This window comes from Lagopus muta, chromosome 7, assembly GCF_023343835.1.
Source record: "Lagopus muta isolate bLagMut1 chromosome 7, bLagMut1 primary, whole genome shotgun sequence".
Lineage (NCBI taxonomy): Eukaryota > Metazoa > Chordata > Aves > Galliformes > Phasianidae > Lagopus > Lagopus muta.
Window position 1 is genome coordinate 28413066 of NC_064439.1, and position 71906 is coordinate 28484971.

Genomic DNA, 71906 nt, shown 5'->3' on the forward strand with positions numbered 1-71906 from the left:
AAAGCCTTTTCAAGGAGTACTGGTTATATGACTGAGTAGCAGTGCTTCTGCCCTAGGCTAGAGCGAATGGGTTGTGGCTGAGCCTAACAATGAAGGTATAAGGCCCTGGCAAGGCTCTTTACAGCACAGTCATTACAGCAGCATGTACTGGGTGGGGCGCAGGAAAGTGTACCTTCTGCTCTTCACCCAAATGACAAGGGCCTTCCCACCAGGAGAAAGAGACAGAGATTCAACTCAGCTTTTCTCTCTTTGAAGTGTTATAATTAGAGCTGGTCTGCTATGAGAAGATAAGTGTTGTAAATCTAGTTCAGATTGTATGAGCTTGCTCCTTGTGGAAACTAGAAAGTTATTTTATGATACAATATTAGAAAACTTTCTTGGGTCTTCTCTGGGAGTGACACCAACCATTACAAAAGGCCCTCACCAGTCCAAGTCAACCCTTTTTACTATTTTTAATCCATATTTTATAGAGCTACAATAAAACATGAAAAATGCCTATTTCCTAGGATGAACTGGAATAGCTCCTAGAGGACTTAATTGGTGATAACTTATGTTGCAAATGCCTGCTTGAAACAGTGTTTATAAATATCGCAGTTCATGGAAAAAAATTATGAGTGGTGATAGAAATCTGTCTGGCAGAAAATAACACGTTATCTGCCAGCAGGAACAGATTCCCAGTACAATGCATTGCTGGCCCAGCTGTGTTAAAAAGCCATATATTAAGGATAATTAAAATATTATAAATCACCACTCAGAATGGTTTACTCCAGAGGTAGTCTTGAGTCAATTGCTACTGAAACTTGGGAGGAAACTACAAGTCCAAAATAAGAGGTTGAAATCAGAGAAAAGAACTCAAATTATTTCTTCTGGGAAGAATTATTTTTTTAAAACTTTTTTCTTAAGAAGAACTGATTCTCTTTGCTAATGAATGGATAAAGTCAATGCCTGAGGGTGATTAATGTCATTGAAAGAGCACTTTCAGCCAATTCATAAGCATTCTAACACAATTTTAGTAGAAAACTCCATCTTCCTACATACTGAAGATTTCTCTAGAAAGTCTACTTGCCTACACTAAGATCAGTGTAGTACTATTGATTTCTTGTAAGAATCAAGCCCCATTAGTAATTTAATTTTATTCTAATTTGTTTACTTTTGTATACACACAAATGTATTTACCAGTAAGAGGGAGATTAGCACTAACTGAAACATATTCTCAATGTCTTTGTTTACAAGATCAACTATAACTGAATACTCAAAGGGAGAGAAAAAATATCTCATGGCAAGAAACACTTTTGTATGACATTTGATATGCAACATTATGCACTATAAACTGCAGTCAATAAGAAAAAATCAGCTTGATGACATACACTGCATCTGGGTCATGGGCAGCTTGACAGTGTTTTTGCCTTGAGCTATGGCCATGTCAGCTTTAATGTAACATTTAACATATTTAACCATGAACATATGACACATCTTTAGAAATCTTTATTGTATAAATAGCCTATTTTTACATGCATAATTGCCAACAACAGTAAATAAAATTCAGCATGAAGTGACATTTTGTAAGACCTTATCAGCTTTGTCCTGTGGCATTAGTCTAGCATATGTTACAGAACATGAGACATATCGTGGATTGTTTTTCTTTAAATCCTGCACATCGACATTATATTTAAGACTCAGTGCTATTAGTAACAAGAAACGTGAACTTTACATGGGTCTGATCTGTCTGTTTGTATTTGCAAGGCCTTCAGACAACAGTGTAAAATCCATGTGACAGACTGCTGTATTTTATGACAAGGACCAGGGTGACTTACCTTGGTAGGTATCAGAAACTTCAGGCACTGTCATTGTGTGGTGCATAGCAGTACTTAGGTAGTGCATCTGGTGATGCTTAAACCTCTGATGCTCAATAATAAACAGTTTGACATAAAGTGCCTTTGAAGTTGATTAATTCATACAATTTAGAGAAGTTTCAACCAGCTTCTCTGAAGAGAATGAAACAATGTTTTTTTTAGTTTATGACATTGATCCTAAATTTAGAGTGAGACAGGTCTTCCAAGGTATCAAGCTTAGCAATGTTTTGAAAAAAGGTATAATTATTATATATTTTGTTTCAGTGTCCCGTATTCAGTGTCCCGTATTCCTGTTTATCATCAATCTTCCATGTTTGTTCAGGATATACTCCTCTGTAGAAAAAAAAAAAAAAAAACAAAACAGCGCTTATTGAAGGAAGAACTTCTTGCTAAGCTGAGCTGTTTTGTTTCTGGAATGACAAAAGTTTATGCCAGCAAAGGATTTAGTGATGGAGATTCAGGAATCTGCATTTTCTTAATCGAAAACATACGTGGTCATATAGGTTGAACTTTGTGCAATGCAGATATCTGGGTGCAGTGTCTATGTATACCTCAACGTGGGGAATTTAGTAAACATTTATGATAGAGCTGTTGTAACATGCACCAGTTTAAATGCAGACAATATCATAGATAAATGCACAGCAATGCTAGCAATAAAAAAATTAAATCAATATTTCCATCCTTACGCTTATGGTGTTCTCTACATTAAAAACGGCATACTTTATTTACACAAAATGTAAAAATCGTGTCTGTACCTATGAAGAGCAGAATGGTGCACATTGCAATAATGGTAGCAGGTGATAAAGTGCTAACATTCACCATCAAGATTTTCGGTGTTATGCGTTGTGTGATTTGGAGCTTCTTCATCCTGCTATAAATTCAGGTTTTGAAATATCTTGAACACACATGAGTTCTTACAGAATTATTTTTGTGATGTCCTGCCAAAAATGCATCTGTTGCTACAGAAACTTATTTTTTCTTTTAGTCACAAGAAGCTTTGTAGCATTTCCTCCCCATGCAAGTTTGAGGAATGACTAGCTGATGATCGTTTTGTTGCCAAACTAGCTTGTTTTTGCTATTCCTTCTGCTTAGATTGGCAATGCCTCCCAAGTCCAGTGTTGCTGACAACAGTCCAGCTTCATAAAGACAGCAGAAGTTATGTTAATTACTGATTCACATTTTTTTAAACAAATATCTACAGTGTGCTTTCTCCTCAAATTTGGTTTTAGAGATCTTTGGAAGAAACTCCATGTGCATGTTTGTAAAAGTAATTTCTCGCCTGACTGAGTGATGAGCTGTCTGAAAAAGCAAAGCTAAAATGCTACAGCAAGACTATGGGACAGCAAGTTAAATGATCTTTCTGGTACACCGTGGGCTGGTAAAAAGAAATTTTTTGGAGAATAAAGATTGGAAACAATTCCATTAAGTAACCATACTTCCTTAGCTAGTCTTAAGCTACAGGACCAGTTAACTGTGGTACACTTCAACGCTGCAGTCATGTCAGTACTCTATAAATACTGTTACTCAAAAAGTACCTGGTAAATTTTACACTACTGAAGTGATTGTGCTCTGAACTTTGATCTACCTTTTTGAACCACTGATGAAGTGTATAGTTAAGCTTTGAATAATATCAAACCAGAAGCTTTTCAGCCACAACTGTGTGCTAAAATTGGTATTAACCAGACAGAACTGAGATTTCTTTAGTGGTGTTTGTAGCATGTTTGTATTAAGAAAAATAAATATGGAAAATTAGACTATCTGATCTAACTGAACCAAAACAGAGCAGACTTCATTCTTTTTCAGAAGAATGTAAGAGTTTCCAAAGAATCTAAAAATAAGTTATACTAAATGATTTTCTTGGTTCCATGATGTATGTGTCTTACACATCTGATGCATGACTGAATAGTACTTGCATGCTAAGAGCAGTCATTTTCCAGGATAACTAATAAAAGTAGTCTCATGTGCAACAGGAGCAAAATAGATGCTATAATTTGTTTTCTTCATTGGGATTTCTTGGATTTTTTTGGTGAAAGATTTCTATGGTCAGATGGAAAGTTTTGGCTGACATGATAAAATAATGCATTGTTTTAATATGTTGAGAGATGCCATTATCAACAGATTAAGGCTTTAGAAAATATCTGCTAAAGCAAAAGCCCCAGTCATGCTGGGAGTTTAAATGTGAGGGTGAGCAGTACTAACTGAAGCTGAGCAACATGATTCATCCATATCTATATGTATATATATATGTATGTATACATTCAAAAAAGAAGACATGAGTTGAAAATCTTTGGCAAGATCAAAAGGTCGTAACTGCCAAAGTGAGACATTTTCAAAAAGTATAAAAAGAGTTTAGACCTTTCAGAAGAAGAAAAACTGATGAACTGAAAGGAGAAACAGAGGGATATGCTTAAATAATAGCAAAGACTTATTTAGCTGCTGGATTTACTGTCAAAGGAAATCTATGTAGAACAGAGAGGAAAAAAGAGGCATAAGAAGGCAAATTCATGCACTCCTTGATTAGGTAGGGAGATCCAGAGAGGACAGTGGAGGGCTAGGATGAGTTGCTCCTAGAATAGCTGTTCTGTTGGCTGGCACTGTGGCTGTTTGTAGGCTCGCAGAGAGTCATAACCTAGCACAGCAGGAAATGTTTCAAAGCTGCTATCTGAGGAAAGGAAAATTTGGCTCCCTTCTCTTCCCATCCCTACCATGCTGAGCTTAATTTCCCCAGGTTTGGAGTGACAGTGATGATGTTTACTTAATTATATAACAAAAGGCTGGAAATTGTATTTTGTGAGTGTCACCATTACAGTGTGTGCTTGCCTGCATTTGGTTTTGAATTGTTGAAAACATTTTTTGTCTTACCTTATAGGAGCATTTGAGGGTTTTATTATGCACTGTTAATTCCTTAATTCTTAATTTATGACAGATTGAGCACATACTTGTAAAGTCTCTCTACATCCTGCCCTTGTACTCAGCATTGGTGAAGCCTCACCTTGAGTACTGTGTTCAGTTTTGGGCACCTCAGTATAGAAAGGACATAGAGGTGCTGGTCCAAAGAAGGACAACAAGGCTTGTGAAGGGCTTGGAGAATATGCCCTACGAGGAGAGACTGAAGGAACTGGGGCTGTTCAATCTGGGGAAAAGGAGGCTGAGGGGAGACGTTATTGCTCTCTTCCAATATCTGATGGATGCTTACAGCGAGAGCGGGGTTGGTCTCTTCTCACTGGTGACAGGTGACAGGACGACAGGAAATGGCCTTAAATTGTGCCAGGGTAAGTTTAGGTTGGACATCAGGAAACACTTCTTTACAGAAGGGGTTTTTAAGCACTGCAATAGGCTCCCCAGGGAGGTTGTTGACTCACCATCCATGGACATGTTTAAAAACCATTTGGATGTTGTGCTCAGGAACGTGATTTAGTGGAGGGTTGTTAGTTAGCGTAGGATGGTTAGGACATGGTTGAACTCGATGATCTTTAAGGTGTTTTCCAACTTGAGCTATCCTACGATTCTGTGATTCTGTGTTTCTTGGATATGTTACCTGTTTTCCTTTGTCTGTTTTTTTTTAAATTTTGACATTTTTGCATCTGTAACTATATGTTCAAGAAAGAGAGAAACAATAAGAAGCAAGAAGGTCATTTGCTTTTTAGAGTTAACTTTATTAGATCATTTCTGTTTATTGTATACCTCTTCCCATGACTGTTTTAATCCATTTTAAACTGTTGATCTTATCAAGCTAAAACAAATTAACATAAACAGTTGAACAACAGAATTCAACTGTGGGATTAATTTAATGTAAATTTTAGTTTTATTTGCAATGACTTACTATTTTGTCACCCCTTGTGTAGATGTAGGCTGTTGTATTTCAGTTTGGAAACCTATGTGTATAAATGGCTGCTTAACATCTCAGTCCCTTGGGTGAGGACTTTATGGTTTGTCATCTCGCTCTAGCTGAGATAAGATACTCTAACTGAGTAAGGTTATTAGTTCTTTTTTTGATAATAGGTTGTCTCTCCATTTAATAATAAGAGCTTCTGGAAAAGTAATATACCAAAAACCCCTTCTTACAAAAATTTAATGTTTTCAATAAAACCTGATGGAAATAGGTTTTATAGTCTTAATGGAAATACTCTCAAGGAAAAGCAGTATCTCAACCAGTTGTAATAATGAAACAGTTTTGTCAATATGGAAACTTGAACCTAGAGGTAAGTATGGTTGATACTTTTTACTTTAAGCAGTCATAACTATTAGTTTTTATAAACTATACTGAACTGTAGAAAGTATAAAGTATTTGTATATAGAGAGTGTACATCAGCATATTTTGTTGTTTTTTTGCATAGTAATTTTTGTCAGTGATAATCATGTTTTGTTGCAACATAACTTCTCATTTTTACTGATGGGCATTGTGGGGGATACTCCCCCGAGGTCAATTTCTGGTTAAAAAGACAAAAGAAATATCTTTCAATATACCTACCACACATTAGTCATTGAACTGTATAAAACTTTGTATAAGCCCACACTCTGCCAGTAATAAAGAATGAGGAAATTAAAGGGATTTAAAAAAAATTCCCAAACCTTAATATAGGAAAACATTCATGTCTTAGTTTGATTCCTATAATCTCCCTTCTTCTTCCTTCTTTGCTGAAAATCACACTGCAAAAAATTTTTGTACTTTCTAGCTGCTCTGTCCCCACGTCAAACTGACTCTGAGTACTGTCTGTTGACTTGCTGTCTTTCACCACACTCAGCTCCTTTCTCCACTTGTTTGGCTTCAAGAAGAGTCCAGTTGCCTTGGTTTTCTACTTTCTGTCTTTCTATACTGCATATCTTCTGCAGTAACAATAATAATATTGTAACATGTCAAGGATAACCCAGAACAAACTAATTAACAAGTCAGCATTAACAAATTGCCCCAGGCTGGTTGCAGACAAGCCCTGCAGTGTGCTTGAATGTTGCAGTGGTGAGAGGGGCACTGATGTTCCCCCAAAGCTCTTGCAAAGCTTCTTTTGTCTTGGTGTCACTGGCCCAACCCTCCTGAGCCACTGATGGGTGCTGCTTGTCCCTGCCATTGCACGGCTCACAGCCCCCTGACAGCAGTACTTACCCTGCACTGCTGACACATGGAAACATCCCACAGGAGGTAACTCTTTTGAAGGAAAGGTTTAAAATAATTTTAAATCAAGCTCCATTCAATAGAAAGGGAGAGTTTTATTTAGATTGTCACAATCTCCCTGATTATGTCTGTACTGGGATGTTATTTGGTCTGCTGTATTCCTCAGCTTAGCCTGGTATCTGTGGAAATAGTGGAGAAATCACAGAACAGTCACTACTGCAAGAAGTACACACATATAAAAACACATAAGTGGCTTTTTATACCTAGAGCTATATCTATATAGATATATATAGATACATCTATCATCTGTGGGATGTCTTAAAGGTTTAAAATAAAGCTGGATTGGTGTTATTTTTTCTACTCTGTGATATTTCCTATCTTTACATTAATTAAAAACAAAATAATTGTAGCTTTGTGCAGTTTAGATCCCCCCATCATCTTTTTTATATCCATATTATGCAGCCATCCATGATTCTGGGCAATAATTCAACCTAGTTAACCTTTTGTTTATTTTTATAACTTTACATTATGGGGACAACATCAAGGAAATTAAGTAATTTTGTTATTTCATTTGTATTATTGAATTTGTCTGAACTATAACTGAACCGGAATTCAAACTTCAGATATAGCGTGAGAAGGGAATTTTTGTTCTGATCATAGGTTAATTTTATACCAAGACCATTGGACAGAGACAACTGTCATATCAGAAGAGATCATGGTTGCAGCTGCCTGAAGGATGAAGGGTGAAGGAGCCATTTGCACAGGAGGAAGGCAAAGGGAGCAAGGAACAGGCCTTCTTGGAAGGATAAAATCTCTTGCACGTCCCTAATCTATGTGTCGTCCTCATGTAGGACCCAAATGGCATGTACAGAGCAGGACTGCAGTTCTTCTAGTTGCAACCTTTATAAGTAGGTTGTAGGAGCAGGGAACGTGTGTTGGGGTGCAGGCTAGAGAATTAGTTTTGATGCCAGCACCAACTAGAATTCTGTGCTTAGGGCAAGCAGCCTGCTGTGGCAGTCCTGTTTGCCATCGTCAAACATTCACACGGTTCCTGAGAGCAGTGAATAACTGTTTCATTCTAGACATGTTATCACACATTCCTGGGCTAATGGCCATTATGGTTGAAATGAAGTAACTCAGATCAGTGATGGCAAACCTTTTCAGCATCTGGTACCCAATTTGTTATAAAAAGCACTGTAGCTTGCTGTCACTAATGCCCACCCAAATCTGTCAGTGCAAAACTTGGCATTGGTTCAAACGCTGCAATCTTTGCTTAGACAATGGAAAGGCTTTTGTAATTTGAGTTGACTGTTGAATGTGTGCTATACGATACTGCTAGCATGGCTGCCTTTGTCTTCCTAAAAAAAAATCTTTCTTCCTAGACTGCCATGCTAACACAGAGAGTTTAGTTCAAAAGAAATATTTGAGGTCTGCTGCATTTCTTTTCTCATCTGTATAGGATAAGAAAGCTCTTTAACACACAAAGCATTTCCCTAATTCTCTGCATCCAATGTTCAGTCCAAAATTGACATATTTTCTTTCAGAATAATGTACATCAATACGGTACAGGTACTTGTGTGGAATATTTTCTATTCACAAAAGTTTCTCTCTAACCCCTAACCCTGAGACTATTTTATGCCCTTAGGGACAACAGTTTCCATTCATTCCAAAATTACTTTTAGTTGACAGTTACTCTTAATGAAATTGAGGGCTGGCTTAAAAGTTTAAATTTGCAGACGTTATTGCAACAGACACTTCAATTGAAAGCATGTTACATTGCCTAGCAGTAGATATTTGTATCTGAGTTCCAATTATTTGTTTATGTGTTCTGAGGCCTTGTTTGTCTGTTTTGTTTTGTTTTGACTGTAGACATACACCAAGCTCGATTCTGCCATTCAATGTTTTTTGGGGCTTTGGGACTTATCTATTTATGCATACTTGCTATTTTGGTTTCTTGTCCTCCAAATCTAAGTAGAATATTTACATTACTGTGCTCATTGCATTTTTCTCTGCTGAACCATTCACCTAAAAGCAGGATGTGAAAGCAGGGAGTGGTGATTAAATGCAGTCCTTTTCCAGCAGTGAAAAAAGGACAAGGTAACAGTAGTTCTGCTTGTTGAATGTGTGAATCCAAGGAGATGCACAGTGAGACATGCCTGCAGCTTATCTCAAAACTAGAATGTGAAGTTGTTTGGATCAGTACTGAACAACACACCAACAGGGGCAATAGACTGAGACAAAACCAGAGCACAGCCTATTCATTTTAAGAAAAGTGAGAAGTGCCTGTCCAGCTATAAATCTCTAATTGTGTTTATTCTGTGTGATCTGGACAGATATTTACTCACCTCCTCTCCACCCATCCTTGTGCTGCTTTTGTCTCTTTTCAGCTTTCATCTTTAATTTCACTTTAACATTTACTGTGAGAGAATGGTCAGGTATGAGACAGGACAAAGCTTAACCACAGGGCAATCAAGGAGCTCTTCAGCAGGTGTTACTGCTCTGAAATTTGTCATAAGAGCAACGTTACAAATGAACTTGAGGCACCTCATTAGAAGAACACTATCTGGACCCTGTTACTGCATGCTGTCACAGCATGCAGTGTGCATGGAAACAATCAATCTGAAAAATGGGGCTTCATGGTTACTGATATGCTGATTAGCCCATAATGTATTCTTTTCTGAACTACAGTACAGATTTTGATATTAGCTCATTCTAGGGGTGGAGTTGGATGTATATTCATTGCTCGGCTGTAACCTTAGACAACGAAGTGAACAGAGCTTATTCCTGTGTTTTTTGCCTTTCCCACAGATACCCTGCAAAGAACTTGGAAATCAAATAGAGCTGATTTACTGCTCTTTGTTGTTATACTCAAGACACAACTTTTTTTTAAAGCAAGAATTTACCGAAGTGGTAGGAAGGCCAGTATTTTAGAGATAGTTAACGCAATACAAACATTCCACACACAGTTGATTAAATGAAAAGCAACACTAAATAACACTCTATCTATAGTACATATTTCATTCATTGCGCAGACCTGGCCTGAGGCTTGTTTAAAAAAGCACCAGATGTTTCTCTGAGAAATGTATTTGTCTTTGTGTGATGACAGATGCTCTTTGAAATCACAAAGTATGTAATAGCAGAGTTTGCCATTTGAAATCAGGAAATTCAATTTGTTTTCTCAGAGGCACAACTGAAGGGCAAAACCCAGTAAGAATTGCTGTATAAACTAATGCTTTTTAACATTATGTACTTGCCTTGCTACTTTGAACCTCATTTCCAACACTGTTCCCAGACAGAAATGGGAAAATCAGCTTCCAAACACAAGAGATCTCTGCCAATGGGATTTTTTTTCTTTGTACTTTCCTAGCATGCTGTTTTTCTTAAACACAGCTTTACCTTTTGTATTAGTCACATCACATGGACCTGTAGGCTGTCTTTTAAATAATCTAGTCAAGACTCACAGGATGAAAATGTGTTCAGTACAAGCTCATTGATTAAATGAAATTTATCAGTACCATATAGTATATTCTTTCAGTAATTCTCATACTGCTGTGAATTAAAATGAAGCAAATTGACAGAAGACAAATTTGTGCATACGTTTGATAGTAGAATGGCTTAGTTTCATAGTTTGCAAAAAAACCAACAACCAAACACAAAAAATCATGCTTTAAAAAATCACAAAGAGAAGTGTAGCATGCAAATTCATGGCGATGCATTAGTAATCCAGGCAAAACAATGTGCAAGCAAAAACAGGAGATTTGACTGAAAATAAGATTTTTACCAAACCTGCATCAAAACTGAGGGAAAAAAAAGCAGGCCTAAATTTAATTTTTTTTCAGCTTCTGTTGTAGATCCAGAACTTTTGTCTACTTCATGGTAAAGTTTATTGAGGTTCAAAATCAGGAGTATTTTTGAGTATCCTTGAGTTAATTCGTATGGCATAAAAAAATCATGTAAAACACAAGTGGGTTGGGAAAAGCTTAAGATACATTTTAAGTAATGAAAGAGAAGAGAAAGCAGTGGTTTAAACACTCTCATGATGTACATATCCTGTAACATGTCTGAATATGCAGGATGTAATTCCTCTCACGCTGAGAGAGACAGAGTTGTTTCAGGCTATAGCGATTTAAAGCAAAATTACTTTGAAGTGTGTAAGTTTGTTTTTGCTTTCCCTTTTTTAATCTTTTGGTGGTCTCAGTGCTGAGCATTTGTTTTGGAATAAGCTCTGAAAAACTGTAATGATTATGTGAAAACTTTCAAATTCCTTTAGTTAAGAAATAATGCAATATATATGTATTTTGAGACTCCTTTTGCTAAGAAATAACAATGTTTGTAAGAAAATTCTTTAAACTCCTTTTATTAGGAAATAATGATCTTGTAAAATATGTGGCACTGTGACAGAAATAGCACAGAAAAATGTTTCTTGAAGTATCTTAACGTTTGTGCTTCAAGTACAGAATAATCAAAAGTGTTTGCATTAAAAATATAATTATTAAATCTCAGTCCAGTTCCATTCATCCATGGCGATATAAAATATTCACAATTCTCTACTAATAAAACTTATTATGAATTTTTCCACTGCTTTGAATGTACCCAGAATGTGCACCCAATCCGTTTCTCACTTGTATGACTGGGCGGGTCAGTAACAATAACCAAGAGGACAGGAAATTAAGGGCCAAGACTTGTTCACACAAGAAAAGTAGTGTGAGTAAACCAGGATGTACAGTATAGTACCCCTGGAAAAGGCAGCCCTGCCCTCTTGATCCTCCACTTCTCCCTGCCCTGTGCCAACGTCAGCATGTGCATGGCCTCATGCTAAAGTGGATCCAGAAAGTAATCTGAGTTGAAACTGAGTTGTCAAGTAAGAAAAGAGGCTTGTTCGGTTTTGGCTAGCATAGTGACAGCATTAGGCTATTACTGGCAAGGAGGGAAAATGAGAATTCTTGCCCTTAGACACTGTTTTAAGGTATCCTTGCCCCTTAATAGTAGGGAAAGTCTGGAGATCATAACTTTGGCATTCTACTTAGCATTTTGCCTACCTTTTATTTTCTTCCAAATTCCTGCAGCATGTGCTGTAGACACACCAGAGCAGTTGGCTTTCAGATTGTCACAAGGAAGGAGAGGCCAGAAGCAGCTGTTGGACTGTTTATTGGCCTTCTGGTTTACAGTATGCTAACTTCCCCACCTTGAGAATGCCCTAGAGAAAAAAAAAAAAAAAAGCTACACTGCAATACTGCAATGTAAGAATACAGGTATTTCAGTGAAGTTGATTGGGCATATGTTTATATAAATGCAAAATGAGTATTTGAGAAGTCAGAAGTTGACTTAGAAATTCAGAGCTAGTATTGGGGAATTCCTGAATACAGCACTTCTCTAGATTTTCATAATGCATAACAGTAGCACTGTGTTTATGTCTATTTACAGTAACTACTTGCTGATTACTGGAAAAGAAACCAACCCAAGCATCTAGTTAGATTATTTAAGGAAGTAATTATTGTACTTGTTACTGCAGGATTAAGAATACACATGAGACCTGTCACTTTGGAACACTGTAGTCTTCACATCTTCAAGACTATCATTAATTTATGAGCAGTTCCTTCATTTTCAATTATTGGTAATGCTTAAAAGGTATTTCACAGAAAGATATAAATCTAAAATAGAAAGTATGTTATTTTCACCTGCTTTTTGATCACAACATAGAAATACATCCTGATATTTCATACATTCTTACATGGCATATATGACTTTGATTGCAGTATTTCTCTTAGCAGGCAGCATGCTCCTGGGAGAGTCACTTACAGAGGGACTCATAAGCATGGGGATAACTCCCTGTGGGATTGGAGTCTTAGAAGTCATAATTTTACAATTTATTCTTTTTTCAGCTTTTTTTCCCAATTTATATACAACAGTAGAGATCAAATTCCTATGTGTCAGACTTGTATTCAGTATTGTGTTCATCTTCATTGTCTAAGTCACTAACTCCAGGCTTGAATTCCACAGATGAGGCAATTCAGCTGATGGTTCTTGTGGGGCCAGTGTAGCTCTCATCCTTGATATGTCATCTCTGCTTGTTCCTGTCAGCCTCTGCGCTGCATTTAGGTTCATCTCATTAAATGATCGGAAAATTATGCTGACAAAAAAAAGTAATTTATTTACTGCTGTATTAGTTTGCTGAAATAGTGCATCACACAGTCAGATCCAATCACTCCTCCAAGGGCTGCAGAGAGTGTGCAATGACCAACAGCCTGGTTGTCCAAGGCCATGAAGAGCTAGAGAAGTCACTGGATGAATTCGAAGTGTGTGATGCCAATGGAGAGATATAGACCCTTCCAGATATTAATTTTGATGAAGTAACTGAGTATTTCAAATTACTCAAGATCAAGTAACTAAAAATTTCTATTTTAATTTTTGCATGAAAACCAAATGCCTCATGAAGAATATGAGAGTATAAATTTCCTTGTGTCTAATTTCTAGCTCACCCAAGCAGCAAGAGGGCAGGCATGCAAATTCTACCAGCTGTCAATGAGAACGGATTTAAGGGCTCTGTGAAAATTTTCCTTGAAAACTCTTTCTACCAAAGTCAGCAGGCTTGGACATGGGTTCAGGTTATTACATTTTCTGAAATTAATGGCCAAGAGCAGAGTTTTGAGTCCAGTGGCTGAGAAATGTGAAATGCAGTGTTTGTGTAGGCAGATGATTTTTGTGCTTCAAGATAGGCACATGACTGCACTTTATGCTGAACTACATCTTCACTGAAAATATATATTTTTTCACTTTATTTTCCGTTTGATTTTCAATAACCACTTCAGAAATTCAGTTCATGCCGTCCTATCAATAAGACTGGTCTAGAAACAGACATCTGGATTCATAAACTCCCTTCTCTACCATATAACAGAATCTCTTTCAATAGTTTATCTTCATGCACTTCTCCAAGACATTTTCTATGAATTTAGTTTTATCATTGAAGCTTCCATAATGTTTTGCATTTATTCTTTTGATTTTATCCTTATGATACTAAATTTAATTTAATATTCTCATAACAAGCAGCACATAGGGGCCATCAGCATAGACCAAATACACATAGAATTGTTACCAAATGTTCTTAGTATATATTTTTCAATGGAAGAAAAACAAAACATATCCATAGTATGACTTTTCAACATAGCCACTTAATTAGTTAACAAACATTGAATAATAAGATGCAAATGAATTTCTTCAACATCTTTGAATTCTTCTATCTGCAAGACACAGAAGCTTTTCAGAGAGTGGGTGGTCTAAGAAATTGCCTTTTGTTCAACATATTTTCTTGAGATGTGAATAAGTCTGTGTTTTACTAAATGAATCAGTGCAGCAGTGATATATCGTCAGACTGTTCACAAGGCAAATCAGTGGGGATGAGGGGAAAAAGCATGAATGAGCATCTTTTTGTAAAAGATCGACTATTGAAAGTAGGGGCTACTGGTAATGAGCTCCAGACATACTGCTACAGGAACGATAAGAACAGGAAATGCTTTGGGCAACACTATTCTGCAAAAATAGTCCTTTTAAAATGCAACATGGCTGGCCTGTCTTTAGCAGCATAGCTGTTGAAAGGATTACATTAAATGAATTGTACAATAGATGACTCTTGACAGGCTGGCTCCTCCTTGTTTCAGATTCTATGTTATGGATCATGTTTAGCTCTGGGACTGAAACAGCAGAGTCTTTCAACAGTTAACATGAAGAAGTTCAGCTAATCTTCTCTGTAGCTCCCTGTTATCTAGCATTAGTGAAAAGATTATCAGCTTATTTTCATTTGACGGGAAAAACTGAGGTTTTTTTTCAGCCATGAAAAGAGGGCCTGACTCAATCTGGGAACACGCTGGCATTCAAACAACTATTCTTTGCAACCCAGACAGTTATATAAGATTCACTGGGTGCCATTGCCAATTTACTGAAAGCAATTTTTTGATATTGCACATCATTTCAGTGATGTCGTAAAGACACTGAAAACTGGAATATTTGCTACTTCTTGTTCTAAAGACTTTCTTAGTTTGGGAATGTCAGATTCTAAACAATGCAATTATTCATCATTAATTTTTTTTTCCGCTCTTTTCTCTGGAATAAACTATTTCAGGTCAAGCTTGTTGGGAAATTTCAGTGTGAGAGAGCAATCAGGCAACAAACAAAAGCAGAAGTTTGGTTGTCATGGATGTATTTTTAATGCATGTTCCAGGAGCCTTGCTTGTCTGAAGGTGTGCAGGTGTGTAAGCATGACTATAACTTATACAACACAATAACTATGTAGGTTCAAGGACTTTGCTATTGGCAGAAGAGAAAAAATCAACTCTTTCACTTAGCACTCTACAATTTAGGCGCAGAAAATTCATAGCAGATGTTCTTTGCAAAGATTTGCTTTGTTGGAGGAAGTATAACTTTTGAATACGTACTTTTACAAAATGCCCACCAGCACCTTCCTAAGGCATTTGTTAACTACTTGGGTAAAAAAAGAGAAATATTTTTTTCTTCCACCAGATATTGGAGTTGAAAGAAATATATAATTAGATAATTACTTCATTGAATTATTGACTCCTTGCAAAAAAAAAAAAAACAAAAAAAAACCTTCTGTTATACAACTTCTTCTGCTTCTTTATTAGTTCTGGAGCCAAACTACTAAAATGTTAGGTAGTTCTGAATGGAACTCTCAGTCAGAAGTGAGGTACATGGTTTCCAAACTTCTTTGACTACAACTGTAGGCAGAAATTGCTTTATGAAACAGTATTTTCATAAAGTTTCAATGTTATGTGCAGATGTATAGTTATTAAATTGGATAATTATTAAAAAAATCTGAAAAATGGAAATATAATAGCTTGCTGAAAAAAATTACATAAATCTGGCAGTAAATAGCATTATGGAAACATGGAAAAGGTTTTCTGTGGAAGTTCTAAACGTTTAAAAATATGAAGTATATGTTCTTATCTAACACAATGGGATGCATGTGGGACAAAGAGCTGATATGGCTGAGGTAAGCTCATGTTTCATATGCCATTTGGAGCCTATGAGAAGCAAAACATAAATTGAAGAGCTATTTTATTTTGTTGGAATTCAGAAACCGATTGGTTTGAAGGTGCCCAAGTCTTTATCTTAGATCAAATGTAAAAACTATTAATGGATACCTATGAGATATGTTGTATACCCTTGGGAAACTTTTAAACTCCTTGGGAAGACAGAATTTCCAGACACCATTAGGAATCAGATAGAAATGATCAACCCATTAATAGTACAGTCTAGCAAACTATTCTTATTTTCTGTCTTGATGTTTTGTCTTCTGGTCCTAAGCAAAGCATACGTTCTCGCTTTTGTTAATGTGAAAATAGGATGAAGCTTAGCACTTCCCATCCTATTTTCTTTTTTTTAATTAATTTATTTATTTTTAATCTTTTCAGAATAGACTACTGCACCTAATCGTAACTGTCTGGTACCAGTTTGGACTTTGTAGCATGTCTCTTCTTCTACTTAAGGCTAGATATATCTTATATACCTTTTATCACGTTGTAAGCCCTAGGTTGATGTGTCAGACACTCAGGGATATCTAAAATTATGCCAAATGACTATATTCAAGCACTCAATTATTTTTGATTCTCTAGGACTAGAAAGAAGTTGTTAATCATAGCTCTGTAGAAACTGAAGACTTGGTCTTTGTAACGATGATCAGCATTTTGAACCATATTTTCTAAAGCCAGATGGTAGGAAAGACACGAGGAGAGCTTAAGTTTTGAATGGAACAGAACACAAACTAGAATTGCAGTTTAGAAAAAGATAAACATTTTTTCTCTAATCTGACTCTGTTAATAAAAAAGAAAAAAGGAAGTAATTTTCTTCCCTAAAATCAATAATCTATTATTCTGATGAAAATTGTATTCAGCTACCAGCCAGTTGCAATAATTGCGGAATCTGCTATGTAGTTTTCTACTAATTAGTGAATAATACTCCATAAAAGCAATTGCGTGTGAACTCTTTCCTTTAAAAACACAACCCTTGGGAGTTGACTTCCTTACTCTCCTTTGAAAATTCCATCCCTGGTATTTATTATTATATTAGTAAGTAGCTATTATTCAGAATTTGTTACTGGTTAATTACATTAATTGGACAAGGCAGATACGGAAGAAGTCTCATGACTGATTAATTACAGTAAATAGTTAATGTTGGGGTACAGTGAATTCTGCAAGAAACTCCACTTAGTAGATACAGAGGGTCCAGAAATAAGTATTTTCTTCTTCTGAAGACTCATACCCTGTTGAAAGAAGTTCTCATTTTTCACATGGATGCACTTGCATTTTGTCTGAGGCTATTGACTGTCAAATCATAGAATCATAGAATGGTTTGGGTTGGGAAGGACCTTTGAATATCATCTTGTGTCACCTCCTCTGCCAAGGGCAGGGACAGCTTCCACAAAATCAAGTTGCCCAAAGTCTTGGGCATTATATTATATTATATCCATTGTGGCCTTGAACACCTTCAGGGTTGGGTCATCCACAGCTTATCTGGGCAATTTGTTCCAGTGCCTCTCCACCCTTTGAGTAAAGAATTTATTCCTGATGTCTTATCTAAATCTGTCCTCTTTGAGTTTAAAATTGTTATCCCCCCCCCTCCTATCACTACACACCCTAATAAAGAATTCTTTCCCATCTTTCATGTAGGTTTTCTTTAAGTACTGGAAAGTCAGTATAAGGTCTCGTGAGAGCCTTCTCTTTTCTAGATGAACAACTCCAATTCTCTCAGTCTGTCTTCATTTAAGAGGCAATCTAGCCATCTGATAATCTCTGTGTCTCTGTTCTGGAAGTGCTCAAACAGCTCCATATTTTTCTTGTGAAAAGAAAGATCTGGAGGTCCCAGATTTGGATGCAGCACTGCAGGTGTGTTCCAGTTTTTCATCTACCAACCTCTCCAAGTCCCTCTCCTCAAGGTTACTCTCAATCCTTTTACTGCTGAGCCTGTGTTCATGACAGAGATTGCCTCAACCCATGTGTAGGGCCTTGTGCTTGGCCTCCCTGATATTTGTTTGGGCCTGCTCTCAAGCCTGTCCTTGTCCCTCTGGATGGCATCCCCTCCCTCCAACGTGATGACCACCCCACAGTCTTGCTGAGGGTACAGTCAATCTCACTGTCTATGTCACTAACAAAGATGTTAAATAATACGCATCTCAATACAGACCTCACTGGACATAAAAATGTTAAAAAAAAAAGCCCTAAATGATCGAGACAACATGGCTCATAAACCAATCATTGCTGTGAGTTTGTCACAAATGAAAATGACAGATTTATACTCAGAATCTTGGTGGGTACAGCATGAAAAGCAGTGTATTTATGACACAGACGTTTATTGGAGTAATGACTTTTCTCTCCCTAAGCAAATACAAATGGCACAAGGAATACAAACTACAAGGAACTGAAGTATGGCAAATAAGTTCAGCCTGGTCAAGAGAACTTGAAATGACTTAAAAAAGGATACTAATTCGCAGATGACAAAATAAATAGGTACAAGTGCACATTACACACTTTCTGAATGTGCTTTAATGTTATTGCTCCAAATGCCTGCTTAGATGTTGTTTTTTTTTTTTGATTGTTTTAGGCAATTTCACTTGGCATAAGACTGTGATCTAAGTGGAAATGATAAAAGAGACATTGTCACAATGGAGCCAGTGGCTCTGAATCATACCTCCTGCATAACCATTTCTCTCTTTTACTGGACCTGCTAATATTAAGGATGCTTTTGAGTGTCTCTTCTCTGTTACTGAGATATTTACTATACCCTTGTGGTAAGCATTTTCATGGAACAAAGGGTCTGAGTAAAAGGTCGCTTTAAAGAACTGAACTGTGGTGACTGGAGATAACATATAAGTAAAGTCATTTCTATCCGTCAATTGAAGTATTCTTGCAACCCATTTAAGCATTGCAATTCTATCTTGAAATAAAGTTCATGGTATTATCACTTACTGTCTTCTTAGAAAGTAAGAGTAACAACAGTAAGCCAAATGAGAGGCTTCTGCAGCCCATCATGATCTTTCCAGTTGTGATCAATAGCAAATGACATCACAAGGGTATAGGAAGGGTAAAAGCATGAGGTTTGAAGATTTGGTGGGCCCTGTATCTACAGGACTGTGTTATACAAAACTGAATTATGTACTCCATGTGGAAAGCTCTTTAATCCTGTTGTTGTAAAATCATATTACGTTAGAAAGGTTGAAAAGTCAAGATACTGAACATGAAATCCCAGATCTACATACTAAAAAAAATGTTTCTGAATTGGATTTCAATCATGAGGTTGTGTACACATGTAAGAATTTTATTTATTTATTTATTGAAATGCAACAGAAACATTAATATCATAGATTAAATTTGGGTTTTAGATTTCCGGCTTGCTTTTCTAATACATGGATTATTTTGGTTCTCAATGTATGCATATTGCCATTATATTAAAATGGGAGCAGGAAAAGAATGGTAAGGCTTGATGTAAATGTATTGAAGGTTTGCCCTTCTGTGTCTTCTCTTTGTGATATATATCTTTTAAAACATCTGTCTTGTGCCAAAATCATTTGAACCAAGAACAGAGGACACTTCATTCCACAGCTACCTTATGCCCTCTGAATGCAGTTGTTGAGAATAGAAAGCATAATGTGAATTTGGACGTGGATGGAGACATGAAGTGCATGAAGATTATATTTCATTCACATTGGAAAATAGAACCTCAGCTGTAAAAGATGTCAGCATTGTTGAGCAAGCATCTTAAAAAAATGTACTTATTCCAAAGAAGAACTAAATTTGCCCTACACAGAAGGAAATAATTCTTTGTAAAATTAATGTTGATGTGAACACTCATAAACACTGTGGCTACGGAATGCTGTAGGGAACGTGGACACCTTCCTCTTGCCACTCTAGTGATCAAACTTCCTGCTCTAATACATCAAGTCCTATTTTTAAGTAGATTGCTACTGATTTACAGAAGAAGGCATGTAAGTAGTATAAGTAGTCTTACCTACAGGAGTCTCCATTCTCATACACAGAAAGTATAATTTCTCCTCTTTTTGAGTTATATCGAATGCAATGCAGCACCTGTGAGACTGTGGATATCCCAGTGTTAGCAGAGATGGAAATGTAGTCTACTTCAATGTAAATTATGTCAGTGATAATGGAAAACACCCTCAAACATTTCTACCACGTTCGGTGTAGCCGTATGAGGGCAAAATCCTACGTTTATTTTTTGTAAATAGGTACTGACATATGCTAGTGGAGTCATTTGAGACTGAAAGTGTCACCTGTTTTCTGTGATAATACAGACCAAAAGCTTGCATAAGTTGTAGCGTATACTGTGCACATGGATAAATCCTTTGATTTCTATGAGCACTGATTAAAGCAGAAATTGATGCAATGTGTTTTATAGATGCTTTAATTCCTCTCCATTTCATCTTGAATTATTCAGAACATTGAAAGTAATGCTTAATATAGCTAAAATTAATTACTAGAATTAATTAGCTGTTGGTTGATACATAGTACCTTAAATATGCAGGTGGTTCTCAATGAAGCAAAAACAGGTTTTAGAAACCAAACTCTCAAGATGTCTCTCAGGCTGAGGCAGACTGATCAAATTCGGACCAAATCTGTTTTTCCTCCCACATCTGCTCTCAGTTTACATGCGGGTACATGAATTTAAAATCAGCACAATTACGTATGTGTAACTGAGAACAGAATTTGGCCCTTCAGCTGCCTCTGCACCTCTCCTTTCTCATAAAATTTTATTTTTCTTAGCAAATGATTTAAATATGTTCAGTTATGTTCTTGTTCAACATAGATATCTGCTCATTAGGCATCTGTGTTGTGGAATAAGCTGTGGATCAGCAGCTAAGCATGAGAGTTTAAACAGATCCCTATAAATGTTAGTTTGTTTCAAGTCCAGCAAAGATGTGGAGCTGTTCGTCTTCATTAAATAGCTGGTGTATCCCTGAGATTTTGATATTTAAATGGCATCATTTTCCATCCTACGCCTCATAATCTTCGTATTGCACCTCTTCATTAAATATTACTTCCAGGCCATGATACTCTGCTTACTATTATTTAATTTTCTTTCTTTTTTTTTTCTTCTTTTTTTTTTTTTTTTCCCATTACAACTCTTTCTTCAGAGCCAAAACTGGATTGCTCTTACAGGCAAAATCTTGGTGAAACTCCCATTGAAACTGATGCAGCCAATAATTGGCTCTGTGTTTTCATTCAGATGACTCCTTTTAGTGGCAGCTGGCACACATTTAGGAAAGCTATAGGCACCCTTGGTCTCTATGTTACTCCCACTGATTAAGTCTAAAAAAGGATCTCAGTGCTTATTCCTTTGCAAGTATTTTGCTGCTACTCTTTTTTACTAAACCAATTTTTCTTATGAAAATTTTTCTACAAATGTTATATCTGTTAGCACTATATTCCCTGTTGGTTCAAATGTGATGACTGGGTTACTTTTCAGAGCACCTTAAGTACAATATAAACAGTGTTTACATTATACATTCATAAAAAAAGAATAAATTTCCATGACATTTATGCAAACTTCTGGTCTAGATTGTGTAAATTGCACATTCTTTGTGCACAAAGAATGGGCCTTATTGTACTAGTGGAAATAATCAGAACAGTTAAAAGGTTAAAGTTAAAATCCATGTAAATCTATAAGACATCAAAAATGAAGATGATAGTGTTTGGATCTTTCGGATTAGGTGGAGGGAAAAATAAAACAGTATGGATGTGTCAAAAAGAACAAGTTAACCTTAAATTCCCTGCTGGCATCCTTAGCTTGCACATATGTTTGGCAAACATGAAGTACTTGAAATATGAGACCTGGCAGTCTCATGGTGCCAGACATAGTTAGCATTAAAAATATTCTCCCAAATTATTAAAAGGTGCTCCAAAGCTGCTGCAAAAACAAAGAATTCCTAACTCTGAAACATACTCTTTGCACCAAGTATGTACGTGTCTCACTGTCCTACTAAAAAAAGTCAGATACATTCACTCACTGCGTACACATAATCCTCATAAAATGCAGCTACCAAACATCTCCAGGTAGCAAAATCACTGGCAATATGGCTTTAAAAAACTTTTATTTACCCCCCCTTAGCCCATCATATAGACAATTGCTTTAGATTCTTGTGGCCAACAAAGGCTCTCCATCTCTTGAATCCTCTGTGCTTTCTCTTGCCAGAATTTCAGCTTTTATATTAATCATAAGGAAGTCAATGGGGTCACCATTCATTCAATTTCTGTAATCTTATCAGCTGCTAAACTTCATTGCTAAACAAGGTATACATCTTACCTTATTTAAGTACTGCAATTACTTTTACTTTATTTCAAGTTTAGTTGATGTCACTTCAGATAGAATAAGTGTATCCATTCAGAATACGGTTATTACATGAAATGCTGAAGGTCACTTAGAGGTAAACTTTCCTACTGTGCACGGGATTTATGCACACACACAATACCATTTGTCTTCTGCAAGAATAGTATGGGTCAGGGGGAACTGCTGCTTAAAATACTCAGGAGAAACCAGAAGGCTGAAAAGCTGTACTGGTTTGAATGAAAACGTGCTCTAAAAAGTGGAAGTGGGTAATTTGTGTCAAAACAGCCTTTTTTTGTCAAAATCAATAGAAGGCTTCTTCGACACCCTAATGAAATCATTGCTGTACTCCACTGAAATATTTTTTAAACTAGGAAAACTCAACATATTTTAATATTGAATGTGGAAATATTTAAAATGTTCAGAATTGTTACATGGCTCTTCATTATCTAATACTCATTACCTTAATGGTATGGGTTTTTTCCTCCTATAGGGTTTTCCAGCACTTTGATTTTATGTTTTCCTTCAGAAAGTTACAAAAGAGAAGTCTGCCAGTGAAATGGGCAAGCTTGTCCCCAGCCAGCCTTCCTAATGTGTAAATAGAGATAGGCATGTTAGCTGACTTCCCAGTCTTACCGGTAATGTTCTACTTGCACTGAAGGTGTTCTGCAACCAAAGCAGGTAAAAAGCATGAGATCTCTCACACTCCTGTGCCATGGGACCCCTAGCACATTGCAGAAGAAGTTAGTAAGAATGGCATCAAACTACTAAACACTTACATTAATCTGAACTAATGCTTATAGGATCTGCACAAAGAAATACCATGAGTTTTTGATACATAGGCTGTTCATTGCAAGGCAATGATACCTTTCTTTGGTGCTTTTGGTAGCTGTAGCATACCTTCCTTAGGCTCAGTTAATTGACTTTGGCTGTGTTATGTTCTGATGATTTTAGTTCACAGCTCTGCTCAGCTTGGTCTTCTTACAAATGGCTGCAGCTCTGTGAAAGAGAAGGTAGGGACTGTGCTAACTAAAGGCACTGATATCAGTATGGCTATGCTCTTATCGGTATGTTTTTTGTTTTCATAAGTTAGATTATGAATGTCCCTTGGGGAGACTGACTTCGCCAACTTCAGGGAATATGTAAGTAAATGTTTACTTACTGAAGCTGAAATAATAGAAATTTATAAGTCACCTTTTGTAGCAGGGCTGCAGTGCTGACTGGCCACAAAATTCTCAGGTTAGTGGACCACTGGTTGGATGATTCCTCTTGTTCCCAGAAGTATTTAATATAACCTGAAGTCATGTCATTTTGCTTGCCTGTACAAGCTGCTTTAACATTCCTATAATGATGTGATCACCAGTACCTAACGCTTAGGGTTGTGATGATGTGTCAAGGTCTGAGTTACGTTCTTTCAATTTCTGAATAGTGCAGTGTTCATTTCTACACATCAGCAGGAAGAATGCTCTCACCTTTGATTTCTAAGCCAGGTTTTGAGACAGAGATCTGACATGGGGCTGACATTTGTGAAAGAGAGGATAGATGTTTGACCATTCATTATTTGTAACTGGCATTTCATAAGCACATATTTCATGTACAGACTACAGCAGTGGCTTGATGAACTTGACCTAGGTAAACGTGCCTCCTTTGATCCAAATTTTGCTTTGTTTTCACACCTTTTTGTGCTGATAGATAGCAAGCTACAAGCTAGAACCTTTCTACTTACTGTGATTTTTTTGGGGGGGGGGCATGTATTGTGGGATGTTTTTTAGCTGGGGCTAAAGGGAGGTTTTAGCTTATCACCAAAAGAAATGCTGCTTGCTCTGAAAGTTCCTACTATCTATAACATTAAGTGAATAAACTATGCATGCCTAATTACTAAAAAGTGCAGCTTTATATTTAACTATTAAATGCAATTGCAGAGGCAGTATAGCAGCTCAGCTGTCTGATAGGAGCATTATAATCATGATCATCTGAGTTGATTGCCCTAGTGATGACATATGCTTGAAGCCATGCAGACCTGGAGTGTAGTGGAATTGCTAAGTCACAGCTTGAACCAGTGATTGAGCACCTGGTGGGAAAGCAGGGCCAACCTAGGAGAGCTCAGGTGCATGCAGTGCTTCTGAGTGCAATTCTGCAAGGATTGGAGACAGGTTCCACCCCTTCCCAGACCTCATTTAAGGGTTGGCAATGGAGGCAAAAGTATCTTTCTGGAGATTTCTGCGTATGTGAGTCCTTCTGAAGGAAAGTGGTTTGTTTCCTTTATTTCTGTGACAACTGCTGTTGTATTTGAGAGAATCCTTATTTGCTGCAGCCTGGAATCTTGCTGCTCTTCTGTTATTGTTGTGCTTTTTATTGTGTTACATGGAGTAAAGTGGGTTGAGGGCACTTTCATAAAACAGTGCTGTGTCTCTCTTCTGTTAAGATGCTCTCTGTCAGGTAGGTTGAGATGAAAAATATTGATGATTACTGCCCATCAATAGCACCTTTTAGCGTCTAAACCTCGGCACTGGAAAACTACCAATTGCCCACGTTTTGCATTATAATGGAGGTCTAGTGAACAGTACTGTGTGTTGTTTTTATTCAAAGAAAAAAAAACCCTTCTGAAAACATCTGCTTATGCTTCTAAGGCCTGTGGTACTTCATTTGTCTTTAAATCTGCAAAATTAGTTCTAAGAGTCAGCCAGTGTCTACATGATTAAAACACTTTTTTTTTTTTTTTTTTTCTTTCCCCCAATATTTTTCAAAAGAACATGGTACAAGGCTTTATGGAAGTGCACCATTTGTCCTCTATTCTTAAATCTCTGTTACATTAACAGCACTGGCTATAACCCAGCAAATTCTTCCCTGTTTGTCATTCTCCTTCACCTACGCCTGTAACAAATACAGTAGAAACAATTTCTCAGATGAGCATGCATTTCCTATCTCAGGAAACTTCTAAAAGTTATGGCTGCCATATATTGCTCAGCTTATTGGTCATGGCTGGCTGTATGTTAGCAGTGACCAGCTGCAATCTGCTTTTAATCACTCATTCTTCCTAACTGCTTAATATTTTGAAGATCAGTTTGAGCCAGACATAGCAGGACTACCTGTGCACAGGCTGTCAGAGATGGCCTGCATGGAAAATAGTAGTTAAGCATCAAATTTAGTGATATAAAGTTCTCAGAGCACAGGCAAATAAGTGAAGGCTTCCATGGCTCCATCTCTGGCAGAGTGATAGGCTGGTGTCAAATTAAACATAGGTTAAGGGAAGAGGTATGATATTGGTCACCTAGTGAATGCACATCTCACATAAACTATCAGGATTTTTTTCTGCGCGTAACTGATTGCAAAGAAAATGTAATCAGCTCTATAGAAAGACATACAAAATAATATCTAGATTTCCTTTTACTGCATTTTACATTTGTAAATCTCTTTAAGATTGTTATCTGTTATGAGGGTATCTAAGATGTTGCTAGTTTAATTGGCAAGGAGCCAGAACATAATATGTAAAAGTAGTTGGTGGTCTCTTCAATTTAAAATTTCTTAAACCCTCCTGCTTAGCACTGAGCGTTGTAGAGAGGTTAAGCCTTAGCTAGAAACTGAATTTTGAGGAGAGGTCCGCAACAAAGGAATCATGAAATACCTCTACTGCTTCCTCTTAATTTGATGACAGACTCTCAGACTCTGTGGAAATAGTTAGTTTTTAAGACCAGTCTGCCTTTAATTATGCCAATAAACTCTGTATGTCTATCAGTCTATTAGGGAAAACATTGCTGGCATTGCTTTTAACACAATGTTTTTAATTTGCTTAAAGGATAGGAAAATAGAGTTAAAACAATTGTCCTCAAAACAGGACTTAAAGGATGAAAAAATAAATGTTGAGTGTGCCAGTGGCTAGGAATGGATTTTCAGCAGTCTGACACAAGATTTTCCTTATTTTCCTGCCAAAATAATGCAATGAAATGTAGAAACATAAATGAAACACATGCTAAAAGTAACAGGTCATGGGCCACATCCTTGAATTCCTATTAGTACCCAATAACTACATAAAACTGGGAACTGTAGACGTGGAGCCCTTATGAGCTTGCTATGGTGTACAGGAAGTCACATACAGAGTCTGGGACTTCTTAGAGAGGAAAAAGGAGCAAAAAGGGTCCACTCTCTGTGAAAGCATAATGCAAGTCCCTACATAATTCAGACACAACAAAAACCATGTTCTTTGTCCTTGCTTTTCTTAGATGAGAATCCTCTCTTGACTGGACACACACTCAGAGTTTTGGGAGTCTTATCTTCACATGTTTATTCTGGGAGAAGGACAGGAAACATTTGCCTGCCTTGCTTTCCTGCTGCAGGACTTTCAGGGCTAGTTCAGAATAGGTCTGTGCAGCCTATGTGTGGTATGGGAAGGGAGCACATACCCCCCAGGAGGTCACTTTGCTACTCATGGACACAGCTTACTGTTTCCAGTATGGTCTAAGCCTTCTGCTACCCAACCTACTTCCAACCTGGGTTTCATCCTGGAGAAAGTCTTTGTCTCACAGGTCTCTGATGTTCATGAACAACCAGTTCCAGATAACTTACAGGGCAAGAAATTGAGTATCTGAGCACTCGAGGCCCAGCACAATTTAAGTTTACTGTTTGTTCTTCCTCTTCTTCAGTTTATCTTTTTTTTTCATTATAGCTATTCCCTTTTCTTCTTATGTTTCTGATATATTAAAAATCTTGTGCTCCACTGTGATTTCAGGAATTTTTCTGTTTAAAACTTGGTTTATCATTCAGTAAATAATTCTCAAGAGTTTGATGTTTTGCCTTAGCATAGGCTGAGTATGCAAATGATGTGGTGAGTTAACATTTCAGAAAATACAATTTCTAGAGGGAACCTCTTGAATGTTGTGTCTCTTGGAAGCTTATTCTGTTTGACACTAGTAAAAGGCAAAGGTCCCAGTTAAAATAAAAAAGACAGTTGTTTACATAAGCAGATCGTAGTTACTTTAATTATTGCTTTTGGCAGGATCCTAGAAGTTTAATCTTTCCTAAATCCCACAGCAATGTCTGTTGGCTAAATGATTTAGTTACAATGAAAAAATATCCAGCCACTGCCTAACCTAACTGCAGCCTACACTACAGCAGTGTTACCCGAGATAGTTTCACTTGGATGAAACGGGAAGATTGTTCTCATTTACTAATTCAGTTAGAAGCCCAAGGAACATGAGATACATATAAATCTAATTTCTTCAGCACACTAATTCAAATAGACTTTAGGTCTTTGACTTTTCAAGAACTTATTTATGTTTCCTTATGTCGGTCAGTTGTTGCAACACAATTTGCTCAATTACCTCTTTGGGAGGCCAGTTTTGTATGAACAACAACAAAAAAATACATTCACAGTATGGGCAAAGTGGCAAAAACGAACTGTCAATTGGAAGGAACTACTCCAGCATGCATTGAAATATATTTCACTATAATGGAATTTGTACATCCTTAGCCTATTCTTGAAAATACAGTGCAGAATATCAGAAAGCATGGATAGGCTGCCTTTTCTGGGGCAACTGGTGAGTACGGCTAAAGCTGGGCCATCACCTAAGGTCCAACTCCAATACCAATGGTCCAAAGGAAATTCTTTGGAGCCTCTGTGGCATTTCTTTAAAAATCTAACTTATTACTTTGAAAATCTATTTTAACTACAGAGTTAGCTGGAACATTTAATTTTTCTTGCATGAGGAGTGACTTAACATCATCAATGAATGATACCTTTGTCTTGAACTTTTTCACCTTACCAACTTTTCTTTTTCTTTTAGCCTTTTCAGATTTAGTGGTCACACCACCAAAGCATCCAACCGTTCAATTGGCAACTGCCTGTGACTGAGTCACGTTCATTACATGTGCTAGCACTGAGAGCAGCCAGTCTATATTCATCTAGGTTACACTGAGATCATATCTCCTCACCAGATAAAATTTTTATCACTTAATATTAAGAAGTAGACATCAGAAAAAAAAGCAAGTATCTGCAAAATATTTTATAATAATTCTCTGTGAAGAGCCTTTACTCAAAGAATGACTTAACCCCTCCTTCAGTGTTAGAGTACTAAGAATCTTTCCATTTTTGGAAGCCCCTTTTAAACACAAGACATAGAACTTATCAGTTGTGATAACTGAAGATACTTTGTAACATATGTATATATATTTAATTTCAAAACTGGTGTACAATACGGTACATTTTACAGAAGCAGGGATCTCAGCAATATCCAGTAGAAATTATGGTTTGGATTAAGCTATTAAGTGACTTAGAGGTACTGATTTTTTTTTTGTTTTGTTTTGGTTTTAACTTTGATTATTTATTTTACTCTTTCTATTATTTAGAAGCAACACATAAATATTGTATTTTTTTTTTCCCCAATACATGTTGCATTAGTGGATGCTCTTGAATCATTTTAGTGAACCCCGGCATAAGAATAGAGGAAATATATTCCACATACAACCCTACAGCAAGAATTCATACTTTGTGTTAGAAATGATGTTGTAGATAGTGTTAACATCCTTTTTGGTACTGTAAGAGAAAAGGAGAATGTGTATGGAGGTTAAAGGGAATAAATAAAATGGACTAAGCTTTTTCTTTCACATTAAAAATTGGATCTAACTCTTTTCAAAATGCCTTTTGGGCTATTGGATATAGATGTCCTGACAGCTGCAGATGTAGTCATAGCAGTATTAGAAAAATACAGTTTTTTCTTCCAAAGTTCAAGACCTGAGCACTGCCTAAAAAGGGAGACATGCCTTCAAGCATTGAACTTTTGATATTCTTCTGACTTTAATGCATACCAACACTTGGAGTTCAAAGAATGGATTTAGTTACCCAAGGAAAAAAAAAAAAAACAACGTTCGTTTCAACCATGATTATGTAACAGTGAGCAATACAACGTAACTTTTACTTGGGAAACCTTGAAAATGCCTGTCTGTTGTGCTTTTCCTTTTGGAGTGAAGTGGTGTAGGGACAAAAGATCGTTATTTTCAATCCTCTGAAACATTTCAAAGTGAGCAAACATTTCTGAAATGTAAAAGCAGAGATCTATAGCAGGTAGCAACATGAATGCCTTCAACCACCTATACTATGTAGTTCCACACTGAGAGTGATGGCTATCTACCCATATATGCATATCAGTCCAGATATACATAGCCACTCATTTTATCTGGGTCGTTGTTGAGGTGCTCTGTGCACGGCTGGAGCCAGAGGTGCATTTCTGGGGCTGGCAGGGGAGTAAGCTAGTGTTCAGTCTATTTTGGGAAAATTTGAGGCTGCCCTATGTTTCAGTCAGCATCAGCTCTGCTAAGATTGCAGTTGTATGCTTTTGTCCAGATGAAATGCATGCTGTTGGGTTTGTTTTTTCTTGTTCTCAGCTGAGCACTATCAGGCAGCCCAAAGCTCTGATGCAGCACGTGAAGCAGTCACACAAAGACTAGAGCTGCACAGGGAAGTGCATTGGCCCTCCTGTTTTTCAGTAGTGGTACAGATTGTTGTAATGTTGATAAGGCTGCAGAAGTAGAACCTTAAAGGTAACTTCTTCTACATTCCAGAATTTGGGAAGATGAAAGAGACCAATGATCTTTTTTTAAAAAACGAGGCCATTGAAGGGTTACCAGGTCTGACTGTAACCATCAAGCATTTCTGTAGATCAGAAATGGGTTAATGAGTTTTTACGCAGCCTGGCAAACAAACAAAGCTAGGCCTATAGAAGACCATTACACAATAATGATGTTGCCTCGATCGTGTGGAATATATAAGTAAGCCTCATTGAGACAAATGCCACATCATTATCACTTTAACTAGAAATTGTCCTTACCTCAGAAAACAGTCCTTAACTCAAAAAGCAAGAAAGAAATTTTTAGTATTTTATAGTTGCATTTACAGTGCTTAATCTTGGAAAATGAAACAACAACAAAAACAAACAAAACACCAAACCAAGGCATTCTTCCTAGCAGTAAGTGAGGGAACGTTTCACAACAGGAATGTACTATTCACTCTCCCTTTTGAGCATGCAAATATTATTGAGAGGACTCAGAGTGTGGCCTGTTCACTCAGAAGTACTAAATCCTGCTTAATCCTTATTTCTATGAGTGCAAGTATCTTTCTTTGGAAGAAAACAATGATAAAAAAAATATGTGATTTACCAAAGATTGAATGGACTACTTACCTAATGTAGAATGTTTCCAGGTTCTGAATTACAGTAAAGCCTTTGTTTTGCTGAATCCAATTGATTTCAGGTGAATTAGTTAAAGTTTCCATTTGTTTTAAAAATCAGTTATCTAAAATATGCTTAATATTTGACACGTGGAGGCTTCAAGGGAGTTTGAATATAAAGCAAGTTTGGCATCCAGCTGGACCACTGAGCCTGCTGGCCACATTTGCAGTAATAATTGGGTTCCTTTTTGCTCATTTGGCAACATACTGGGTCTTTGAAGTCTATATTTTCTCTCAGCATCTCTCTCCAAGTTACTAAAAGGCTCTGCTCCAGCTTTGACTCCAGGTCTCTCACATGGGGCTCTCACTGGTTTGCCACATGTTCTTCACTCGTTGTCAGTACCTGTGTAGCAGAGACCCAAAGTCCTGAACATGTCAGCCAAAACCTGGATGAAAACCACTGGTTTCCATAATGCTGGTTCTTAATCTACTCTGGGGTTGGGCAAATACTCTTTTCCTTGGTTTCCTGATCAATTAAAGGAGTATCTTAACGTACATAGTTTTGGAGATAAACACATAAATTGTGTGGAAAAATGTTCTATCTCAGCACCTTGGAAGATGACTCCAGCTTCAGACATTGGCCCTTACCTGTCTAGCTACACAGAGTTAATAAAAGTAACTTTTCTGGCACCAGAGGCCAGAAATTGATATGACCTGACCTTCCTGTAACTTTTTATCCCACTTTGGAAATACCTATCTAGTCTATTTATTCTTCTTTATTATCTATGTATCTATTATTGTTTATTATTATTCTGGATCATTCCTTTTATATCAAGTGGACTTAGACTTCAAAAAAGAGAGGAAGTAAGCATTTTCTTATTTTTCAGATAAGAAGTGCTAAATCCAAAAGCAGGCAGTGAAGCCTTTTGTGGAAATATTTCACTATGTATTTATTTGTATATGCACATATAGGCATACAGATATAAGATTACAGGAAAATTATTGACACAGGTTATATAAGACAAATGAACATCCCAGGCCTTCATGTGGCCCTCATATTTATTATATTCTGATATACTTAAGAGTTACAGATGTGTACTGTTTCTTGTTGAAATGCAGTTTGCTTTCATAAATACCCATGATTTTTAATTCTTAGTGAATGGGGGAAAAGTATAAACAGAAAGTTCCAGAAATATTTCCCTAGTAATTTTCTCAATTTTTTTTTTTTTTTTTTTTTTTTTTTTTTTCCCCAATTTAAACCAATACAGTGTAACAGTAATGAATTCCTGAAGCATGGTATTCATGGTTGTTTTGAATCATAACAGGTTGGTTGTCTCTAAGTGCATTATCATTAAGTTCCTGTCTTATTATGGCACCAATGTTAATGGAACACTCTACATAATCTCAAGTGTTTGGAACAGGGAGAGTGAAGTCATTACCTAGAGTTAAGGAGGAAGTGTTTCACTGGACGAAAGCCACCATATTTAGCCTTGTATCTGGTTTGCTAAAACTTCTTCCTGTAAAAAAAAGAAGAAACAAACAAAAAAAACTACACAGAAACAAAAGGAGTTTTGATTTGGCAAGGAGGCTGAGAGCAAGTAGAATTTCCAGTGAGAGCATGTCACTGTGCATAGCTTAGCCTGGAGAGTAGGTTTTACTCTCCTCTTGGAAGACAGAAGTTTAAATTACATTTCTCTTTTTTTCTTTTTCCCCACAAAGATTTTCTCACCTCACTGTGAATTGAAACAGTATAGATTTCTAGTATAGAATTCTCAAATACCAAGTTTACAGTAAAAGTTCTTCCAAGTAGGGTGCTGAGTTTTCTGAGTTTCTTTGCCATTTAATTTCAATGAGTTCGTTCTGTGCTGACACAGAAAGAGATTTCAAGACACATTTTCTATGTGACAAAGAATTGTCATGCAAGTCTATCTAGTAATTTGCAAACCTTAGCCAACAATGAGAACAGGAGCTCTAAAACAGAAATTATACATTAAAGCAATACTATGGTAAGGTAATTTCTTACAAAAACGTGGTTTGTAAAATGTTTGTTTTTGTCATTGTTTATTAAGAAACTACTTTTCATCAGTCTTACTTATTCTTTTACAGAGATAGACAGACCTGTCTGGAAAAGAAAAAGGAGATCACTAAGTGATTTACAGGTAAGTCTAAAGTATATGCATGACTTCAGAATAACTTATAAAATTCAACATGTACAGGACCAGTATAAAATGTCTTCAACATACCAAGCCAGAAAGTTTTAGCAAAATGTTTTCTTTGGAGATAGTTGTCAGAGCCCAAAACAGATCAATTAAAGTATTTTGGATGCCACTTCAGATCCCTGTCTTTGGAGCAGATAAATCTGTGGTGTGCCCTTGTGGCCAAGAAGGGCCGTGGTATCCCAGGGTGCATTAAAAAGAGCATGAATAGCTCTACCCTGGTGAGGCCACATCTGGAGCTTTGTGTCCAATTCTGGGATCCTCAGATCAAGATAGGGAACTTCTAGCGAAAGTCCAGTGGGTGGCCACAAAGATCAATATGGACCTGGAGCATCTCCCTTATGAGGAAAGGCTGTGAGACCTGGGACTGTTCAGCCTGGAGAAAACTGAGAAGAGATCTTATCAGTGCCTACTATTATCTATAGGATGGGATGCCCACTGACAGAACAAGGGGTGATGAGCACAAACTGGAGCACAGAAAGTTTCATAAGATCATGAGAAAAAACATCTTTACTTTGAGAGTGATAGAGCTCTGGAACAAGCTGCCCAGAAAAGTCATGGGGCCTCCTTCTCTGGAGTTACTCAAAACCACCAGGATGCTTTCCTATGTGACATACTGTAGGGAACCCACTATAATAGGGAGTTGAACTAGGTGATCTCGAGAGGTCCCTTCCGACCCTTACAATTTTGTGATTTTTTTTTGTTGACAAGAAAGCTGGTCTCACTATTAGTGAATAAGAGGTTTACAGTTCATTGATTTAATCTAGTTGGGATGTAAATGACATTAAAAAAACAAAACAAAACAAGACAAAACAGAAAAAAAAACCCAAAACTCAGAACATTTTTTACAAACCAGAATATTACTTCCTAGTACTGAGCTATTTCTTGTTCTAGTGGTTTCAGCAGTCAAGAAAATTCAGTAAAAACTTCAAAAATAACTTCAGTCAGAAGGTTCAGTAAAAACCCATCAACCACTTTACACAAATGAAGGTGCAGAGTGTGGTATAGTTCAAGTCACTTAGCAGAACCAATTTAAAAGTTTTGCAGAAGACAGATTGGAAACTGCAGATCATGTTGTCATTTTCTAATGTGATTTCTAGCTGGCTCCTGATAACTCAGAACTGTAGAACTTAATGACGATGTCAAGAAAACCTGTTCTACCCAGTTATTTTCACAGACAATAGCAGTCATAGCAGCAAAGCAATATTGTGACTAATGCTGTTTTGGTTGTAGTGATGTTGTGGTAGGAAGTGGGTGTCAAGTTCTCCTGGTAACAAATGGGGGATAAATGACACACTGAGTCATCAATGAATAATTATTAGATTTTTGCTGATTTTTAGGTTTTGTTTCCAGATTCTAAAATTATAATGGTTTTAAGATGATCGATGAAGATGAACACTTAACAGCGTTCACAAGTGTGTGCTAGTAGTCAGATTATTAGTAGATCTCCTAATGCTATGAAAACAGGAATTTTAAATACATTTTTTACTTCTTTCAGCTAAAATCATTCAGCATTAAAGGATGCCCTTCTTCTTTGTAGGAAAAACAAAACAAAACAAAACAAAAAAAACCTAGAAAATGAAGGTAAAAGTATGAACTTTTGGTGGCCAGCAGCAGAACCACTGAGTTCAGTACATTTCAAGGAGGTCTGGATTTCATTTGCTAAGCTTACAGGAGCTCATACCCTGCAAGCACATGCTGTACAGCATGCCATACAGAAAAATGGATTACTGTCTTTTACTGTGGAAAAAAATAGATTTCTATAATCAATCAATATAAAATGATAGCATATTCTAACGTGAACAGCTAGGAACTCCCTCAAATTTAGACAGTGCCACAACTGAAAGCAGGAAATAACAGGTTGCTAAAGAGAACAGTAAAGCTATCTACTTAGTGTGTGTGTGTTTACATATAAATATATAGGTTCATTACGTACATATAGAGTCATTATCCACCTCAATGACCATAAGGAAAACTGAAGCCCAAAATTCCCCATTGGTAAAGCCCCAGACAACTGTGCCTGAAATTAGCAGTAAGGGTGAAGTTATGTTGATTCAAAGGCTGAGTAACGAAGCTTGACTTTGGTCAGCTGCCTAAATTTTTGCTGATTCCTGATACACACCACCAGCCACTCGGTGTAGCATTTTTGTACATTATGGAGCTTCAGCTGTCCTAGAAATCACACCACTGCAGCTTCATCTGTTACTTTTCTTGAACTACTGAGATTAGTTCTCCCAATAGCAGATAACTCCTCCATGTGTTATAGGCATCTAAATCCTCACAGAGCTGGATTAATAAAAAAAATAGAATGTCTGTTTATGCTGCAGACTCCAGATCTATTTCTATCAGTAACATTACTGTAAGTACTATTTTTCCCCATGTATTTAAGGTCTAATAACTGTTTAATGCTAAATCTATATATTAGAAGATAGATCTAACCTGGTCTAAATTGAATAAATATTTTAGGATACATTCACATTTCAGAGAGCAACATAAACCATCTACTTCCAATGACTTTTACAGCCAGTTTTTCAAAAGATTAAAATTATATGGACATAAAACTGTGATTTTTTTGCATGTATGTATGAAGACGTGCCTCTTACTGGGATGTAGACACCTGCTTCTAGGCACAAACATGATCCAGCATTGGATGGATAGGAAACTGAATTCAGATGCTACCTATCACCCTGAAAAGGTAGATACATTCAACCTACAGCTAAAATTGACATTTTGGCATCTGGGCTACAGCTTATACAGTAATCTAGTGTTGTAACTGTATCACTGAATAAGTGTCATGGGTTCCAGGCTTTATTGTAGCCTATGAAGGACTGACCTCACACCTTACAAGACTGTCCAAACTATCAGGCCCTAGCACAGTTTCTTCATCTTTCCATTTTTTCCTTTGAAGCTGGACCAGAAGTGCTTGTGGAGAATCATTGGAAATCAATTAGGGTCCTCGATATTGAGGAAGGATGAGAAGAAGAAACTGGAGTTCATAGGCTCTAATTCTATTCCCCAGACTTTTTCTTTTTAAATGTAATAATGTAAAATGTGTTTGTGAGTGCTATTTTGGAAAACATGTTCTGCCCCTCTCTTTTTCCCTTCAGCAAAACTTCTCTAATAATTTATTAGCGTTTATTAGCTTACTGTAGAAACAGGCTGTGCTTGTGCTGTTTTCTTTACATATTTACTCTCAGAAGAAAGCTAGGCAAGATGGCTCATGTACAGGTTGACATGCCTAAAATTTATTTTTATGTCTTTAGTTATCTATCAAAAATTAACTGGAGTTCTTTAAAATTGTCTGTATGCTCAAAGAGATAGAAAAAAACTGGGATATGTGGATTGGGCCTTCCTTCTTGGGTCTCCATTCACAGGCTGTACAGGGAATGTAAGCACCTATACTGAGACACTTTCCTGGGACGAGGAAGTTAAAACAGTGTTAAGACAGAACTGAAATGAGACCCTGAGTTAGGAGCTGGCTTTCACCCTATCAATTTTTGCTGAAGGTGCCCAGAGCTGGTGGGAGTGGTTGGCACTGTATGTCTCAGCAATCCAGTATAGTTCAGAATTACTCAGGAGAATTGGACAGTCCCAGTTTGAGCCAAAGTGAAGTTTCACTTACTCTGGAGCAATTGTAAGAAAAATGTTGTAAGATTTGTATTTGTAACCCAAACATTTGTATTCAGCATTTACATATTGTTAAATACCGTAAGTGCTTATCCAGACACTTAAATTTCAGAAGTACAGTTTCTGCTTTTACAGACTAATCCGTCTCTAGAACAGTATCTTTCTGTTGTGATATTTTGCAATATATTGTTCTAATTTTTTTGCTTCTACTTCCTCAATTAAGGAGCAAAATAAAAAATGATACCTTGGGAGATTAGGAAGTTATTAAGAAGAGAAACTTACACAGAAAAGGAACTTCTTGTTCCTTGTAGATGCCAAAATCAAACAGAAGACATCTAATTTTTTCTTCTTGGCTACAGCATATCTGTACATTTTAGTATTCTTTATTTTCCGCTACAGGAACTGACTGAACATTGTCCTTATGTTTACCCTCTTCAAACAAAGCCCCATACAGACTTTTCCAGACAGATGTTTTTATTTCGCAGTTGCACCTCTACATTTCACCTGGACAGATTCTCTTCAGTATTTCATCAGTGCCACAGGTGGAGATCATTTGCTATGATTTCAAAGTTATTATTGTTTCAGTTTGCAGATGAGAGAGAACAGATAAGCTATTAATGTCCCTGAAGGGAAATTATTTTCTCTTGTTCCAGCAATGAGTCAGCAACATGTAATGATGTATGTGATCATCTCATTGCAGGAATTTTCAGACAACTGTACACAGGGTGTTAACTTGTTTGCTGTGTTTTATCTATTTCATATTGAATTATTGCATTTAGAAAATCCTTCTGTCTTGAAAGAGCAGCGTAACAGAATTGTACAAAAGAGTGGTTTTTGTGTGTAGTGTAAAAGAATTTAATTTATTTTACCCAAGCTTTGACATACCTTTACTCTCTGAATTTATTTATAGTTACACACATCTGCTGTGTGTTTTAATTCAGGTGGGTTTTTTTTTGTTTTTTTTTTTCTCCTGTTCTTTCTACCTTGCACCTCTCAGGGCACCATGGAAGGTGAGCACGGCCTCCATGCCCAGCATCACCAGGGAGAACTCAGTGCAGAAGAGAACCCAGCTCTGGTGCCACTGAGATTTGACATCTACAAGGTTCTTTTCCTCTCTCTTCTTGGAATTTTAGGGAAGCAGACAAATGTCTAGCCGAGTGCCCAGCTTTCATGTATATCCGTAAGAGCCAAATTGGGGACTCCCATTCAGATAATGCTCCCAGATTTGGTTACAGTTTCTCCTGTAATGAATGACTGGCTCTTCACCTTCATGTTTTATCCTTATCTTTATTTCACACTTCCTTTTCTGTCCTTTTCCCTTTAACACTTTTCAAAACTCTCCCCCTCCACACCCCTCCCACATTTAATTTAGCTCTTTCTAATCAATACAGAAACTAACATGAAAGTGCAGCTTTCACACAGCACAAACAATTTTTTTTGCTAGTTCCTCTAACTCTACCTTCGGTCTTCCCTTCCTCTGTGTTTTCGGTAAACTTTACAGGAAGTGTGTATCTGCATTTGTATAGGTGCTAGACATAGTGAAGCAGGGCTTCACTCTTTGATAGCCCTCAGGCACGATCAAATGGTGTCATAACATATCTTAAAATTGATGGCTATACTTTGATGACAGAGAAACTTGTATGCAAGATGAGTTCATTCATCTTTCTACTTTCCTATTAGATCTATGTGCAAACGTTCAAGCTAAGATTTTCTGTCTGAATTCATAGCATCATATGCTTATCAGGCTGATATTTAAACCTTCATTTTGAAGCTGTTTAATTTTGTCTAGTTAATGACCAAATTAAAATCAGGCACACAGTGCAATTAGACATGCACGTTAAAGTACTGCACAACAGCAGAAGCAAAGCAGACCTTTGCAGAAGAGCTTTTAACCTGTGACATAAACAAAACAATGTGGTGTAATTTTGTCATTGTATTTATTAGTATTTACTTTCAATTTTAGATGCTTGATGACAGTAAACTGAATTTATTTGGGGAAGAGGACTGTTTCTTATCACTCACATAGCAAAAGAAAGCATGGTTCATCTGCCTTGTCTTCACTTTTTAACATTATTCAGTGAGGAAAGTAGGAAAAATGTTTGGTCAACACTTTTTGAAAAGTGCTTATGTTTTGAAAAGTTATGAATCAACCCAGATGTCTGAATCAGCTACATTTTACAAACCTGCCACAGGACCTATCAGTTAAGCAGTTATAAAGGATTAGTCTTGTGCTGTAAATGATACTTACTGTTACTGCAGCACTGTAGTAAGCCTTTAAAAATGGTGATGGAGGAGTGGCTGGAAGAGGAGCTGGGAGAGGGGGAAGAGGTGGAGATTATCTGTGAGAAGTTAACTATTGATTGTACTGTGCAGATGTTGCTAAAAGAAATGACAGAACAAACAAAAAAAAAACAAAAAAAAAAACAAAAACAAAAAAAAAGAGGAATGGAATTTCCTTCAATTCTGTGAGACAGAATAAACACATTTGTTTAGGCCATGCTTGAATCTGAGTTATTTCAATATGAATTAAATTACCTTCACTGACTGGAGTGGAACAAAGAGCACAAAGGGACAAAAAAGGGGAGCAGCAGCTGAACCTGGCCATGGCATGCACTTAACTGTTACTGGGAACATCCTTGGCTTTATCAGGAAGTTCAGTGAAAGTCTTAGACAGGTTTACTTAGTGAAATCATAACTGCTTTATGAATTTTCTCTTTACCTATCTAAGAAGTTATACCTCAACTTCCCTTCTGAGATGCGAAAGAAAACAGAGGAACTGGGAAGATTTTTCTTAAGTGAAAGAAGTTTTTTTGGGAGTTCAGCAAATTAAGTTAAAGCCTTCACCTCTTACTGAAAAACTCATGACAATTTAGGAACATCTAGAAAAAATTTACTATTTGCTCTTATTTTTTCATTTTCCCCCAAGGCACTGTGAACATGTCCTTTAGGTACATTTGTAAAATTTGTTGTCTTTTGTAATCAGTTTTTATTCTTTGTGTTTAAACTTCAGGGAGCAAAACTTCTCTTCAAGGGAAGAGTTGTGTTTAAAACAACAAAGAAGTAGGTGGACTGCTTATTTTAGATAAAAGAATATACACTTGAAAGTAATTTGCTTTGTCTGTTTTTGTTGCTCATGTCAGATCTATTTACTTCACCTGCAGGAGTAATCTGGCTTCAGTTATTTCCACACTTTGGGTTGAAATTCTATCGAAAGACAAAAATACAGACGTGTCTGCTACAACTGCTAACTTTCTAATAGGCTCAGTAAAGAAGTATCTCTTTCTTTTTTCTTTTATAGAATCACAATGTAGGATTCTACAGACTTGCTGCAACAGCTCTGCATCCTTCTTTTGCTGGGGTCCTCAGATATGGACACAGTATCCCATGCAAAGCCTCATGAGGGCAGAGCACATGGGAAACACTCACCTCCTTCTCCCAGCTGGCCATTCCTCTTTTGATGCAGCCCAGGATAGAGTTGGCCTTTCAGGCTGTGGATACGCACTGCTGGCTTTGTCCAGTTCTTTGTCTGCCAAGACCCCCTAGTCCTTCTCCACAGGGCTGCCTTCAACAAGTTCTTCTCCTGGTCTGTACATGCCTGGGACCTTGCACTTGGTCTTGTGGCACCTCATTAGGTTCACATAGGCCTAGTTTTCGTGCCTGTCTAGGTCCCTCTGGATGGCATTCTTTCCTTCTATTTTATCAGCTGTGCTATTCAGCTTGGTGTCATCTGCCAACTTGCTGACAGGGCACTGAATCCTACTGTCTGTGTCATTGAGAAAGATATTGAAGAGCACTGGTCCAAAGAGGGGGGACAGCATTCATGACCAGCCTCCACCTGGACATACAGCTACTGACAACAGTTTGCGTGTGTTCAGATTTCTAAAAGTGTTTATTTCCCTGAGGACAAATTATTCAAATTTTCACAATTTAGGAAGGATATATTTGTATAATAGCTTATTAAAATAAAATATAGCTTATTAAATAATAATAAATAAAATAGCTTATTAAAATAAAAATATATATATTCATAACAATTTATCTTACGGATAAGGATTAACTATTTATATTTTGCCAGAGTGTAAAGATATGATAGCTATTTTAGGTTCTTAGTCTTAATCAGATCAAAACATCTTCCTATTTTTCTTCTTCCAGTGAAAATATTCCCTTTTAATGGACAATACAAACTCTTACTTCTTCACCATATTGTATTAAATACATTCCTGATCAATTAATTGTTCTAAGTCATATTTTGTGTCACTGAGAAAGACAAACATCCCAATGTAAGGCTTTTTTCAGTACTATGTGCACAGATCTCCCTATCCCTATACAATATCTTGCTTCTCATAATTCTGGAGGCTCTGATGACAAATTACCAGCCTTTATTTCTTATCAGATATGATTATATAAGGAATTTCATAATAAGGTAAAGCAGAATATTGTCCAAAAGAGAATCTGAAAACATTAATTTGATTTATACACTTCAGAGACCGCCAGACCTAGAATATACTATGCTAAACCGAAGTGTTTCATGACAATTCACTTAAATCGTTTCAGAATGTTCAGATTTTTTTTCCAATTTTTGAGAATTTCAGAACATTTGCTCACAGTGCCTGTCTTGGAGAGTGATAGATTTTGATACTCTTTTCAGGATTCTCATGGTGGAAACCTGCTTCATCAAAGTCTTGCAGAAAAACCCAAGAAATTGGATATACTCGAGTACAGAGTTAAGCTGATGGAGATTGATACCACATAGGAAATGGGTAGTACTGATCATTTCAAAATAAAGAGAAATGAATATTATGTCCTATATCAAGCCCCAACATTTTGCTGAACCTATATCTAAAATAAGCATTTGAATTAGATGGAATAATTTCCATCGTTGGTTTCTTAACAATTATGCTATCTAAAGCATTAAACAACTGTTATAAATACATATGTATATATATATATATAAAATTAAACATACATTTTTATAAAGTGGAGATTCTTTTTCCCAAGTATCACCTGCTAAACCATTAATATTTCACTAAATAAACCAGGAGAAAATCTAGTTCCTTTGCGCTTTATATTGCTAGAAGTACTCCATTTTTATTATTATTTTTATTTATAAAACACTTGCTAGAAATCTATGGTTTGCTTTTTTCTTCAAAACTATATTATTAGTTACTTACTACCTAGTGATGCTTCATTTTGACTGTCAGATTGCTGCATCACTTACTTCTGTGGTTAATTTTTACTAAAAGAAACCATTGATCACTCCCCAGAGTTGTTTAAATTCATATACCTGAATTATCAAGAAATACAGTCCAAATATCACAGAATTTCCCAAATTCTCTCTCTTCAAACACTGTGTCCTGCAGCTCCTTTCGTTCTGTTCCAAGAAAGTGACTCATGACTCTTTATTAATCATGAAATATGTTAATCTAGTGACTACACTAAAAATGTCGTTTTCTCTTCTCCCCATAGCTTGAAGGAAATATCCCTGCCAAGTCACTATCTCTAACACTGATCTTGTACTAGTAGTGTACATGTAACCTGTTCATGACTGAATCTTTAAAGCCTGGCCAAATGGTACTTTTACATGTTAATGTGGATCTAATTACATTTTCAATAGACTGCATCGTTAATTGCATGAATATTTGTAGTAATTTAAGATTAAATACTGATTTCATTTAAAAAATGAGGGCAAAATCTCTTTCTGTCTGTAGACTGGATAGTGTTTTGCCCTGTTCAGGCATAAATTTATTGCTGGCATATGGCACATTTTAAAATTGTTATTATTATTATTATTTTTATTATGTGCTGTAATAATCTGAACTGGAAATAACTGTAATAACCTACAATGGAAGTAACCTGTTTTTGTGAGTTTGATGGATGGGTTATTCCACTGTCAGGAATTAAACAGAGATATTGCAGTGTTAGCTTCAGATACATTCTCCTGGTATCATCAAGGCCAAGTCTGGAGAAAAAAATTGTGTTTGTATAGAGATGGTAAGTGGAGCAGTTCATACTCTTAGTTATGTTGTGCCCTCTGGCAAGCCTGCCAGGAGAGTGCTGTGCTTGTTTTGTGATGAGAAACCTCCTCCACATTCCAGCCTGAGCGTATCTATTGTTTTCGGATGCAAACAGATGTGTTCCTTACCTAAGGGAAGCTCTCAAAAATATGGAAGTAAAACAGAAGAAACTGATGTGAAACTACAACAGTATTTGACCTGTCTGCATGCATTAATAATCTCAACTTTAGCTGAAGGCAGAAGTCTGTTATATTCAGTTCTATTTATTTGCTTAGTTTCTGCCCTACGGTGCAGAAGAGCAATGGAGGATATGAGTATTAACTTCATGCTTTTAATTTAAATCAGCATTTTGTTACATTTCTATGTGTTTATTATATTATTCCTAATTGTTAAAAGCCAGATAGTTCAGATTTGTGGAGCTGGTGAAAGAAGGGTAAACATTATATTCTTTATTGTAACAAACCACCTGGTTTGTTTGTCTCAGGCCAAAATTACAAAACTTCTTTTGACCAAACTATATATCCATAAAAGCTCTTCCCAATAATTCTCATATAGTAAATGAATTTTATTTTGGTGCATCTCTGCTGAAGGATAACAAAGCATTTATTCATCAACTCTTGAAGGTTTTTTTGTCTGTTTGTTTGAGAATTTTAATTCTATTACTTTTCTGTCTGCAGTGTACTGACCTGTCTTTCCTAGCCTTCAAACTGATGCCTGTAGGATGTTCAGACACTTGTTACACTTCAGATGTCTGTGGGAGGTGAAGCAACAGCCCACAAGTGGGTCAGGGCTGCAGCTCCTTCATGAACACAAATGTGCAGAAGCTCATGGGTGTGCACCTTGTCACGTCTATGTCTCAGCTACAGCAAAGACTGTATGAAGAAATCACAAAGTGCTAGTGTTGAGTACCTAACACTAGTATTCAGAAAAAGTAGTGTGCATTGGAGGACAGCAGGAGGAGGGTGTGAGCAAAGAGAGAAAGAAAGCGTTCAGCACAGTGTAAGTGCAGAGATAGTGAAGAATTACTGAGATGAGGTGCAGTAAGCCAACAACTCATCTGCAATACCTTGTCTGCACAGCAGCACGTCACAGTATGACGCTGTCTGACCAGCAGCTCTCCAGCACATAATGCTGTGCTGCTGCTGCTGCTTCCTTTGGCGTCTGTGTTGTGCCAGAGTATAGACAGATGTCCTGGATTAGAGAACTCCCTACAAGGTTACTTTCATCCCACAACAGTTTGCAAAACTAGAAGCTAGGATGTCACAAACCTTATTTAAAAGCAAAGATGTCTCAGATAAAAAAGAACTGTATATTCTTGCAAATAAGAATTTCTGAAACGTAAGTTTTCGTGGGGTGGGATTTAGTGACTTTCATGCTGATATTTGAAACTGACGGGCCTCCATGAAAAACAGTCATGAATTTCTTCTAGATTTTCTAAAAGATTTTCAGACCCTGTGATAGAAAAAATATTATTGAGGCAGTCATTAGCTTGACATCTCCAATAATACAGACCCAGTTTTCAAAAACGCATTTCAAAGTGAAAATAACTCCTCAATGCATTCTCTGCATGTTGATTGACCTTTTTCAGAGAATCACGGAATCTCTTAGCTTAAAGACCATCTAGTTCCAATCTCTCTGTAGGGGAAGGATTGCCATCCACCAGATCAGGATTCCCAGGGCTCCATCCATCCCAGCCTTGAATGCTTCCAGGAATTAAATAGGCCATTGGCTCCATTATTTTATACTGCATAAATTGTGTGTATTGTACAAAACAATATAAACTATAAAACTATATATAGATATATTTTATTTATTCATTTTTAAATTTAAGGGTATCAAATTGTCAGACTGGAAGCTGTGTTTCCTCAATCCTGGAATGATGAAACTGTAGTGCTTCAAGGAGAAAAGGACAAGAATTTAAAAAAACAATATGGCAAAAATAATAGAAGCATTCAAAGAAATACCTGCTTAGAACATGGAAATTGACTTTTCTTAAATAATCTCAATTCCAAATAATTCAGTTTTAACATTGAAGAGCAAGTAATGTCTCAGATTTTTAAAAGTCAATGAGAAATAGTTAGAAATGAAATATAAACTAGAACTATCTGCAACAAAATGATAATTGCTAGTTCAAGACTCTTTTAGATTTTAAGCAGCCTCATTCAGAAGCAAACTATAAAGTTCATTTTTTTCACAGAGCAAACAAAATTTCCTGTAGAAATTCTCAAGAATTATCACTGTAGACAACTATCTCTGTTCTATCATGATAGACTGCTATCTTTGTTCTCTATTTGTTATGTCTAAGTGTGCAGCATTTTTAAACCTTGGTTTTCATGCTACTGCAGTGTGATTCATATCTTTTGGCTAAAATGATTGGCTTTTGTTTCCAAAATTTCTGCTGTGAGAAGACATCTGTTGAAATGAAGATAGTTTGTGGATGAAATATGTAAATTATAGCCTCCACCAGTAAGAGGAGGTGACATCACAAGATGTGACAACATTCTTCACACAGTTGCAGTAGAATAGACACATCACCCACTGTATATGAGGAACCATTCTTTCTACTTCAAAAAAAAAGCTTTCATGTGATGCTTGCACGTGATGATGATTTGCATAATGTCCATGTTTTAGATATACATGTTACTCTTGTAGATTCAACTGTTGTTTGAAATGATATAATCACAACTATTACTCCTCCATAAAATCTATTCTATTTTCACATACTCCTCCATAAAATCTATTCTATCAACACCATTTCTATTGCATAGAACAAAGACTCCTTTCTATAGCAAGAAACTTGTTCAGTGTGAAATCCAGCCTTAAGTCATAGGAGCAGAGGCTTTTTCGTATTCAAATGAAGTTTATTGGGCTGTAATGGGAACTGTATGACATGTTAGAACAGGAGTACTCATTTACAGGAGCTATGTACTGCTGGTGACATCTCCCAAGCTTCGAAGAGCATTTACGTAGCTAGACTATAAATCCATATTTTTGCACCCCTGTGCTTCTCTGTCCTCTTTCTCAACTGAGGACAACTTTCAGAAAGAGCAGATCTTCATCCTTTCTGCTACCTGCTCCATAATGTCCAACAAATAGCCACCTTATACTCCTCACTCCTTGATAGCTTAGGGGATTCTATTAGATTCTCACCAAATAGGATCCTTACCTCATATATTTCTAGCCTCATATATTTCTAACCTCATATTTCTAATCATAAAACAGCCCAATCCTGCAAAAGTGCCCAGAGCAAGTACTGCAGGAATCTACAGGTTGCCTAAAAGGACATCCACACTGTGGGAGGTGCACAGCTGTTTCTCATGTTGTATACGTGTAAAATTTGTTATGTTTGCTACTGATACAACACCGGCCTTCCTGTGGAAATGGTGTTCACACTACAGAGTGGATTCAGATGGGCTTCCTGGAATCATTCTGTGACTGAGACAGTTCCATCATTTTGTTTTGTAACATGGAAGGAAACATCCACAAAGTTCTGGTGTGAGAATTTTTGCTTGAAATACTGTTAAGTTGCTACAGACAGTCAAACCTTTCACTTGTGATGATTTTGTAGTTCAGGCTGCCATAACTGGACTACTGTACTCTTGTATCTCTTCAGTAACTTAGAAATGTTTGTGTTTAATGCAAGCAGAGGTTATAAAAGTATTAATACTCTTTTCTCTCATTTTTAGCAATCACATCACATCAGAATGTTTTTTTTACAAAAAACCTTTTCGTTTGTCACCGTGGGCTCCTCAAACAGCTGCTATTACTTTCTCAGTTAAGGGCTGTGCCAGGCTTTTGGATGAATCAGAAACAGCATCAAAATGCTTTTATTTTCTAATTCAATCCTGATTTTTGGTTACCAGAAAAATTTTGCCTGGCAATTGCTACCACATAAGAAATAGGTTACATTTCAGTCCTGCTTCCAGCACATAAACAATGCAGTACATCACTGACAGAATGAGAGAGAAAATAATCCCTCCGAGGTTTTTCAGCTGTCACGTCACCAGGCAAATGTGGAAGAACAGGGAAGAATGAGCTGTCTTTTCACTCACAAAATTGCAAGCAGATCACCGTGTAGGAGCTTGTACTTCTCCTCACTGCCTAACACCTGTTTTATAGAAAAAGGGAAGCCCCCAACTTCACTATTGTCAAGACTCCACTGCAGGTATGCACTCCCACCTACCTGAAAGCCTGTCTGCAGCTATGCTGAAGAGGGTTCTCAACCTGAGCAAAGAGAAAACTAGAAGCTCCTTACAGAATGCCCACATAGCTATAATACTTCATACCAAAAGATTTTTTATTCTGTGTACGCATATGGTCTTTAGTGACATATATTGTTTCCTCGGTCTTATTGGGTGCTTTATTTAAATAGCACAGATAAAAGTCAGTAGCATGGCTGTCATGTGAAAGATTAAAAAGCATAATGAATTGCTTTGGGATTATCATTTGTTCCAGTGAAACCTGTCTGTTGTGGTTTTGATATGTTTAGCTGCACTGGGGAAAGCACTGTGTGCTCAGACAGATGACGACGGGAGGGAGAGCTCTGCTTCACTGCAGTGTTTACAGCTGGCAAAAACATGACAAATTTTCTGGTATCATATGCCTCTATTGGCTGTTGGCTATTTAAACTGCATTAAATAATTATTTTACTTATTTAATTGAAAGACTTATAAAGAATGAGAAATTTGTTTCCTACAAAGTGAAAGTGAAGAAAAAAAAAAAAAAAAAAAAGAGTGGGGAAAAGCTATGGTTTGTATTTACAGACCATTATCTTCCTGCCACAAATTCTTCATTTGTAAACCAGCTGGCAGATGTTTACCCATTTCTTAACCATCTCTAAAGGTAAAATCTCTGCAGCCTTAAACAAAGATAAATGATGAACTATCTACAGCAGATTGTCGTAGTCTAGTTCAGTAATAGTAAGCACCATATAAATCTTCAGCAATGTCTTTGTATTTTCTAAGTCTAAACAACACGAAGATAAACCTCTATGAAATCTCTTCCAATTTTAAATGGCTCCCTTCATATTCTTCACCTGATCTCTCCTGAGTGAATACTCACATGGAAATAATGTGTTAGCTCCTAGCATAGTTCACATTTCACTGTTGATAGCATTCCTCAGTAGTCACTGAGGCTGGCACTTCACCTGCTTTATTAGTTATCCCAAGAGCTGCACTTCCACTGTCTAGGAGAGACAGATGATGGTGCAATGTTTGCAGCGCACTTCACTCAAGACAACAACTCATCTTGTCCATGCACAAACATATGTAGCTGTCTTTTTTTCTTTAGTCTTCATTGTTTAACACAAACTCACAGCTCCTCTTAGCAAAAACTTACACTTCTTGCACAAGAGAAGAGAGAAAAATGGGGTGTTAGCTTGTCCACAGTGTGCTAGCTTGTCCACAGGAAACCTCAGCTTTGTTTCTTAATTATAAAAATTTAAGAGCAAACTACACTGTAGATTTTAGAGAATAAGAGACATAATATACATGCCCACATATCCCTACTGATTTTTAAAACCGATGTGAAAAGGTATTTCCACAGTTAAATGGTTAATATGACAGATGTTTTGTGTCCTCCTGGACTGTTTGATTTTTTTTTTTTTTTTTTTTTTGGCTACTTCCTACTACTGAAAAGCAGAAATGTACGTTATGTTTAATAAGCAGCATACTATTTAGACTGATGCATTCAGCTGTGATCCTAGGAAAAATTATTTCATCATCGGTTAAGATTTTCCCCAGTGTTGTGACATGATTTTATTTAACTATTTTTCTTTGGATTCCCTTTTTTTTTTTTTTTTTTTTTTTTTCCAGTTTGGAAAGGAGCTCACACAGTTTTTAGTAGCCTAACACGTGTTTTCCTGATATTAGCCAGTACTACTAGAACACTTAAGTTGAGATGCTTGAGATCAGCCGTGGGGTGAAATGGGTGTTTCCCTGTTCCCTGACATTTCAGCAATCTGAGCCAAACTACAGTCATATATGCCTGTTACCTCAGTGGGATTGCTTTGCATGGAAGTTATCAGAGGCTCTCAAGAGGGAACCTCCCTTGGAAAGAGAGCTGATGGTCTGATAAGCATAACATACACCACACTGTCTTTACATGAACTTATGTCATTGGTGGCATTTCAGTGGCGTGTTTCCTTGATTGTCTCTCTAAATGTATAGGCACATGACTGCTAACACTCTTTGGTTATTCAATTTTAAAAGATATCTAAAATCTTGGTAGACGTGGGGGAAGTTGTGGAGGAAAATGATTCATTTTGATGCTCAGTGTGGGCGTGTGAGTCTATGGATTTAAAAAGCCACAAGAGTACAGAAAGATGTAGTGGGAGGAGAAATTGCACTGAAGACTTTGTCATCTTCAGAAGTAACGGGTGTAGTTTCAGATCTATATTTCTCTCTTTGGCTGTATCAGTGAGAAATTGGTATTAGAACAAAAACATGATTTTTCAGTCATTTCCGTCATTTTATCTGATTAGCAAATATAGTAACTTCATGTTTATCCAGCAGTTGAACACCTCTGTGCACTAAATGTCAAGAAATGGTAGAAACATCACTCAGAATTTCAAAGCTGATATGCCACAATATTTATGCTGCCAGTAACAGTAAATTAGATGTATAATTAGACGAACAAATGGATCAGGAGAGTAAGACTTAAAACATTACTAGGTTGCTTTGGTCTAAAACACATCCAGGGAAATGCACATTGTGTGCATTGTGTGAAAGGAAGGGGTGCAGTAAGGGGTATTTAGAAGTAATCTTTCAGTTCCCAAAGAAAAGGTCCCTGAAAGATAGAGATAATTGTCGATACCCAGCTGGAGAATGGGAGGCATTACCTGGCAGTCAAATAACATCTTCTGACCTGGATATAGAATAACAGCTATTGGACTCTTATTCAGGGAAATCATCCTGCTAAGTTGGGGAGCAGGAGACAGCTGGTAAAGTTGGGAGCTTTGGGAGCTCAGGAAAAATGTAGGAGCTAGTAGCTGATAAACTAATTCATCTGTTTTCCTATCAGTGTAAGGACAAGGCTATAAACCTGGCACTGCAGGCAGTTGGACAGTATCCCTGCTTTTTTACCTATCATTGAGCACGACTAAACACCAAGAAGAAATCCAAAAAAAGTATAAAAAGCCCTAAGCTGACAGTTCTGGGAAGTTTAGGGAGATGGGTAATGACATTCTTTTGGGGCTGTGCCCTGCCATGAGAAGACAGTGCTCAGGGTGAGCTCTGCCTTTATCAGTGTCAGCAGACTTCAGCATCCTCCTTAGGTTTATGAGGAAGCTGGTTATCAAACCACAGCTGAGGTTTCTATTTTTACTTTTATCTTTTTTTTTAAACAGATTTGTGAAATATCTGCAGAGGATGCCACATTAAATGCCAACACCAAAATATGTTTTGCTGAAGTACATCAGAATTCAGTGGTAGCGATGGCTGAAAAAACTAATTCTTCAGCTCACTCTGCATCCACTGAAATATATGTTTTAAACAAAGTAAAAAGAACCAAGCCAAGTACATGCGTTTTTGTTTTGTTTGCATATTTTTATTTTTTTTTTTTAGCCACAGCTTTAAAGAAGGAAACTATAGAAACAAATGCTGTTCGTTCTCCCCAGGTCTGGCTAAACTAGGAGAGGTTGCATCTATTCCCGATCTCTAGCTCTGTCAAGAGATGAGCAAGGAATCCCTCGGAGCTGGAGGAGGGCTCTTTGCAGAACGAGCTCTGTATTTCTCCCTCACGAAGCACACAGTCCCCAGCAGAGGGAGCTTGCCGGGGTGCTGGGGGAGACCGGGCCCCTGTGCTGCAGAGGGTTCTCGCGGCGAGAAACACAAGCAACAGCTGAAAGAGTCTCCCTGTTAGGCACAAACAGCCTCTGAACTTCACCAGCGACCACAGTGGCTGTTCGTGCAGGCTAGCTTTGACAGGGGTAAAGTAGCAGCTAGCCTCACTCCTGGCTTTCATGCTCCAGCATTCAAAGTAAAATTATTTCTTTGCCATTAGTACATGCTTGCAATTTCAAAGGTAGCATGGAAGCTCTTCAGCTTGTAAAGAGGTTGCAGATTTGAAGACTGACTGAAGAAGACAGTGTCCCTCCCACTTGACTTCTATTTTGACTGTTGTGTCTTGTATATGTGAAGTTGATGACTGCATATAGTATGACAGAAGAGAAATATCACTTCCTTTTCTCTGCAGAAGGAACAGGTCTTTAAAACCTGTTCAGTAGCAAAATGCAAGACAGTGTTCAGGTGCTGGTGTTCTGTGTCTGCTGCTGAAGGTGGTAGAAGTTTCACTGGGAAATTCACCCAACTAAACATGACTGATTGATAGTTTGCTTAAAAGGCAGCTAAATCAGAGGCTGAGCTGAAGAAATAACTGGAAGACAGGAGGGTAGAGAGCCATAGGCTACAATTGTTCTGCAGACTCATTTCATAGAAACAGAGAATCCTTAGAGTTGGAAGGGACCTTTAAAGATCATCTAGTCCAACTCTTCTGCAGAGACACCTACAGCTAGATCAGGTCCTGATCAGACCCTGGTCCAGCCTGACACTGAATATCTACAGGGATGGGGGACTTCTGCCACATCTCTGGGCAATCTGTTCCAGTGCCTCATCACCCTCATTGTAAAATAATTTTTGCTTACATCCAGTATAAATCTCCCCCTTTAAGTTTGAAACTATTTCCCCTTTTCCTATCACTTCAGACCCTGCTAAAGTATCTGTCTCCTCCTTTCTTGTAGGTCCCCTTTAGGTCTCCCTGGAGCCTTCTCTTCTCTAGACTAAACAGTCCCAGCTCTCACAGTCTGTTCTCGTAGCAGAGATGTTCCATCTCTTGGATCATTTTTGTGGCCCTCTTCTGTTCACGCTCCAACAGGTCTGTGTGTCTCCTGTACTGAAGACTCCACATCTGGACACAGTACTCCAGGTGAGATCTCATCAGTGCAGACTAGAGGAACAGGATCACCTCCCTTGCCCTGCTGGCCATGTTTCTCTTGATGCAGCCCAGAATATGGTTGACTTTCTTGGTTATGTGGGCACATTGCTGGCTCATATCCAGCTGCCATTCACCAGTAACCTCAAGTCTTTACCAGCAGGGCTGTGCTCTATCCTTTCAGAAGGGAAAAAAGAAACCAAAAAATCTGTGGAAACAGGATTTACAAAAGGAAATTGCAGACTGTGTCCAGTGCCCCAGGTCAAAGGTTCTCCAGCAGAGATTTAGAAGCTCAAAATTAATAGCGGGTCAGGCTCTCTAAATTTTCAGTGCCTGCAATTAAGGAAAACATAAGGTCATGTTTTCAATTTACAATTTGTTCTTTGCTGTTTGGCACTGCTGATGATACTTAAGTAATGGTTCTTAGAATAATTTGCTCATCATGCTCAGATCCGGCTCAAGGCTTCTTTTATATTTGTATACATTCAGAGTCACCCATGTCTAGAGTCTGTTAATCAGAGCTTTTGAATCTGTCCTCATAAGCATTGCAAAAATGCTTTTATTTAAAGTAACAGTAAAATATAATAAACAAAGAGGAAAATAATAAAATATGATTGTCTTTAAACTGATCCACATCATGTTATATTGGATGTTCCATCAAAATTAAAAAAAAAAAAAACACACTTAGAAAAGAGTGATTCTTTTACAGCAGTGAAAACCAAATGCATTCTAGTTCTTATTGAAAAGATTAATCAAATTGTATCATGTTGCTGCCTTAATCTCATTAGGATTTAAAGAACATGAGTTTATTCACAGCCTTCTGCCATCTCACACAAGACAAATCTCCACATTAAAGCAGTATTCAGAGTCCCTTTAATATTGTGGATCTCAATTTCATGTTTTTCACTTGCACTGAAAATAATAGTGTTTTGAACTGACAGGTTTTCATATTTCTAGCAAACTAAAAATATCTTTTTTTCTACTTATCACAAGCTAACACTGTATTAACAATCTCAGTTCTTGTCTTCTCTAAGATGGACACATTCTCAGTTTATTTCCACACAAGAGTTTTGGAAAGCAGTACTTAGTTCTATTCAGTTCTTTTTTTTCTAGTGATGCCTCTTTTGTGGTTCACAATTTTCCCAGGAGCCTCATAATTCAGTTTTTTCCATATTGTTATCAACACAGTCCTCAGAAGGCTTGAATTTAAGCCACTTGTTTCCAGAGTGTTTGAAATCTTTGCCCACAGTATCATTCCATGCCATACAGAACAGCTATTCACCAGATGCCAGATGTATAAAATGCTCTTCAGTTGGCTTCTTTCCTCAGGATTACTAATTTCTATGCCAAACTAATTTCTAATTTTTGGACTTCATAGCTGCTGATTGTGCTGTTTCCTCAGGGCAGTTGTTACTGGAAATAATCCCAGATGTCAGTGAGTGCTGTCACAAAACTTTCAATAAAGGCTTGATGTATTCTTTCTCATCTACATTTCCTGGAACTTCTAAGGGTGAGCAGTCAAACATCAGTGCAAGTAGGTAACTGTGAGACCCAGGACTTGCTGCAGAGCTGAAGCATTGCTTTTGTAATCTATTATAGTTACATCTTGACTGTGTATCTAAAATACCGTTCTTTCACCATTTTCTTTCCAGTCATTAGTTAAGCGTATGTAATTGTGTGGCAATATTCCTTGGGGATTCATTTGCTTGCCTACTCTATTAGGCTTCTTAGCATGTTTTGTTGGAGGGAAAAATGTGTAAAACTACATTACAGTTGCATAGCTGAGGTGTCCACAGCTGACAGTGTGAGGGCTATAACAAGTTTTGTGAGTTAAAGGACTGCAGTGTGTAAAGATGGAATTGCTTAATGTAAAATGCTACACTAAATCCAACCTATAAGATAAGCTGCATAGTGCAGAAAGAGATACCAGTACTGTTATCCCATGTTTGTATGTACATATTACAGTACTGCCTTTGATGATATGATCACATGCTGTCTTATTTCACACTATTGTTACTCCTAGCTGTTCATAACTACGTAAGGAAGAAGACTTATGGTTTCTCAGGCTACTGTTATGTCCTAGAAGTTTGAGTTTCTTAGTTTAGAGTAAGCTAAATCTTGTTATATTTTTGTACGTAATAATGATGATGGCAGAAGTATCTTTGGTAGTTTACAGAAATGCTTTCAAGCAGCATGCTCATACCAATTGCACATTTTTCTAGGATTCATCTTCTCTCCCATTCCCAAGGCCCATCAGAAACCTCATGTTCTAACTGCCTCGTATCCTACAGCAGATGTTTTGCTGATCCTTTTCTCAGAGAAAGAGAACATAAAAGCAACTCCCCCCACCAGAGCACAATCTGATCCCTTTAAGAGCTTATTACTTTAAGCCTCCCATCTGAGGGATTTCATGGGAAAGCACCTGAATGGACAGCATACCTCTGTGCTGGAAGCAGCCTTCTCTGCAGAGATGCTGGTCACAGCACGGTGCTAGGCAGCCTGCTGTATTTCTTGCTGTTCCAACCAAGAACCATACAGAAGCACCAAAGGCCAGAATGCCATCTTTGACAATATTCACACACCTTAGGAGTCCCATGGCAATTTATGTGCACACCTGAGTTGGGCAAGTAATTGGAAAATCGCTAAAATTGGAATCAAAGCACAGTACCAAATACTAACATTACTCATTTTCCTTTTTGCATTTTAAATTCTGTTACTCTCCAGTATTATTTCTGTATTAAATATAATGCAGACTGTCTCAGACACCTTTGTTTTTATCCACTAAAACCTCTCTATTATCTATACTATATCCTAGAGTAGGGTTGGATTCTCTAATCTATTAACACTTCTTTTTTCTAATTCCAATGAGCAAATAGCTTCTTTAGGTTAGGCTATTCTGCTTCAGAGCCTGGCTTCCTAGATGCTAATGGAAAAGGCTGCAGCTCTTTTGCTGCAAGCCCTGAGATTAACTCCATCCAATCTTGCTGGACATAGATGAGGAGGAAGAGAACTCAGCTTCCTCTTTGCATTGTTTCTTATCAAAAGAGAGAAAATTTGGGTGGTGGTTAAGGAAATAATGTCTGTTTTGTACATTCACTGGCATGACAGATGAGCTAAATGACCAACTAATCAAGATAACACATCCTCTTGAGAAATGCCTGAGAATCTCCTGAAATCAGTCCTTGTTTAGAAAAGTATAGGTCTAAATGTATGTGCTTATTTAATTTCTTACTTAGTTATTTTTTCCAGGGGCAAATTAGCATACAATCAGATTTCCCGACTGAAGGGACTCCAGAAAGGCAAAAATGTTATTGTTTTAGTGTATGGGAACTGTTGGGTCGTGGCCTGAACCACTGATTGATCACTTGAGGCAAGGACTGAGTCAGCCATGGGAGCACAGGTAAAAGCAATTCAGCTGCGTGACAGGTGCCTGGCTCAACCCCTCCTAGACCCCATTCAAGGGCTGACTGCAACTGGGAAACGTTCCCTTTCTGGAGATCCCTCCTCTGTGGAATCTTTCCTGTCAACCTAGATCTTTGGATATAGGTGAGCATTCCTTCCCTGTTTGTTTCTTTTCCCATTTTCACTATGATAATCTTTCCAGCTGTAAACCAACTGTAATGTTTAGATTCTCAAAACTAGAATAACATTAAAAATAAAAAGTCCTTAGCCATCATTTTGTTGTTGTTGTTGTTTGTTTTATATATCAGCTTCTTTTGAGACAGTGTTCAGGTTATGGTCAGTGGGCTTACAGAGATATTCACACCTGGTTTTGAATGAGAGTAGGTGCTGAGTTTCTGAACAGCAGGATTGGATCTTAGTTTTTCTTCTCCTGTCTTTCTGAATGTGATTTCCTTTTGCTGCACCAAAATGAAGGTCTTTTCTGTGAACCAATTAACACTTAAGCTAGGATGAGAATATTTTCAAAGTTATGGAAAGACTGTAACTAAAATTTGAAAGCGTATCACTGTCTCTAAGCATAAGGCTTTCTAACCTCAGTGTAAAATGTGAAGGCTACTTATTTTGTACACCAGCCAGAGATATTTTAGGTATTTGTTGAATTTCTTGTGAAACCACCTGATTGGAATATCTTAATTACTGTCATCTTTATTCTTATGGTAAACCAAAAAGGGAAGTAAACCTGAACTGAGTCTTGCCAGTGTAGCCAGTATGTTTCTGTATGCGTTCTATGTGAAAAAAGACAAGGAAGTTCTGAGAATAAAGAAGTCTGGCAAGGTCCAGGAAACACTTTACCTCACTATTCTTCCTCTTTCTTTAATCTTTGCTTGGCTTCCCTTGTTTCTGTGCAAATAATAAAGTGAACAAATGTACCATGCTGAATAATGGGGTGACTATTTATAGTTACCCTCTTATTTTTTCCACTCTCCATTGCAAAGTCAAGCAATTAAGAGAGCTGAAAACAATTAGCAGCACTTGGCATAAGTCTGACACTATCATATCTTTGGATGAAATACAGAACTACAATAGATGCTAAAATGAGGCAGACAGTTTTCATTTTGAAGAAGAGATAATTCCCTGGTGTTGGTGGAAGCCTCTGCTTCTTTTGTTTTAACCCTCAAGAAACACCTATGTGTTTACCCTTACAGCCTTACATCAGCCTTAAGAATATTGTTTCATGCTTTCTTTTAGTATCTTCTCAATTGTTGAAAATCTCTCTGCTTCTGTCTGGAATAACCCTGAAGCTGTTTCACCTGTGTGTTAGACTTTGTGGTCAGTTGCTGCAAAGGCAGAGAAAGGAGGGACAAGCGGTGCCTAATTTGAAGACAGGAAGTGGTTGAACTTGGTCTCACCATCTATTCAACTCAAAAGGTCTGTGCAAGTTTCTTTTCTTGTGAACTGTGAGGCTCCAGAAGTTTTCCCAAATCTGGAGGCACTATGAGTCAGATGTATTTTGCAAATATCAGTTCATCAAGCTGTATGACTGTAAAACCATGCACATAGGTTTCACTTTTCTTCAGAATTCACACACAAAAAACCCTGCACAATTACATTATGACACAATACTGAAATGTTCATGTCTGTCTAAAACTCTAGTGTTGTTATTGCACACGATTAAGGAAGCTGTTTGTTTGTGTGTTGTGCTTCTGTTGTTTAAAGAAAGAAAGAAAAGAGGAAGAAAAAAGTGTAGAAAAAGTAGTGTAGGCAGCAGATTTTGTTACTGTCCTGATGGAAATGACAATTGGACAGGACATGAGACTCTAACATAAGTACATTTAAAGTAACTTTTAGGAAAAGAAATAGAGATTCAAAAGGTATTGTGAATGTATTTAAACCCAGTTAATACTTCAATATAAAAGCAGATACACAGGTAATTTAACTATTGATATTAATGGAAATATTGATCCCTACGTTTCTACAATGTTTTAAAATATATTCAGGCATAAAAAATCTTTTTCTAACTAAAGGCTGTCTGCTTTTTCACATGAGATTTTTCAGTATGTTCAGAAGTTGCCTTGAGTTTAAAAAAGATAGTGCCTACTGATACTTTAATGTGAGCTGTCTTTCCTTACCTCCAGGGTACATTATTGCTAATATTGAATTTTTTGGCAAATGGAGAAAGGAATAATGATTTCAGGTTTTTTGTTTATTTCCTTTATTTTATTATTATTTGCAAATAATTTATATGAAAACGCATCCGAGCATTCATGTGTGGAATATAATACATGGAATGCAATGCTGTGAACTCTTGCAAATGGAAAAATTGTATCTACACTTTACATATATATTTTTAGTGCCTAGGATATAGTTTAGTGCCTCTTGGACAAATAGCTTTGTGATGTGCCGTATGCTGACATCTTTGAAATCCACTTAAAGTAGTTTATAGCTTCGTGTGCTTTGGGGTATTTCACATCGTGCTTTCTGTGATGATGCTTTTCTCTGCACGTGCACAGGACTATACAGCTGTTAGGTTTAGCACTGCTATATAAAGCATTAAGCTTATTAAATTATGCTGAGGCAATTTGATTAGATGTGTCCAAATGAAGACACAATTATAATAGCTAAACATGGGAAGTGATTATTGTTAACAGTAATACATCATAATTAAAGAAAATACTGGTTTAACTATTTTCAATAAATCTGTTTTCCCTTTTGGTCTATTTGCTATTGTTGTATAATGTTGTTTGGCTTCCAGATAATTCAAGGCACATAAATTTATTGAGCTTTTTAATCTTATTTCAATATATATTGTATGATTTTATGTTCATAGTCTGTATCAGAAATTATGGATTTATTGCTTTGCTTTCATAATCTTAAATTATATTAATCTCAAGGTTTTTGACAGAATTGTGAATGGAAGCTGGTTTAATTTCACAAGCATTATGTTTTACTTGAAGCAGATGGAAAACCTAAGTGCCTCCTGGTGGTCTGTTAAAAACTGGAGAAGAGAGAGGACAACTGAAGCAGTGAGTGAACAGGAACAGAATTGCCATCAGAGACAGACATGGTCAGGTCTCACAGGCAGACTTCACAGTATGGATATTTCAGCGTGCTGAAATAGTATCTGATGAGCATTTTCATCCTAGCACAATTTGATGTATTTACTCCTTTGTAAGTTTTAATTCCTCTTAAGGGGAACGATCCTATCAGTATAAAGAGGTCATAAGGACTGTTGCATGATCAGATTAACTTCTGTTTTATTGCCTCCAATCCTTAGGTCAGTTTTGCTGAATTTTGGACACAGTTTCTGTTCTGTTTCCTGGCTATGCTTTCCATTTAATTGTCATCATACTCCCTCTCTCTTATTGTTCATTGCTTTATTTATATTACAAGGCTTGTTCCAGAAGTAGTGCCTCCTGTTTTATTGTGTTGGCCTTCAGCATCAAGTGCAGATGTTGCTGGTATGCTAGTAGAGGCTGAATCTTCCTACATTCCATTATATTTTGTTGCCATGTGACAGATTACAGCGGAGGGGCAGTCTGACCAAATGGCATCTGACATGTAAGAAGCAAAGGTGTGGAATTAATTCCTCCATGCAGAAAATGGCAGCCACTGACATTCATAGATGCCTGCTCAGTGGTTATGGAGACTAAACAGTGGATGTGAACACAGTGAGGTAGTGGGTGGTGTATTGCAGAGAGAGTGACAGTGGGTCATCTCTACCGGTGCAGATTTGTTATGAGTGTGGCATGCAGGCTCTTGCTTATTGCTGGCAAAAAGAAAAAAAAAAAAAAAAAATCACAGTTGAAAAAGAGTGTTCTGTGGCTGAGAATTGCTCTATGTAGTGCTACTGTGGTTGTTGTATCTGTTGTATTTTCCAAGGAAATAAATAGGAGGCATTACTTTTGGAGCAACCTATGTATTATAAATTGGTTCATCGGTATTAGACTGATTCTATGAAGATTAGGTATCTCTACTAGATTTTAGGACTTTTTCCTATTTTTCTTTTAGTAATTTTTTTTTTCCTGCAACTCCCTAGCTTATAGTGCATATAACATGGGTTTACACTATAGCAATAACTTAATAACAGTAATAACTCGATAGTAATCCCTTCTTCACAAACTGATAGCCAACTACCTGTTAATGATGAGACTGTTTGCTGTATGTATGCTAAAATCTCTATACTAAAATACTAAAAGATCCACCTTGAAGTTCACCTAAAGCCTGTGGATGTACGGATTTATGAAGCATAGCTCGCTTCTATAAAACTTGGAAAATATTTGCAAAAATCAGCGATGAGAAGGACGTGGATTTCCTACTGCCATGTGAAGTTCTTCATGAGAATTCCTAAAATCCCATGCTTTCTCACAGTCTTTGTCAACAAAACTTTAACTGAGATAGGAGACTGACTTTAGAGTGAAACAAAGTTAAGATATGTAGCAAAAGCAAACAGGTGTGACTTATTAGCATTTTGCTGTTGCTACAAAGCTGAGAGAAATGGCTGACACTCCAGAAGGCTGTGCTGCTGTTCAGCAAGACCTGGACCGGTGGAGAGTTGGGCAGTGAGGGACCTTAGGATGTCAACAAGGGCAAGAGTAGAGTTATTCACCCGCAGAGGAGTAACCGCATGAAGCCGTGCAGGTTAGGAGCTGATCTGCTGTGAAGGAGCTCTGCGGAGAAGGATCTGGTATCCTGGGGTGCATTAAAAAGGAGTGAACAGCAAGTCAGAAGAGGTTCTCTTCCACGTCTACTCTGCCTTGGTGAGGCCACATCTGGAGTACTGTGTCCGGTTCTGGGCTCCTCACATCAAGGCAGACAGGGGACTTTGAGAGAGCCCACTGGAGGGCCACAAAGATTATTAGGGACCTGTAGCATCTCCCTTGTGAGGCAAGGCTGAGAGACCTGGCACTCTTCAGCCTGGAGAAGAATGAGAGCAGATCTTGTCGGTGCCTACAAATAACTGCAGGGCAGGAGCCAATTGTTTGGGCCCAACCTCTTTTCAGCAGTGCCCAGCAACAGGATAAGGGGCACAGACTGGAATACAGAAAGTTTCATAAGAACGTGAGGATAAAATGTTTTTCTTTCAGAGTGATAGAGCACTGCAATAAGCTGCCCGTAGAGGTTGTGGAGTCTCCTTCTTTGGAGGTATTCAGAACTTGTCTGGATACTTTCCTGTGCAACATAGTGTAGGGAAAAGACTTCAGCAGGGGGTTTTAGACTAGGTGATTTCCAAAGGTCCCTTCCAGCCCCTGTGATGGTGTGATTTTGCCTAGAAAGGGTGTGTACGGGTTGTTTACTCTTTAGAAACAATTTATTAGTTACTTAAATTAGTATTATTATCATTATCTACAAGCTTGCTTGCAGCAAAACCACATAAGAGCAATAATGTTTTGAAAGAAACATTTCCCTGAGAGCTCTTCTCGTGGTTTCCATTGTTATCCTCCAAGTAATAACAGCTCTTCAGGAGCTGTTTGGCACCCAGGCATCAGTAAGCCGCTACTGAGTTTTGCTGGATTTCTACCACCTGAATTATGTGTTAATTGTGCTATTTGTATTTGTAATGTGGTATTTTAATATACTTAATGTAGTCGATGCTTTCCAGATTTCAAGCTGGGTGTTCAGTTTAGTTCTGACTCTTCAACATGTCTTCTCACAATAATTCAAATTTATTTATTACTTAGTATACAGAATGTAAACTGATGCATGTTTACTTCAGCTTGATAGCTTCAAATGAAATAGGTCATATGTGGAAAGTGCCTGAGCATGTGTGCAAAATCTGAGCCTGTATTGTGTAGGATTCATTATGCAAGACACTATACAATCCAATAGCAAAAGGCAGATCTGTGTCTATTTTGAACAGCTGGATATATGTAGTTAATTTTTGATGCACATGAGCTTCACTAATTTCAGTATATCCTCTAAGCAGTAATCCCAACCTTATTTCAAATTGTGTTTTTGTTTTGGTTTGGTTTGTTTTTTTAAGTGGTTGCTACAGAGGTTAGAAACCTTAGCCTACATTAAGGATTTATCTTATGGATAAGAAATTTGAAATAACGAAGTGTTTGTTTGTTTGTTTATTTGCAAGGCTGGATCATTGCTGTTTCTGCTCAAATCAATTATTTTTCCAGTTTCCCCTGTGTTTCCCCACAGCTTTAGGTACTTTTAATTTTTCACTGTAGAAATATAAACATTTAAGTCTGTATTGTAAGAACAGCCTTCAACTTGTATACTATTGCGTTTTCAATTTAGTATTGCTGGTGTCTTCCAGTTTCAGTCTGTTTGTATACTAACACAGTGGGAGTCACCATAAGAAAAAGCAAGTAAGCAATGTCATAAGAGCTGTCCAAAGAGGAAAATATTCATTTTAATAGCATCTAATAGTGCTTTCCATGTGTTAACTTCAGATACCTTACATTTTTGTTCAAAATGCAGTTTATTTTTTGTAAGAAAGCAGTTAAAGATGATATTTTTACTCCAGCATTTTTGCTTGTTTTGAAGACATGAGTCAAAACAAGGAATAAGAGCAAAACATCTATATTTGTGTAATGCTTCATGAATGTGTCTTTGTGCAGAATACAGCTGCAGAAGAACCAAAACATTCTGATGAAGGATGAAGTAGGTACTGTCAATGACTAATGAGCTTCACTTTGTATTGTTGCCTGCCCATTCAAAAGCTAAGTATTAGATGAAAGAAAGTAGTAAAGAAAGAGGGTTGTGTGTTGTGTATTTTTGGTTTTGTTTTGTTTTTAAGAAAAAGAAAAGATTTAAAGGTAAAATAATGGTAGTGGTGTAACATGCATGTGCTTCTTCAAAGCTATAGGGAAAACACTTGAATACTGAGTGTACTGGGATAGCAATGCTTGGGAGGAATGCAACATAAAAAAGTTGGTAAGTCTAGGCTCAAAAGAAACTGACAATCTCAAGAATCTTTCAGACAGAATGAGGTTTGTAAGGAGAAGCCACCAAACGTGACAAATATGTCTGTTTAAAATAACATGATTGTTGTTTTCTTTTCAGTAGCAGGATTTACTCATAAAGGGGAAACTTCAAAGATGTAGTTGAACTCCTATGTAAAGAATATATATATATATTTTCTTTTTTTTTTAAATCTTATCCTTCATGCCTTGCATGAAGTTACATATATTACTCTGATTTTGAAGCCGTGTGTTAGAGCAAACGTGCCATGACAAGTTCCTACGAGGAAAGTCCTGTAGGGTCCAAATCCCAGCTGAAATTCCTGAGTGAACCATGCTTACTGTTTAAGACTGTTACCTGATTGCTGGTCTGAGTGACTGGCTTGCAGAATACTGACTTGAAAGGCATAAAAGCCTGAGGATCAGTACATCTGGAAGTACAGGTGGCTTCTTGTCAAGCCAATGAGCACCACTGTGTGGTTTTTTCGTTTTGTTTATTTTCTTTTTTAAAATCCTATCATCAGGACTTAGAAAATATGATGAAATTGCAGAAATGCTTATAATTAGTTAGCTTCTGCTAACCTGATGTTTAGAAATATCTCCTCTTGATTGCATTTAGACTGTAGTGATGAAGCAGTCTGCAATTAACCCCGCAGTTCAGCTACCCTGATGCACAGAGCACACAGCCTTTCCTTCCTTTTGGTTCTTTTCCAGCAGAGGCAGGAGTGTAGTAAATGAGGGAAAAGGAAGAAAGAAAACTATGCTCAAGTGAATCTCATCCCACTGAAGGGTGCTGCCAGCATGTGCTCCCAAACTTGGCAGCTAACAGACCTGCAGTTTGGGTGAACCATTAATTTTAACAGAAGCCATTGCAAAGCAGTATAATGCTCTGAGTTGATGAGAAGAATCACTTCTTTTACATAAGAGTGCTTGGAGTGGGGGGGGGGGGGGGGGGGGGGGGATAAGATAAACTGGAAATTAGGCAAGCTATCAGGAGAAGTATTTTACTGAGAGTGGTGAGGTGCTGGAACAAGTTGCCCAGAGAGGCTGTGGATGCTCTGTCTATGGAGGTGTTTAAGGCCAGGTTGGATGGGGCCTTGGGCAGTCTGATCTAGCAGCTGGCACCCCTGCCTGTGGCAGGGGGGTTGGAATGTGATGATCCTCGAGGTCCTTTCAAATCCAAGCCATTCTATGATTCTTATAAATTAATGTACTTTTTACCCTCATATATGCTTTTCACTAGTTTCAGTTACAAGAGAAGATGGGAATAGTGCCACAAGCTTGCTGTCCTGATTATTTTCTTAAACAGCAAGCTGGAAAAGGACTGATTTGTTTTCATCTGTGTGCATCTGTACATCTGTTAAGCTAAATAGATTGAAGGGATTGGGAAATATGGCCAGACTAAACTGTGATGCTTTTTATAGATAGAAATGACCCAGCTACTCAGAAATAATGTTTACTTTCTTAAAGAAGACACAGATGAATTAAAATTAGCAGTACTGTTCAAAGCTTATTCTACAAATTACTTAATTTTTACCAGTTATTTCTGAAAATATGGAGTATCTCTGATGTTTAGAAACATGCAAATATATTTTTGTTGTGAAAGAAGCTCAATTAAATAAGCACAATGTATCAAATATTACCAATATTGTGTATTCTTTTAGCACGAGTGCCAAGAAAACTGATTAAATGTCTACCATTAAAGATAGTAATTTGACAGCAATAGGTACAACATAATCTTTCCTTACCCATCCCCTGTAAGACTGTGGCATATATCAGAAGCACTTTTCCATTTGTAAAAGATTCTACTTTAGGTGTGAATGTAGTTCATTTGATTTGATTTTTTTTTTCCAACTGAATGTTAGGCATGTATAAATGTTTAGAGGCTAGTTTGATGTATGTCTGTCATGCAGTTTGTGTTGTTTATGGGCAGCAGTTGTAATAAACTTGGAGAGGATTACAGTAGGTTTTTTTTTTTTTTTTGAAGCCTAAGCAATCAACAGCATCATCAAGCTTAATGACATTAGTCACGTCTGTGTGAAATTATGATACTGTAGCAACTATTCAGTTGATTATGGATAGACAGTGCGTAGATGCTGAAGGAGTAAACTCAGCAAATACAGAGCATTGGTATCCATCTCAGAGAAGAATGATGCAGACACATCCAAAATCATTGTAGTTTATGGCATTTTCATTGGGAAAAAAAGTGGTTCCTACGACCCGCAGGTAACCATATTTATCTCTGTCAGGAACTGTAAGGTTTTAAAACAAAAGTAACTTCCTGGTGATGCTCTTTATTCTGTTCTGCATGTAATAGAAAAGTTTAAGATGAAGGGCAGAAAAACACCAAGCTCTGTTTCTTCCATCTGTGTAACTACAAAGGGAAGGAAAACAAGGGAAAAACACACACGAGGTAACTAGCAGGTTGTGCCCTGAGCAAGATAACTGCCTCATTGTGTCTGTTACAAATATTGTCATGACTTTAGTTCAAGCTTTGGCCTTAAACAATAGAGACCATGAAATACATACTTGCTACATATTGCAAATGTTATGGGAATTACCTAAATATTTTATACAAGGGTAGCAATACGTCTTGAACAAACATTACCTAGCCATAACATTCTGGAACAGGGACTCCTCAAACAATTGCGGCCGGCGAGAGGTTCCTACAGGAAGGTTCATAACCCAAATTCAGATTGTTTTCAGGCCTCCACTTTTAGGAAGGCTTTCTTTTTTCAGTTTACTGCAGAAGGTCTGTGTGGTGGGGGAAGCGGAGTTTTCCTTGTGTGTGCTTTTCCTTGAGGGCTTCAAACAGGAAGAATTATTTTAAGATTACAAAATGCTCTGAATACTCAAAAGGCCACCAGAAATATTTGTGGAAATAAGCTGAAGACTGCTCTTTTGTCCCTTTGTCCATTTATTTTTGCAGATTGGTTCATGTTAGAACATGGTTGTATAGGATATATCTTATCTAATATAGATATCTTAGATAGATAGAAGAAATTAAATAGGCCCCATAAGCTGGCAAGGACCCAGATACTGTAGCGCAGATGTATGGATACTGTAACACTTGATTTTTTTGTGGTTGATGTAGCAACAAAATCAGAAACTATTTCTTCCCACTTAAGAAAAACACTTCAAAAAATCATGGTGGTGATCTTGTGCCATTATGTAGACCACAGACCACCTCTACCAAACCAGAAGGTCAAATGAATGGTTCAGACAGACAAATGTATGGCTGCTTGCATCCTGCTTATCGGGGGTGAGTCCACCTCACTCAATGCTTGTGGTTATTGTTGTTCACTTTCTTTTCAAATCCTGGTCTATTTCAAACTATTGTCCTGTGTTCCTTGAAAGGAATGTTCATCTACCTTTGAAGGACTGTCTTTCAAACTGCTCATTACTATAGAAATGTCACACTTAATTTTATAACCCGAAAGAGCCTAGATCCAAACTTGCCAAGTGTTGAGTCAGGGAATTCTTACAGGAGAAATCCTGGATCAAAAATTCATGCTAGCTGGAGTCTTGCTGCCCCTAGGATATCTGTTTCAGTAAGCCTCTCTTATGAAGGAAGTTGCAAACTGGCTCCAGATATATCCCCTCAGAAATAAACTAGCAATATTTTATACCTATAAAATGAACAACTTTTCATCTGTGGTAGATAGACTAGCTAGCAGTTCTCTTGACTATTTAGGAGAAATGATAAACTGCTAAAGCATTTGTGGTATCTTGGTGATGGAATTTTTTGTAGCTATAGGGACACAGTAAGAATATTTGTGTGAAACACTGGGGAAGCATTTCTGAACAGTACTGCACTGAGATCACCAGAACTGCTAAAAACTGGCACTGTGTAGGTTTTGAAGCTGTTTTCCTCATGTTTTCTAGAAGATCTAGAAGATTTCTAGAATGACTCGCTAAAACTAAGAACTTCTTTTGGAAAGATCTTTTACATTTCATATGCCTATGATTGTTTCATGTGCTTTAATATTTTATTCATTGGGGCATTTCAAAGTTACTTACTCAATATAGAATACGCAATTTAGAATAGAAATGATAAAAAGCCTGTTTTCTTTAGGAAAAAAAAAGAGATGTGCATATGTTCTTACAAGAGGAGTTTTCTAATTAAACATTTTCAATTATTTTAGTGTAGAAGGAAAAATATTTAATGAACATTCTGAACTGTAGAAGAGCACTCTAGACACTGGTCTATTTCTTTGTTTGTTTTGGACGTGTCCATAACATACTGACTTTTAAGAGACAACTTCTGCATAGCTAAGACTCTTAAAACTTTACTTTGTGAGATAGTACCTGGGGCTCTATGTTGAAGCCGATTCTTGGTAGTGAAAATTAACAGGTAAGTAGCTGTAACTGAGGAGCTAAACATCTCTCTTGCAAGCAGAGCACATTGGTTGGAAAGTTTTCAGAACACTCATTACTAGCAAGTGTTAAATACTAGGAGTCACTCTGTGGGCCAGACTGGATTCAGAGAGCTGGAGATAATGGGACTATAAAGATGATATGTAGCTAGCAACAGTTGTGGCTTGCTTAGGGACACAAGTAAACACAGTCTGGTTAGGACACTTAACAGGATAAATGTGGAAAAAAGAAGGGATAAAACAAACAATATATCAACTGGCTTGTGGGCAGTTTTCAGTACATGCATGTTCTTCTATAGGGTTGAGAAGAAAAAAACATGCCAGGACAGGAGAATAAAGATTCAAGTGTTTCCCTAGCACACATACCTGCTCCTGATGCCCTTTCTCCAGTGTTTTTGTTTGCTTTATGCAATGCAGTCACTCTCTGGATATATGCTGTCTTCATTCTCCACAGACTGTTATTTCCCCACATCCCTGTCTGACAAGACTTGCTGCCCCCTCTCTTCTCTCGACTTCCTCGGATGCCTCAGTCGCAGTTAAAATGAATGAAAACACTGCTGGAGTGACCTGAAGTTGTGGTAGTCATGCTGGATAGAAAAAGATGCTGCAGGTTGAACACACAAAAAATTACATTCACTGAGACATGGTGTCAATCAGTAATCTCAGCCAGGTCCCAGACAGGCTGCAGCCTCTGTGAGCATGGCCATCAGGTGGGAGACAGGCACAGTTCACTCTCAAGAATTATGAACTCAGTGGATGACTGCACTTTCTATCCATCATGAAAACAGTTCAAATAAGACTGCACACAACACTTTTTTTTTTTTTTTTCCTCAGGGAGGCTATTTCCTGAGGAGGCACTAAAAGCACTGTGCTTGGGCTTTCTGGTTTGTTTGTTCTTTTTGTTTTTACTTATGCAGTATGTTCATGGAAATCTCTCTGTGAGATTGTAAAGATTACAAATTGATTTTTGCCTCGACCTTTGGCATTCAGATATCAGTGTCTCTGTTTGCTGTTTTTTCATGTTCTTCTCCATGTACATCTTCTAGAATTGATAGAAAGTACCCCGAAAAGATAGAATACAATAACCATTAATGTAATATCTGTAGTTTGTTGTAATCACAGAGAAGTTTTATAAAGCTAAATTAAAATGTATGACATCTAGCTATATTAATTAAAATTAGCTCAAGTTTACTAGTACAGAAATTTAGCTCTGGTATGGCAACTGTATTGTCACTTCTAATTTAGATCATTTTTTTTACTCATTAGTCTGACTTTGTGTATACCCTTTCCTCTTAATGAGAGCAGAAAGAAAATTTGCAGCCTACTGAGTTAGACACCATAATTATAAGCTTGTTTCAGGGCCTCTCAAACCACAGGTTTTGTTAATATTATAAGCCAATTTAGTGGCGAAGCCCTGTTAATAAATATAGTTCAGCAGTTTTTTAAAGCAGAAGTAAAAAAAAAAAGATTAAAAAAATAATTAAAAAAATCAGTCCTTCATGTATTTTTTTCTGCAAAGAACATCTTGGTGCAGCGAGATCATATGCTGGTGCAGCTGGATCATGTGTTGTCCACATTTGCTGATTGTCATAGTGATTTACATGGTGACCCATGCTTTCCTGCTTCTGCATACTAATAAGTGTAAGCTATTTATTTAAGTGTATGGTCAGATGTATTGGAAATATAGTCCCATGTACTAAAGAACCTGCCAGCACCATGGGACCTATACTCAATCACTGGTAGTTGTAAATTGTTAAAATGGTCCTTTACATGGCTTTGGTGTGTTACCACAAAATTCACAGGTACAGCTGAGGGATTAGCACAAACTTGTGACCATTTCCAATTTGCACTTTGTATGCAGTCACCATACTGTGGAAACTAAGAAAATACAGTAGTGATTCCCAGTGGCCATGAAGGATCCAATGAAGAGAAGGTATTTACTGATCCCAATTACATGACTGCCAGAAAAATGAAATTTGTGCAACATATGCAGAAATGGTGTTTTTCTTTAAATGAGTTTGTAGTTACAGGTAACTTTTATATATGGCCTAACAAATACAGGGGAGAAGGAAAAAGTCCAGGGCACGCAGACATCCAGCTGCAGGTGTTTTGGTTGAGGGAGTAGGCTCTCTTAGCTCCTTCTGGTTTGCCTGTGGGAAGGGATCAGCTCTTATTGGAGACTTCTGTATGGCTCTCAGTTACCTGACTGGGAGTGCATTAGATTGGACTAAAATAATGGGTGGCTCTTCACTTTCCAGGACAAAACCAAAAAGTTCATTGGGAACGACTATGTAAAGCCATATTTTAGCCATACAATAAAATCTACTCATTATGCTTGTGGGGAAAAGGGTTGATTACTGTTTTAGGCAGCCAAGGTAAATTAAGTTGCTTGCTATATCTGATGGTTCTTCAGGATATATTAAGTTAAAAAAAAAAAAAAAAACCTCTATTGAATAGGGAGGCAGTTTCTGTACAAATTTGTTCTAGTTTGCTCATTCCTGCATATGAGAGAAAACCTGAGAAGAGTAAGCAAAGAACAGATTTTTACACTTAGTACATAACAGTATTTTTCCTTTTCTCCTTTATTTTTCTGCATTTGCAGGTGAAACATAGTTCTTGCTCTACACAGTATAGGATCTGAGGAGGATCATGATACTCTCTCACTGATGTTGCTTATTAATTTCTCATGTTTTCTGGAACTAGAATAGTCTCAAGCACTGTCTCTAGTTGTGTTTTTATTTTACTTAGGATTTTTTGTGGCGTCTGTTTTAACTACTAAGACTAGATTTCATCAGATTACTGCAATACCATGATTTTAAATTAAAATACTATTAATTGTGTTGTAATGCTCATAGGCTACTTGCCCAAATATTAATTATATTTCATATATTTTATGCTTTATTGACTCTTCAACTTCTAGAAATGCTCCCCAACTTAAATACTCAATAGAATACTGAGTGTAATTATAAACACTGGCATCTCAGAAGCTCACACAAGGGAAATGGAGGGAGCCAGGAAAGAGGGGTATGGAGGAAGGGAAGAAGAATGTGCTTGTTATGTCCTGCATTGAAAAAAATTCAAATAGTAGGAAAAAAACCCCACATTTCTTGTCAATCTAATTCTCATTAAAACTTTCTACAGTATAAATAGAGCATGAAAATAAGGCTTCCTTAAAAAAAAAAAAAAAAAAAAAAAAAAAAAAGTCATAAAGCAATATACTATTAGTCACAGAGGTTTTTTTTTTTTGTTTTTTTTTTTTTCAAGATATAATTGTTTCCATTTAAGTTCTAAACAAGTGAGGAAGAATTTTATTTAATATTCATAGTCATAAAATCATAGAATCATTTGAGTTGGAAGAGACTTTTAGGGCTCATCTAGACCAAATCCCCTGTAATGAACAGGGGCACCTACAGCTAGATCAGGCTGCTTGAAGCCTGGTCCAGTCTGACCTTGAACATCTCCAGGTATGAGTATTCCACAGCTCTCTGGGCAACCTGTTCCAGTGACTTGCTACCCTTATCTTAAAAAACTTTTTCAGTACAATCTAAATATTCCCTCTTTTAGATTGAAACCATTTCCCCTTGTCCTATCACAACACACCCTGTAAAAGAGTCTGTCCCTTCTTATAGCCCCCCTTCAGATACTGAAAGGCAGCTCTCAGCTTTCCCTGGAGCTCTCTCTTTTCCAGACTTAACAGCCCCAGTTCTCTCAGCCTGTTTTCATAGGAGAGATGTTCAATCTCTTAGATCATTTTTGTGGCCTTACTCTGGACATGCTTCAACAGGTCTATGTCTCTCCTGTACTGAGGACTCCGCATCTGGACACAGTACAGGTGAGGTCTCACCAGTACAGAGCAGAGGGACAGGATCCTTTCCCTTGGTCTGCTGGCCATGCTTCTTTTGATGCAGTCCAGGATACAGTCAGCTCTCTGGGCCGGAACATTGCTGGCTTATGTCTAGATGCCACCCACCAGTACTCCCAAGTCCTTTTCAGCAGGACTGTGCTCTATCCTTTCATCTCACAGCTTGTATTGGTTGTGGGAGTTACCTCAATCCAGGTACAAGACCTTGCACTTGCATTGTTGAACCTCATGAGGTTCTCCTGAGCCAACTGCTCAAACCTGTCTAGGTCCCCCTGGACAGCATCCTGTCCCTTGGTCATGTCGACTGCACCACCCAGCTTGGTGTCTTCTGCAAACTTGCTGAGGGTGCACTTGATCCCGCTGTGGAGCATCAGTTCCAGCACTGACCCCTGAGGGACACCACTCATCGCCGACCTCCATCTGGACATTGAGCCATTGACCACCATTCTGGGCATGATTTTGCAGCTACTTTGTTGTTCATTTAACAATCCACACATCAAATCCATATCTTTCCAATTTGGAGAAAAGGATGTTGTGGGGTACTGTGTTAAAGGCCTTAGTGACGTCCAGATAGATCAGTGGCTTTCCCCTCATCTACTGATGCGGTTATGCCACCACAGAAGGCTGCTAGGTCAGGGAATTTCTAAAGTCCACTCACTGACATTAAGTCAGTTTCCCTTGATGATTAGTTCCCTGAATTGAGTACAAAGAAAGTCATCCAAGTTACCACAAGCTCTCTTTCTTAGCAGAACAAAGTTACAGTGGAAAATAACGCCTAAACCAGAGGCAGTTGTACATATCCCCAAAATTATCCCCAAAATTTGAACTGCAAAAATTATAATTTTAAATCACAGTTATCTTGTCTCCAAGAATGCAGAAAAGGAATCACAAATAATCAAAGCATATTTCTTCTGTGTTATTTGCACTGAAGACAGCCAGAAAAAGTCAGCACACAGAATTAATCTGAGGGAAGTAAAGATTTGGCCATGAATAGAAAGAGTAGGATAAAGGATAGAAATGAGTCAGAGATGACCCTGAGATATCAAGCACTGTTTATAATTCTTATAAATTCCTCACAAATAGCAAGATTTTTCTTGGTCTTGTGGTGTTCCTGTGAAACTTCAGCTCACTCAGGAATTTGTCTGTTTAATACAAGTTCCCTTTCCAAGCAGCTGCCCACCTCTTGAAATGAGAGAGAAGTCTGTGCATGGCAGGAGAAGCAGAAACAGAGCCTAAATGACGTTTGGAACAGAAGTTAATTGTTCATTTTGGAGACAGGGCAGCAGATGTGACTGCTGACAAGCAAGAGCTCTGGAAGCTTCAGGGGATCATAGTAACACAGTGTGCTAGATAGGGAGGAGCCTGCTAGTTAATGTAGCACCTCACATGTGCTGGGGAAAGGCACGGTTCACAGGAGACGCAGACACTTCTCTTAGAAATCTCACTGTCGGATAGACTCACAATTCATGACTGAAAACAGAAATGCTGGATTTGAGCAATGAGGAAAAAAATGATTGTTGATGGTTCTAGAGAAGTTGTTAAGAGACAGTGTGATCTTTAGCTTACACCTAATAAGCCACCTGGGGAGTAGGCTAGAGATAAAATAAGAAGAGATTGGTTAGGGTTGGACAAAAATGATCTGTGTAGGAATTAAACCCTTTTAACTATTCATAGGAGATCAGCCACATCCATTATTTGTAAGACCAAATGTTGTTAAACCTGCCCAAATATTAACAAACACACACACACAAAGAATAGTAATAGAAACACACATACAAAACCACATTGTGCTGCAAAGGAGGCTGTAAGACCGCTGAATCATGGTTATAGAGTTTTTGCAAGATCTCTACTGCACCCAGATAAGTGGAAAAGAAATTACCGAAATGGCGGATTAATACAAGAAACAGCAAGAACACCAGGAGAAGGTGGATTTGTAAAAGCTGTAGCTAACATGGTGTGAAGGTTCTTCAGGTAATTTCTGAACATCTTACATCTTCTATCTGTTGTTAAAAAGGTGTTTGACCCATAGGAGTTGATTTCCAATAGCCTGCAGTGAAAAGGATTACACTGTACAGGTGTACAGAAGATTTCTGCCTAGTAGTGA

The 71906-nt window shown here is 37.4% G+C and overlaps 2 long non-coding RNA genes across 2 annotated transcripts; both read left to right on the forward strand.

The window, feature by feature from the left end:
* Nucleotides 1–23394: 23394 nt before the first annotated feature.
* LOC125696250 (uncharacterized) lies at nucleotides 23395–36813 on the forward strand. Its single transcript, XR_007378247.1, has 3 exons — nucleotides 23395–23450; nucleotides 32573–32625; nucleotides 36709–36813. It is a non-coding gene; the product is annotated as an uncharacterized LOC125696250 (long non-coding RNA).
* A 14607-nt stretch (nucleotides 36814–51420) lies between these two features.
* LOC125696247 (uncharacterized) lies at nucleotides 51421–58843 on the forward strand. Its single transcript, XR_007378244.1, has 3 exons — nucleotides 51421–54797; nucleotides 55902–56081; nucleotides 57611–58843. It is a non-coding gene; the product is annotated as an uncharacterized LOC125696247 (long non-coding RNA).
* Nucleotides 58844–71906: the final 13063 nt, after the last annotated feature.